The sequence below is a fragment of the Colias eurytheme genome, chromosome 5 (assembly GCF_061535395.1).
Source record: "Colias eurytheme isolate Ceu_HAF_F1 chromosome 5, ilColEury1 Martin Lab GWU primary, whole genome shotgun sequence".
In the NCBI taxonomy this organism is placed as follows: Eukaryota; Metazoa; Arthropoda; class Insecta; order Lepidoptera; family Pieridae; genus Colias; species Colias eurytheme.
The window spans coordinates 6,361,631-6,433,719 of NC_142984.1; the positions used below are offsets into that span (position 1 = coordinate 6,361,631).

A 72,089-nucleotide genomic window follows, 5' to 3' on the forward strand; every position below is an offset into this window, starting at 1 on the left:
ATTAGACATTTAACTTCTACTAGTCCCATTTTCCCTTTTTGATATGGGAGTGTATAAAGTAAATTTTTTTGATATTTCTCGTTATACTTTTAAAAAGTTATTATTGTCATTTTGCTCTTTAGGTAAAGTAATTTCGATATAAGTTTTAAGTTTTTTGATACCTGCAATAATAACGTCATAATCGCCTGCACATACTTATCGATTACACCCTGTATACAATCCACCATCCACATTCATAATGTTTTCCTGTCCTCCTCTCCTTTACGCTGTTCACCGATACATTTTAAATGAGTAAATCTGCTACCACTGAAGGATGTTTCATTGTGATCAGCAAATTTTCACCACTGTTGTCGATTATTTGTTTTTCATTTTTAATCAGCAATTGGGAATCATCAGTTTTGTTTTTTGCAGATTGGTGTTGTACCCTAACAATACGTCGAAAAGGGAAAGCATCAACGAATTATCGTTTTCGTCCTCTTTTTTTATTCTTCGCGTCTCTGTTACTTCTGTTTGTTTAGTTCTCAACACCCACTGAATTTTCTATGTTATTGTAATCTTCCATTACATCTGAGTTTTGATGGTGTGATGATAATCCATTCGTTTTAATATTGGTACTTAGAGTTGGTAGACTAAACTAGAAATGGCGGACTAAATTTGTCAGCGCGTCTGTAAGATCAGAATATAAAACCAACATCCTGTATTTAAGTTACAAAATTAATAATCAAACAACATGCCGCTACGTTGAAAATGACTAGAAGAAAAAATTAAAACACCTCGGATCAATTTTGGAGTAAACAAATCATTTTCCCCGTATGGGGATTTCCCCGGATGAACTTGGGAAGTTCAATTTCTCAATACAAGTTTATATTATATTTCGTATTTCTCAAACGAAAAATAAACATTTTTGGAACTTCAAAAAAATTATATTATAAGAAAATTTATGAGCTTACTTTAGTTTTAAAGAAATATACATCCCTTTACTGACACCCCGTAAAATAAAGAAATTGTTGCCAATCACCTTTGCAATCTATTTGGTTTCATTAACTTTATGTTCGAAGATAATTTTTTTTCTAGTAGTTACACGCGTATTTTTTTCGTTTATTTTCCATATTATCGAAATCAAATGTTTAAAAATACGAATATTTGCACAAAACTAAGATAAAAATAATCAATTAACAAAAATATTAAATTTAATGAAGTAGAGCAACTTTCACTTCGGTATGAAGGAAAATCGAGCGTAGAGCACACGTCAGAACGCTCCGGCCCAAGGAGCGCGACTAAAGAAATTCGCTAGGATTTTTCCTAATTATTTTAAATATTTTTTTAATATTTAAAGAATTATCAAAATTAAAAAAAAAAAAATTTTAAAGGATTAATACTCATTGGTCTTCAACCAACTCGAATAAATTAATGGAAAAAATAACTTTTAGCAGTATTTATCAATAGATTTTGTAAGGCAAAAAATGGGAAATTTAATGAATTTATAACGTTCTAATTAAGAAAATCATAAGTTTTTCGGCAATTGTATTCAGCAGTTTTTAATAACGACTATATAAGGATAATAATGCGCTGATCAGATTGTGTAAATTGTAATCGGTTGCAACGTAGTGAGTGCACAAACTTAGCTCGAAATGTCTTTGGGGGAAAGAGACTTATCTTGAAGGCCTGATTAAGGTAACATAAAGTAACTTTATAAATGTGAAAAAATTCACGCGCATTGCGTATATAACACTAATTGATAAACACGAAAAAAAATTTCAGTTTATCATTTCATTAGCCGGGAAAAAATTGTCAAATAACTTGTTGAAAACGCAATTTTGCTAGACTGCAGCCTTAATGATGTACAGAAAAAAATAAAGTGCAAAAATAACATTCAATATTCCGTCCCTAAGAATTAGTGAGAAAGGTCGAGCAATTGAAATAAAAACAATGGGAAACAAACAATATGCAGGTGAGTAAAGAAATATTATCAAACATTTTCGCAATAAACCCCACCTCGTGTGACAAATGTTGCCATAAAGATATATTATAACGTCGCCAGTGGAACATTTTCTGTGATAAATACGCACGGGAATATATCTATTTGAAATCTTGAGCCTGTAAAATAAATAAATATGCAGGTAATTTTTGCTTTTTATCTTTTCCCTTAGCCCCACTTTTACAATAATTTACTAGAACATTCCAGAAATATGGATATAAACGTAAAAATTAGAGTGTACATAGCGCCAACGATTGTCTGGTAACTCCAAGACGAGATTTAATGAGGAAGTGCTTCCAGGTCAACCAATAGAAAGCTCCAATTTGCATTTTATCGGGGTGTGGACAGAAGGTCGCGTGACACTGCGACCGAATTAACATAAGAATGGATCAACAAGGTGAACGTTTTGTTTAAGATTTCGAAGTTTCATTGTTCAAAATTTTGCAAACTCATTTACGCCAACGTTTAACTGCTACGGCGAAATTAAGAAATAATTGGATTTGTTTTGAAAAAGGCAGAAAGAGAATGTAGTTAAATTATTATTATTTTCATTCAGAATGTTTTATAATATACCTACCTACACTTACACTTATATTCATTCCGTTTTTAATCCTTTCACTTCTAAACAACTTTTTGTTTCTAACTCTTCAATAAAAGTGAACTTTCTTCTCGTATGTACCTCACCTGCTAGATACATACAAGCATCCACTTTAATTAATAACGGATTTGTTGCCAACTTTGAGGGAGAAACCAGGTGCAGGGTATTCTAGATAGAAAGATAAAGGGTTAGGGTCTTTGTATCTCAACTTACTCTACATAAATATGCTAACCAAACCTACTACAATTATCAAACCTTGAATGATGTTATTTATAAACTTAACTTTTATGCAGTATCATAAAAATGCACCTCTATCAAATTATTTTCATATCACAAAATACAATGTATTATTACAAAATGTTAATACGATTAAACGCCTGAAAACGTAGAAGCCGGTGGCCTTAATCCCTCTGATTTTAGTTTTCAATCTCAAAACAGCAAGAGAAAATGCATTTTTAGTTTTTCAGTTAATGTTGACTTGATAACTATTACATTATATCCCTTTAAAAGTCCTAGGTATTCCCATTGTACTGCACATTAAATAATTAAAAAATCTAAAAGGTCTTTTCATTCATTCCTTTAAATGTTTATATGGCAGGTTCCACAGAATTGGATTTGGGTCATCGCAATCCGAGCTTAAATTTTTGGCGTGATATTTTTATTTATATGAAAAACGTCCAAGAATTACTAATACCCGATGGGCATTTTCCCAAAGCTTTGTCATAGTGTCACAAGCTAGCCAGTTTTATTGTTGCATGATCTGCGGCAGTTTCCTGTCGACTGAAATTTAGGGTCTATAAAATTGATGAACAGACTTTTAATAGCGCTTTCTTGCTCGATAGTTGATTTCAAGAATTACGGTCTTTGGCGTGCTAATAGTTTCTTTTCTATTAAGGAAATTTACTTTCGAGTTTTTCGCCCTTAATGGTAAGGATTACTTGGGGAACTTTTACAACATAGGCATTGGTAATTTTTCAAAGAATTCGTGTAATGAAATGGATTATAATGTGACCTATAACAATGAATTTAAAATAATGAAAAAAAGGTTCACGGAAAAGATAACAGAAAGAATTATTGACTACATTAAATTTTAATTTGATTGCTTACTTGAAATAAAAAATAGTTGGCTTTATATGGCCAGAAAATTGAAAGTAAATAACTAAAAATGCACTAAGCAATCATCTCTTCCCTAATAGAAACAAGTCAACCAAAGTGAATAGTTCTTCCCCGCTCTATAAAGCAAAGCTAATAATATCGTTCGTAGAGGAAAGTCAATTTAGTCAAAAAACCATTTACTACGGGCGCGAGTGCAGAAGGAACAATATTTGCAGCGGAGGCTATATTCGAAACGGTGTTATTGGAATTTGTGGTTGAATGAAAGAAATCGAAGAAACGCTATGAGCGTTTCAGACTAATCTATGAACTCTCCTTTCATATTTCGAATACCTGATGAGCTGACTGGAAAATCTAATTTAAATAATACCAACTTCATTCACTCTGTTTGCTTTATTATAGCGTCTAAATAAGTTAAACCCGCTTTCAATATTCAATTTTCTTCATATTTTCTGTATTGAAACGTGTATTCATCGCTATTTGGGAATCAAGACATAATATTGTTATATCTATCTGATAGGTTGAGTCTGATAAAATAAAAAACGAGTTAAATAAAATTTAATATGTGTGACAAACATTAAGTAAAATGTATAAACAAACAGAATTTACTTACTGAGTAGGTTCAATTAAAATTACATTAATTTCGTCAGATGACACCTATATTTTAAAACCGCAATCCAATTAACTATAGATATTTCTACACATTCGGATGATGTATCTTAATCTTAATCTTAATCTTAATACTATTATAAAGGCGAAAGTTTGTATGGATGTATGGATATATGGATGTATGGATGTATGGATGTTTGTTACTCTTTCACGTAAAAACTACTGAACCGATTACAATGAAATTTAGCACACATATAGAGGGTAACTTGGATTAACACATAGGATAGGTTTTATCCCGGAAATCCCACGGGAACGGGAGCTATGCGGGTTTTCCTTTGAAAACGCGGGCGAAGCCGCGGGCGGAAATCTAGTTATTTATAATTATAACGACACCTGTGAAATAGTGAACTACAATTAACTTGTAAATATATTTCTTTGGTGGTTTTATGGACGCATTCAATTTTTTTTAATGACAGTTATTAAGTTTCTTCGTAGTACTAGCGCGCACGAGCAACTTTATCTCCGCAACTATTTTGTCTCTCTCACCTATGGGCTAGTATGAAAGAGCGCGCACGTAGCGACGCAACTTACCGGGAGACTTTTTTGTCCGCGGATTCGGAGACAAGCCCGCGACGCAACTGTCGCCCTATCTATCTACGGGTTTCAACTTTCTTACAAGTGCGCGCACGGCGACAAAAACGTTGCTGGTCAGCGGTCGCCGGCCAGTTGCCGCGTAACCGTCGTAACCGTAAACTACTGAACCGATTACAATGAAATTTAGCACACATATAGAGGACAACTTGGATTAACACATGGGATAAGTTTTATCCCGGAAATTCCATGGGAATGGGAACTATGCAGGACAAGAGCACAGACCACAATCTTCTCTTCGAAATCCATGTTGATAAATGCAGAAAATTTGAAAGAAAAAGTTGCGTTGCTGTCGCTTTCGTGTGCGCATCGTTCAAAACTTTGCGAGGAGACAGCGACAGAGACAAAATAGTTGCTGGGCAACTAATTACTCGTGCGCGCTAGCTCTGAGTTAAAATTTACTCAAATACATATTTCTGAGAAACTTTTTTCAATAACGAATGGTTGAGGAGATTTCCATTTTTAACCGAGCTTCAGAATTCATAGCGTATATTTATTTAACAACTGGCCATAGAATTGGTTCCATAGATCTAAAATAAAATCAAGTGTCACGCGATCCCTTTAGTTCATTTGCATCAAATTGTATTCAAAAGGTTACCAGATCCGTTTATTAACTTTGAAATGTCCTCCTCAATGGAAGGTTCCAAAAGTCCTGGCTTATTCACAATAGAATATAAACCATGTGTAAATTCATTTGTGTTTTATTCATATTGATAATATATCAAAACCTTATTTTACGTGCGGGTGAACTCCATTGGTTCTCAGGAAATGTAACGGAAATTTCAAACATACATCTGTATCATATAAATACATATATTTACTTAATAAACTAATTACTCCGATCATGAGTATTATTGATATTTGATATGTAACTTACTTTAATTTTAATATATTTTACAAGAAAATTGAAGATCTTTGAATTTTAAAATGAACTCTACATTTTACTGATTCTAGCATCAAATAAATAATTGCCATTATTATAAAATAAACATCTCAGTTAAATACATAGTAATTATAAGATAAGTAAATTCTGGGATTTACAAATCCCAACTCCTAAAGAAACCGCAAAATTTTTCACGAAAAATTAAATGTATTTTACAGAAAAAAGCTAAGAAGTGTAAAACGAAATCGGTTAATTTCGCAATGTCGGCTTCTTTTCGACTGCCGCTCGTTTTGCTACTGTAAGCAAATTTTAATAATGTTCATTGCGGTGGGCCGCCATTTAACACCATTGATAGCTTTTAACTCTGACTAAAATGAAACCAATAAAATGATAAAACATAATTTTATTTGTAAAAATACAAACGTTGTACAAATTATTGTGAAGGCAGGTATATGGTATTTTTACTTAAATTTTATTCATGCATGCAGTTATAAACTTTTGTATGTTTATGTGGATGTGAATAATGTTATTGTAGCATATTTTAACAAAATTGAAAAAAACTTCACGATCAGGGTGCGCGAAGCCGCTGTATGGAGGCCGCTGATGATCGGCCGATCTGGAAGTCTTTAGGGGAGGCTTTTGTCTAGCAGCGGACGTCCTATGGCTGAAACATTGATTGAAATTTTTTAATTTCAATAAAGTTCTTTAAAAAATATTCTATTAAAACACGTCAACTGATTTAAAAGCCTACTTTTTAACTGCGCATGTCAAGTCTACGATTCTATAAATAAATTAGGTTCATTATTGAGTTGATAAAATTTAGGTACTCTTTCGAAAATAATAATATTTCATTACATTCTACAATGCCCATTTTACATACAGTATGAATATTTTAATAAACTATTACCGAGCTCTATGTAATTTATTATGTCAATAATACTACAGATTAGATTCTAGATTATACCCATATTATACCACATTATACTCAGTTTCGACTTGAACGAAATTATTGTATTATTTTTGAACGAAAAATTATTGTATGATTGAATTTTTTTTAAATAATGTCATAGTCACACATTCAATCTACATTTCCATTACTTTACCAAACTTTCCAACTTGAAATTCAAAGGAACAATGTGCATTTTTATAAAAGACTGTAAAGCGAATCATAAATATCTTAAAATTGCAAATATTTTCTGCTTTCTTGGAGCACAAAGACGTTAGTAAGCGTAAGTAACAGCCTCAGACTTAGCCAAAAATATAACATTGTTTTATATCATAACGCATTTAGGACTATAAATTACAGTTGTTATGAAATTTTGAAAACATTATAGATTTCGTGAAAGGGTTAAAAGTGTCGTGAAAATAACTGCGTTGAAGGAATAATCGGTTTTCAACGGAAATCTTTAAGTCATTTTCTAAGAAGTTTCATAATACTTTTATAAAGTAAGAATGAATGCGAATAAGCTCAAATTCATAATATTTATAGTTAGGTTTCTATTAAGTAATTTTTATTAAATTTCCTATTCCGAAAAGTAGCTATTGCATTTAATCAGAAAACTTAGAGGTGAACTCGTATATTTCAGGCACATTTCAGGATACATTTTTAGTTTTAACTTTAAAAACTTAGAGACAGATGAACTGACGGATGGACAGTTTAAATACGCAAGGGAATTTTGTTCAATTCATTTTACTTTAAGGATAGTAAGTGGATATTATGTCATTACATCCTTTATGATGATGATACTGTGCATCAATACTATAACGTGTATCATGTTATTTATAAATTTTCGATATTGGTGATGTATACTTTTCTTTATGATAAATATCTTAGTCAGCCATATATTAACATTCAACGCCCATGTTATGAAATCGTATTATCTACGTAATATTACCATTAACGTCAATCTTATTCGTTTTATCAATAAAGGGAAATGTGTCGTGTGAACTATCATAGCTCACATATAAACCGTAATGGAATGATATTACATGACTAATAGATACTATCGATTTATGTAAATTTAGTTCGAAATTAGTACGTTTGATGTTGTTGTTGTTATTTTAGTGTTGAATTCTACATCGCTATCGGTTTAATCGTCTGTCTTGTATTATTGAAGAATCCTTTTAAATATACTTTTATCTTATGACAACTACTTGTTAGACTAATTATGAGAGACGATATTACGACGAATAGTTGTATAAGTGTAATTTATATCTATGTTCGCCCATTTCTCATGTTTGCACTAGTAAAGAAAGTTTAAATTGTGGTAACGTAGATTACTATCAATATTATGTTTAATTTAGTTTGGTTTTTGGGTTATACCTTGTTTGCCTTGTAACATATTATCCATCCATAAAATATAAATCATGCAAGCATTTAATACATTAATTTCGTTTCAATTAGACGCTTACATATTAGATAAGTAAGTATAGGTAACTAATAATCCGAGATAAAAAGAAAATAGTATGATAATAAGGCAATTGACACTCTGAAATAACGTCGTAAAATTATTTTCAAAATCGATTATGTAACCTTGTTTACAAGTTACAATGTCCCAAACGCGCTCTTTATAATATACCTACGTAGGGAATTTTTTCTATTTTTTGCTATTTATATAAATTGAGATGTCACTTAACTCTTTAGAAATTTGTACTTTATTATCTGAAAATAGTTCATTTTTTTTAATAAAATAGCATTCTTATGAGTTCTTATTGAATATGTGTTTAACATTGGAATGCTTTCAAACAATTTAATCTAAAAATAAAATACAATGAAATATTTTTTATGCATATCTAAGATTATTATCATGAACACGTTGTTCAAGTTACTTTAAACAACTACAACTTGCCACCTTCTAGGGAATCACCCTCTCTCTCAGACCATAATTTTATCTTTACTTAGGTATATTAATCGTTTGTCTACCATCATCTACCATACGTAATGAAAACACCGTCCAAATTTATTTGTAATATTTGTAGTATAGTTATATACCTACAGTTCTCCCTCATCAGTGTTGTATTAACTGTCCCGTGTCAACGAGATTTCAAACCAAAATCTGATCCATTATTTCGTAGCTATGGTAAATATAGATGTTTAGGTGCGCAGTTAAGCTGATTATCATTTAAGTTATTTGTCATCTTCGTACCCTTAATTTGCATTTATGTAATGTTTATGAAGTAATGCCTAGTATATCACAGAAATTAGTTCAAAGTACTAGGTAATATTTTTTAAAGTTTAGCTTAATATCTACTTCTTATATAGCTTAATTCCAGCATTTAAAAAGCTTAATTGTTAATTCTACCTACGTATGAGGACACTTCTGTAATCGCAGCATCTAAAACTTACTTTATACAAATGACCATATGAGAATATTCAACAATGTCCATCTAGATTCCAGAGCGTAGAAAACATGACAGTAGAAAGCTTGAGTTATACAGTAAATCATTTAATTTATCTATGAGTTTGCATACAATCTGTAGAGAAGGTGAATGTATATAGTTCTCTACTATTCGTGCTGATTTTATTTTATTCCTACTAACAACATGCTAGATAAAAGTTTGAATTTAATTGAAGACATAGCTATATAAAGAGACATTGGATTAAAATCCATGTCTCAAGCACATTATGATTTAAAATAGTATTGTTAATAATTAATTGTGTAATTTTAATACTAACATAGTTTTTAAGGTAACAAGATACTAACAATTACATGGATATTGCAATTATCTGAAATAAATCAAATAAATAAATAAAGTTCATTTAATTTTTATGTTAGATACATTCTATTCTGGGATGTTACATTAGTACACTAACTTGCCGACAACGGCTCCACACGCGTGGTCAAAGAAAATTAAAAGCCATTCAAACGTGACGACACATTTTTAACCGACTTCAAAAAAAAGTTGGAGGTTCTCATTAATATCCAACTATCGGAAATCATAAATTTCAGCGATTCAAATGCCCATCATAATGGATTTTCCTATGAGATCTTTTGCTACGATAAAAAGCCCTATGTCACATAAAAAATCCTTAAAATCATATTAGGTATAAATCGTTGCGTTGCGTCCTGAAAGAAAAACAAATACATTGCACTTTGCATTTAAAATATTACATAGGATTAGTAGAACTAAGGATATTAGGGAATGAATTTAAAGATCATTAATGCATCATTAATGTAAGCTTATATTGCGAGTGTTTAGCCACGTGTCTATGGCTACGAAACAGCTTACATGGGAATCTCAAGTGCAGTATATCGCAAGTCAGTGGTCCCGGTGATTTGTTCGCCGCTTCCTGTTTATTCATGCAGTTCCTAGACGATTACCTCCTCGCGCTGCTCATGAATATATTTGAATAATTTCCAACTCAGGTGTAAATGATGCAAGTTTTTGCATTTAAACTTTAATAATCGCTTCAATATTCTTTGTCTCAGTTTTATTGTGTCAAAAAGCAGTGTCTTTTGGCGGTTATTTTACAAAATCGCTTATATAATTTTCATATTATGTTGTTAGCCATGAATCCAGTTATGTAATGAATCAATTATGCTTCATAGCCCTAAATCCAGCAACGTAAGTGACGTAACCAGTGTGTTTATCGACATTATTAGGTTGGAATTTGCCGTTCTGACAAAATGTTCATGTCGGCTGTATGACAGTGATGTGAATGACTGATTTCCACTCATCGGCTTTCAGCAAAATTAACTAACAAATCTGAGATAGCAAGCTGCTTTTAATAAGCTAATGTAGTCTGCATATAGCCAGAAATTGAAGACAGCATTCGGTGAATATTAAAGGTACAAGCAGTGAATATTAAGTGTACCGAATGAGAATATACAAGGTTCTTGAACTAAGCTATTTAGGACTAGAATAGGCTTAATTAAGATTTTCACAAAATATAATTTAAAAAGACAACGAATTCAAATAAAACTGGGTTTAAATGTAGTAATTGCCTTGGTTTTACTGAAAACCATTTCTTTTTAAATGCGCATCTAATTTTTCTGTTTTATTTACTATGTTATATAACTGATAGTCCAAATGCCGTGCCACGAATATTTTGTGCAATTTGTACCGTCATTGCGTTTTTGAGACACGTAATTAAGCGGTCAATGAAATGGGTGGCGGTCACTGCGGTCGCTGTCAAACAGTAAACAGGCGTTCTGATGGGTTAATTAGTGTTATGTTTTATATTTAAGAATAAAATCCTTCTCGGAATCGTAATCACGTGTTGTTTATCGAAATTGCTAGAAAAACCTGTTTTCTTTTTCTGCTACGTGAATTAGAGAGGATATTATAATTGAAATTATAATTTAAATGTGTGACGAACTTCATCAAGGATAATTTAAAGTCATCCATCACAAACAAACATATTCATTAACATTTACAATATCATTCTAATCCAATCCAATAATGCATAAATACAGACGTTGTCTGTGGCTAGACTATAAATTTGCATATCATCATTATTTTTCTAGCTACTCATTTGTTCATATTATGTAATCCATACTAATATTATAAATGCGAAAGTAACTCTGTCTGTCTGTCTGTTACTCAATCACGCCTAAACTACTGAACCAATTTTCATGAAATTTGGTACGGAGATATTTTGATACCCGAGAAAGGACATAGGCTACTTTTTATCCCGGGAAAATGACGCAATCCCGGAAATCCCACGGGAACGGGAACTATGCGGGTTTTTCTTTGTCTGCGCGGGCGAAGCCGCTGGCGGAAAGCTAGTTATAGTAAAATAGTTTTATCTCTCATACATTTAAAAAATAGAGAGGTAAAAAACCTTTTGTAATTTTTATTATTTTTCCGACGTTTTATTCTCTACAGCAAACGTAGTCAAGGTCATGACAGCAGATCTTTCATGACATAAGAGAATAAATCACCTTTTAAATCCGCTAAAAAGGATTCAATGCTTATTTCGTAATCGCCAATAGAAAACATTACGTTTAAAAATTTTCCAGAAAAGTTTTTCAATAGTAGATTTCAGAACATAAATTGATTGTAAATTCATTGTTTACAGACCATCGCATTATTGATGTGAAGCCTATTATAATGCGATTTAAGCGCTGTTTTATGCGTAAACCGTTCAATGGATATTGGATATATACACGTTAGCGATAACTGACAACGAGAAATGAATTTATGCTGTATATGTCCGATCAATGTAACACCGACGTCCATCATATTCACGAATTTTCCTGGCTTAGCATTTATTATAATAATTACATTTTATTCATACAGCTCATATTATATTGAAAAATTACTAGTCTAGGAGGAACGTCAATTTTCTATACTAAATTTCAGAAAACATTGCTTTGTTGAATAAAACCGGCGTTCCTTGAAAACTATGCTGACTCACCTCCGAAAGCACAAACGTCATTTGATTTTACACTTAATTTATACTGAACTTTAAAGCGCTTTTCAGTTTATTTTTCGTTTACTTTCTTCTTTGAAAAGCATTGTTTAATGCATATAATTTCATACTGACATAGAGATGTTTTACAGGTTTTGAGAGAGGATATTTGTCGTTGTGTTTCAATGCTGTGTAAACTTATAATGAGCTTTTTGTAGAATCATATTTGAATTAATTAATAATAGATGAAAAAATATTATATCAAGAAATACTCATAAACAGTTCTAACACTAAAACGATGTATGATACCCAATATTTTACAAAACTAATGTAAATACGAATTATACGCAAGCTGTTCTCAAAACCACCACGTTTCCAAAAAACAATATTTTTCCAGTTTCTCCTCCCTTGAAATTTGGTTTATCTACGGATATCCTTTTTGCTGAACGTAAACAAAAGTTTATAAAAGCTTGGTAACTCGCAAACTACGTTACAAACAATTCTGACTTGTATCTCGAATGCTGGTGCTATCTGTTTAATTAACTTTAAAAATAAACTAAAAGCTGAAATTGTTTCAGCTCAATCATTTCAACGTAATTTCAAGGAAATAGACCGAATATCACATGAATATTCATAGATTATTAAATTAGTTGTATTTCGGGAAAGAGCTTTTAAATTTGTGTTATGTATTTATTATAATTGTTTAAAAGTTTGACCTGGTTTCTTTGCGTGAAAATATTAAATAAACAGTCGTTTTATATTTTTCTTATTCCCCCGGTACCTTATATATACAACAGCTTTTTGACGGCATTGGCGCTAATTATTATTGTTAGTAGATAGTTAGTTTTGTAGCTATTTATATTTGTATGTGAGCTTTTAACGTGAGATTGTATCTTTTGGTATATTCAGACATCAAAAATAATAATTAATTTGAGTCAATCAAAATCAAAATGTTTTCAATAAAATAAAAAATATGTACAAAAAAAGGAAAACACCTTAATATGGACTTTTTTGTGTAGGCACGTCGTGCTACTTGTAAAACTATAATATGTACATAATTCCAAAGAAATCCCTACACGTTTTTACCGGGAACTTCGTGACATTAAAACTTTATAAAGCTCGAACCTATTTAGGCTAAAGTATATACTTAGCCCACAACGGACAACGTGCCGTAGATATTAGATTCTATAGACTTTCTGGAAAGACGAGCATTACAAAATGGCTTCTATGTCCACACTATTATTACGGCATCTTCTGTATCGATCAGGATCCTTTTCTACTCATTCGATTAATAAATATCTTTCCTATAAATTGTCTTCATATTACCATGTGCTAGATTACAGTGCTAAAAATACAGAAGCAAAATTGAATGCATACGCTCTACTAATTACAAAGCTAATTCTTATTATTAACATTACAATGATGGACACTTGAACAGTCGGCTCAGCAATGCGTGAAGCGGTACATGTATAAGTAGATAACTCGTGTAACGGACACGCGACATCCAACCCGACAGGACATGTCACGCCGGGATTTATTGCCGCCATTTAGTTGCACGTCATACGTAACCACTATTCGATAAACGATTTTAATGTAATAATAATAATTCTCCATTTTATACCACGCTATTGTCACGTCGCGTTCGTTGACATCCAATGTAGTAACTTTGATTTTTTTTATTATTGATAAAGGGATTCGATATTGGACGTAATTATTAATTAACATAGCATATAAAGTACATTTAATAATGTGGCATAAAGAAATCATTTTCCATAAAAATTTATAAGCACACACAATTAACCCTTAACTAGAGTCGTGAACAATTGTTACGTGTGTATAGTCGTGGGTCCATTAGACCCATGTATTTTTAAATGGTCATAATTACTTATTTATGCATTTATTTATGTAAATTTAAATAAAATATGATATTTTAGTTTATGAAGAATATATATTATAAAAATCAACAATTAGAACTTTTATTTACTTAACATAATTTCACTTATAAAATCAGTCGTTGTTTTCTTATACAACAAAAAGGCGTCTTACAAAAATTAAAAATCTCAACGAAATTTATTTTTTTTAAATCAATTTTTTTTATCTAACTAAAAAAAGTATGTTGCTTCCTAGAAAAAACAAAAACAAACTAAAAACTCTTATATATAAAAAAATAGCAATCCCTAATTACGTGCAAGATTTACAAATTATATTTGCTCAAGTCATGCATATGGGCTCCCTGCATTTAGTCCATGAATGTACAGTTTTTGCTCTTTTGCCAGGCAAACAGTATGAACATAGCTTCCTTTTATTTCTATCTAACAACAAAATCTACATCATCATCGGAAAACTCATTATCTGATTTAGTTTCTGCAATACGGGTAGGTGTTGAGTTTTCATCGGAGTCTTCATCATTTCTTAACAATTCTTCATTTAACCATTGTTCTAACATCTCTTCGTTATCAACACATATACTTCTGGGATTCTACATAGCGATAAACTAAATAAAAATACAATAATAAATTTAATAACGAAAATAAAAAAGATACGTATCTATAGTCGTGGGTCCAGTGGACCCCTGTAAAGGTCAGTACCTACCTAAGGAGTACCGAGCCGAACACGTCTGTCTCACAGGATACGCTCCGGCGTACTATAGGAAGGTACTGAGCAGTGGGAGGTTCTGCGGTAAGTGCCGTGGAGTAAACGAGACTTTAAAAACTCAACCTGGGTCCATTGGACCCACGACTCTAGTTAAGGGTTAAAAACGCCACCACATACATAACTAAAATGGATGGCTTCGTAAAAGGCAGTAAATATTCAATCAGTTTAAAAGTAAACAACGTACTCGATATTGCAAACACTCTGTATCAGGAGCGTAAAAACGCTCTTTTTAATGAAAGCTAAAAACCTCGGTTTGTTGGCTCGTGGCCCCAAGGGATCAACTCATTTGTACCTATGTGCGACAAATTTACGCGATCCAATATAATTCGGGCACGCACGTCCGAGATTGCGACGTTTTCTAGTTGAAAGCCAATTGCTTTAATTTCGGACGTTAGTTAGCCGTCGGCGATAGAACTCCAATCGGCACAATGCGAACTTCAATAAGAAACAGTTTCTTGTTATTAATTTCAATAGTTTAATATTAAATTTAAACCCTTATCAATGGCGAGTATTGGAACTTTTCACCCCGAAATCCCTGAAGGCACAACTGTTTATCTGATAAGTATTTATTGAAACGGTCGCTTGACCGGCTTTCCAACTAAGTAGTGAATAACGTTTCGAAATAAATTTCGTACCCCAAATATTGATAGAATTTGCAATATTAATCGCACGTCTGGTGTGTAAGTTCCGTTTATTTATGTTGTGAAAGATTATACTACTTACTTAATAATTAATATAATGATTAATTTCAACTATAAAGCCAATACTTACTAATTTTTGTTGTTACATTAAATTACAGATGAAAATTGTAAGTTTTAATGAAAATAATCCATTTTCTTTATTCTTCTTCGTTATAGACAATATGAAACAAAATATTAATCAATATTTTCAAGCAATAACATTTCCCACAAATCAAAAAAGTTGTAATTAAATTCAATATCATATGAACCTTTTGTCAAAAATCTCTTTTATCACATAAATTCCAGGCTCTATCTCCTGTCTTCTCGTTTACGGGCTTTTTAAAACGCATCCGCACTCGACAGAGAAATAAAACGTAGTATCGAGGTGAAGGTGAGCTTTCAAATAGCTGTCTTTACGCACTATTAACTTGCGTCGGAGTGTGTAATGAGAGAGCGATTTGCCTCAGCGTTTCCGCCGCGAGACGAGACGCGAATTGCTCGGAAGTTGCACCCGCGTAATATAATGTGCAAACGTTTCGCGTGAGCCCTGGTTTATATTCTCTTAAATAAACGTGTTATGTATGTAGGGCAATTTCACATTAAACGTTTTTGTAATCTTCCTTGATCTTTTATATTTAATTTTTAATTACCCAGTGGAAGTTGTGAGGCTTCGTCATGATTAGGAAAACTTACTTTGCGTATTTTAAATTTTAAACTCAATAAATTTCATTCTTCGTAGGTTCTGCGGAAATATACTTAGTAGTATACTACGATGAAAGTAATGAATATGATACAGAGTAGCGAATCATGCATCTCGAAAAATATTAATCACCTAAAAATACTGATTCCAACAGCGAAAACAAATTACATATAGTCTAGATAAATCATTATAATTTACTCGTGTACTCGATAAAGAAGAATCTAGTTTGCGACATAAACATTTAATTTCCTCATTTTATTATTCAACAAGGATAACGATACAACAAAAATAATAGTAGCTAACAAAGCATTGTATTAAATAAAAGCTTTTAATAGTAGGGGAGGCCAAGAGGGGATTTTGGGATTTACTCGAGCGCGTCAGATTACTATAAGGGACGGTACCTTAGCTATTCATTAGTACCTCTAGTCAATATGAGCAGTTATGGTTGGTGGGTGCGCTCAGGGGCCCCGCTGGAAAATTTGAATAATCCATAATTCCCTAAGGTTGAGCTCGAATCGTCAGATTAGCGAAATGGGGACTTCTTATATTGTAATTAACCCCCCCATATATTAATCTGACGCGCTCGAATAATATTACTTTAATTTTTTACCCTTTCTTCATAGCGATTAAATCGTCAGATTAACGTATACTTTTTTTCAGTGACGTCCTGGAGCATGCAAAATATCAATATCTAACGCGCTTGAGTATTTCCAAGCCAATTTTTTTCTTTTTTAAATTAAAAAAAATCAAAAAACCCTTCCCCACCGCTAAAAGTGAAAACATTATAGGACCTGTTTTTCTCGCTATGGTCTAATCTACCAATTCTAATAGGTTCCCGTGACGCTCGAGTAAATCCACATTTAGCATCCTGGGCTCCCCTACTATAATAGGTACAATCATCCCACCGTTTTGTTATTCGAGGCGATGAGAAATTTTAATTAAAACCCAGATTACTTTATGACAGTCGTGTAATTATTAATACAAATTAAAAAATATGGGTAAATTAAACGTCACATTTGTTTCAGGGCTGGCGTAAGTTGGCGTTGACAAATTCATTTTCGACGCGAGATAAGGAAAGCAATTCTGTTATCGCCACAGGATCAGGCGCTCGTTTTTAACCGAATATGAACAGAATGGCATATCGCGAGCCCCCGAGGCCCCTTGACCCAAGATATTGGGCTAGGGTTAAGCGAATAGCGGTGATCAAAGTAATAGTATGACCAGATATCAAGGGTTAGATCTTAAAAACGGTCACGTGCGTAGCAGAATTAATTTTTAACGAAAGAACAAATCAATTTGTGCCTGATGCTGATGGTTTACATTATAATATGTTGCCTTTTTAAAATAAAAATACTATCAATCAAAAGTAAACTTAAATTATTTCATAGAATATGTATTAAATACTAGTTGTGCATAATGGCTTCGCCTATGTTACACTATCGTCGATTGGTTGTATCAAGTCAGGAACCTTTGAAGACTCATACACAGCACTTTACTGAAGATCTTCATGTCATAATCAAAAGCATAGTTTACGATTCTAAAAAGGGCATACAGACAAAATTGTATGGGAAGCCCGTATCCTCTTCCTCGTCATCATGCAATCAATCCTTACCCTATGCCTTACCATTACTTTTAAAACGGCATCTCAGAAAATGTTAATGGGCCGTAGTGGTCGCAATGATATTTTATGTATAGATACGTTATATACTCACAATATATCCAAAAAAAATGCTTCATATGCAGTGTCAGGCACACACAAATACAATTTTCATTTTACTTAATTTATTACATTGACAGACTGTATAAGAGAGATGGCTCTAATAAAATGATATAAACAAAAAAGACAAAGATAGTTTGTCACTTCCGCGCAGGTGTAAGCAAAAGTCATAAGAATTCGCCAATTAAATATAAATAAACAAATAGTTGCCATGGTAATTGGCATAGACTAACGACACAGAAGGTTCAATGTTATAGAATATAGATGTTAGGTTACCTGCACAAGTAAATAAATGTGACAATTTCATTTACTATTTTATGATTATTATGATGTCGTATTACAATGAAAAAAAATTTTTTTTTGGAGATATAACTGTATTAAGTATTTATTACTAGCTGTGGTGTTCGTTTTCGGTCATCATCATTTCACCCGATAAACACCCACTGCTGAGCATACTGCATAATCCTCCTTATAGAACTCCATAAGGACCGATCTTACGCTATTCGTTTCAAGGCAGTTCCCGAAACCCGTACAAGGTCATCACTCCAACTTGTAGGATAATTATAATAATAGTGGTGCCTAGATGAAAAAAAAGGATGAAATAAAAGAAAGGATGAAGTATAAGCCTTTTTTATCTAAAACACAAATAAAATTTATGTTCAATAGCTATTTACAGAAAAGCAAATAGCATTTTTCGTCAGTAGCGATAATCTTTTCTTTAATGTTTACGTATATTAAACATCATTTTATTTTTATTTATCATTTTATTATTGCAAACAAACATTTTTGCCATCACGATTTCATTGTATATATAATAAATAGCTATATTTGTTAATTATATGCACTGGATGTAAACTGTGGATTTAAATATAAAAATAATCAAGTATTTACCCAAATCGAAATTAATAAATTAACCGTTCTATTTTCAATAATCGTATCTACATGATAATCTTTGAACACAGTGTACGCTAGCTTTGTCACACTAGTGATTGAAGCAATGTTTTATCCCTTTCATTATTTCAATACACGTGTCAAGCAAGTGTCATTCATAAAGAATTGTAAATTGTTATTTTTACTCTTAAACTGTAATAATTTAATATATTTTGCTGTGATATGATATTCCTTTATCTTTTTTTATTTTTTTGCACGAATACGTGCACTTTCTGAACACACAGGAAGGCATTTTCGACAACTTTAATGTACCTATCGGCATATACGCTCACTGGGACCGGTGACAATCTGACTGATTGCATTGGTCCCAAATAGGACCAATTCACGGAATCAGTTTTGTTGCGTTGATGACGTATCTACCTCTTGTTTCTATATATAATATCATTGAGTGGTCGTTTATCATTAGGTGAACCACCAACTCAATTGCCAGTTTTACCTACAATAAAAAATCTATAAATGACATCTTTCAAAAACAAAGTACTCTCCCTTAATAAAAACTGTAAATAATAAAAAGCATGTAATGCATATACTGTCCATTTAATTCAGCCCCAGGATATTTCCCAAATAAAATATACAAATAAGGGCTTCTTACAAGTAAAATTATTTAGACAACAAAACATTTCGCTTCCTTTTTGTGGTCGTAATTATATTAACATAGTGGATTACCTGAGAGAAGGGTGAGCTAATCAACTTGCTTTACTACTCAAGTAACCTTTTTACTTGATTTGAAAGTGATATTTCGTCTATACAAATAAGATTTCAAGCAGTCCTGGTAGTATAAAGAAAAATATTCGACTATTACTTTTTCCAAGAAGGCGTTATTACGATAGTAATAAAGAACTACAATAAATAAATATTTTAACGTCTTAGATTGGGAGATATTGATAACGTTTTATAAGAATTTCTATATAATTTATACACCAAATTAAATGTTGAAACTTATAAACCTAAAAGAAATATTAAATTTTTGTACAAGAGAAATTAACTAACGCCCCAGTTACGAATTTAAAAACAACTTCATCATTAATTCAACAAAAAAAGTAGTCAATAAACAGTCGAACAATATTGTTTCAAAAGCAAACATTACATATTAATGAACACCACTAAATTCATTGAAACATTACGTTGTACGGAACAGTATCAAGTAACACAGTTAGGCGAGAATTTCGATCACACACAGTAATTAAACGCAAACAAACCATGTCCAGAGGCGATCGAGATAGTTCAGTTTATTTTTGATATCGCATCGTAATTAAAAATCGATTGAATATCGGATATTCACTATTGCTTATTTTGATGACTATTAAATGAGCAACTATTTTTTATTATAAGCTTTTCATTTATGCATTCAGTTCAATTTATAGGATGGAATTGGTTGTGGTTATTCGATACATTATACGAAAAAGAATTGCAATAATATCAATGTTTCGTATCGCTATTAATTTATATTTTGTAAAAACAATTTTGTAATTTTCTTCAATGCAATTTATCGCTTATAATATGATGTTTACATAATATACAATTGAAAACACTAACATAGATTATAATATTTACAAACTATTGCTATATTCATATTTTCATATACACATTTAGCTTACACTAAACCGTAAATCTGGATCAAACCCTTTAATCTGGATTCTAAGGATATAAATCTAGATTATAGCGAATTTTGCTTACTCTACAATTCATTTATGTACGACGAGTATGAGTAAAAAGATATTTACAATATTTCCGACATTAATTACACGTAGGGTCAATGGTATTACGTTTTACATGAAATATAATCTAATAAAAGACGTATGTCCGCATGTTATTTTATGAACATGTGGTTAATGAAGATTACTGTACTGTCTGGTAACGCGGAGAATATTAAAACAATAACGCAGACCAAGTGACGTAATTAAATAAGTATTTGGCACCGAATGTGGCTGAAAACATTGCGTCCAATTGTCATCGTCCAGCTTATTACATTTTACTGCGACAATTACAGCCCGCTGTGACGTCACTACCTTTATCGAAATAACCTAATAAGCCTTAATATCAACCCGTGTAATTTGGTTACATATTGTTTTACCTACGTAATTATTGTGTGTTTGTTGCACATACAAATTGAGATATGATATATCTGAGATTATATATTATTACCCTGAAAGCAAACTTCATAATTATACCTATCTAAATCATGTGGTGTAGTCAAGGTGTAGTAGATTAGAATATATTTGCAATACGTAGTTTTAAATAATTTTTACTCGCAGTATTCTAACAACTTATTAGTCAAATCATATGCTTTATCCTCTCTATGTTATTCACTCATTCTGAAACATTGCGTCGACTATATAATATTATAGTTGAAAATAGACTTATAGTTTAATATATAAATTCATAATGTTTGGTTTCTTTGATATAAAGCAGGTAACGAGAATCTCACAAAAATTTCCTGTTACCGAGTTCAACAAATTAAAATGTCCGGCGATTTTATGAAAGTAAATGCGAACCTACCTGATTAATATGGCTCATACAAAGAGTAACAACCTCATGAGTTTTTCTTTTTACACATTAATAATTTTAATACCACATCTAACGTTCTTTTTTGTCCTTCAAAATCTTTTAAGTATTGTTCACGTTTCGTAACGTTTCTTTGCTCGTTATTCCGTAAATACATGTATAATTAAAGGCATATTGTCATGGAACTGCTTTGAAATGAATATCTATTTTTAGTATGACTTTCCATACATTCAAATATTTTATGGTCTAAAGCTTATTGTTATAGAAATCTGGATGCATTTAATATTATATTGGATGCATTTAATACTATACACAGCTTCTGAATGAGAATATTGAATAATTAAAATACAAGGTAATTGAATATAGCGCTCAAATTTCAAGCTAATTTCTAACAATGCTAATTGTATCGAAATACAGAAAATTAGAGTAAATCAGGCTGAAGCTCTGATCACTGAATAGTTTTGAATTTCAATGAAACCTATTTCTATTTTTGGTATACACTAGCGGAGCAGCAAGATCGGAATGTGATATTTTAATATAAATCTTCTTTCACAGATCATAGACACCTACAATTGATACCTATTTAAGTATATAAATTTATCTTAACAACGTCTTAAATGTTAATGTTAGATAATTTTATAGGAAAACAAGTAAATATCTTATTTTTTGGCCAAAGTAAGATGAGTACTTATTTAAACTATAAAAAAAACAATTTTCGTAGAAGTTTTTACCGAATTCTTAGTTATGTCTCCTCATTTATTGTATTTATTTTATATCAGAATTTATTTCAAGTAAACGTTGTATTTTTATATTATCTAGTATAATTGTTAAAAAAACTAACATATTTCTACCAGTCCATAACTAACTAATTTTTTAAAAATCACTTTTAGTGTTTGCCATTAAAGCTTTCCCTAATGCACTAGTACTTAACGCTTCCATATCAGATGAAATTTGACTAGTTCCAGTTTGCCAGACTGTAATAATATCATAAGAGCTAAAGGCTCATTTGGAAAACAGGTTTCCCACGAGAATATTCCAGTATCTAACTGAGTTTGAAAGCTACGTCATGAATTTTGAACTAGATTACAATTTTTGCATTTGCTTTTCCTAGAACAAATATCGATCATATTATGTATGTTTGATTAAATTGACCTATGAAGCAAATTAAAAAAATATGTAATTCTTAGAATCATCAAAATTATTTACAATTGGAATATTTTATAAACAAATATTGTTATTCGAATAATTAAAACGTATAATTTTAACATAATAACATTAACAAACATACCTTGTATAAAATATGCTTTAAAACAAAAATGAAGCATTAAAATGTTATCTACGCAAACTAATATGTACAAGCTAGATGAATTAGACGAGTCGCTGATAGGGAAACCGCCGTAGGGCCGTCCGCTCGGAGACAAAGGGCGTAGTTTGTTCCACCGAAACACAAAAGAGCTGCGAAAACACAAACATGTTTCTTTACAAATTAAAACGGAGCCCGTATCTTTTTTGTGGAAGTCAAAATAGAAGCTTGTTTTGTAAAAAATCCGCTTTAGGCTGTAGTATTTTTTAGATCATTTTCTCCGTGTACCTGATGTACTTTTGATAAAAGACTTCTGGTTTTTGTAATTTTATTTGCTCTGTTTAATTTTCGTTTGAGACAAAAATGAAGGAAACAATGTCGAAACACAAAATTGTTCTGAGAGTAAATTACATCTTCTTGTTTTTAAATATTTAAAATTATTCCGTATACTTTGTTCCTAATTTATATAAATATCTAAAGAAATCATTATTAAATCAAAAAAATATGTTTTTATAAGATCAAGAAATTAAGTCGTATTTATTTGAGAATCATACCTACTTTATCAACAAACTACAAAACAAAATATTTCATCCGATATCCAATTTAATGTCAATCAAATTCGCCAGAAAAACAGTTACAAACTCGTAAATTGTACGAAAGTTTAATTGAAGTGGAAATATTCAATGAATAATAGTTAGAAGTGAATTTAAAGCAAACAGGAGAAAATACTTCGCTTGACCGCATCTTCTCTGTTAAACGCCAGCTGCCGAGACCAGTCTTCACAAACAATCAGAATTCAGAACAAGCTTCCAGTTGCTTCAAACTCATAACAAACTACAAGCAAACACAATGAAGTATATTTTGAGGATGTAATATATTTATATATTACAGGAAGTTTAATTATTTTAAAGCGTGGCTTTTGTTACCTTCCTTCTGTTGTGTTATATAATGAAACCTTTGGAATACGTATCGAAATGTATGTGGCTAAATACAATAGACGTAATTTATGTTTTGAATAATAAGAGGCAAACATCTTTTCGTAATAATTGTGTGTAATTTTATCGTCAAATTTCGTGTTATTAAAGAACGCTTTTTAACATAAATTGAATCTCATGTAATATTCAGTATTCATGTATTATGATTTTATATTAAGATAGAGATGAGAGAGAGAGAGAGAATAAAAATGTAACCAACATTAATTTTGTGCAATTTTTGTCTTCTCTTATTTTGTTGAATTAAAGAATTCGGAGCAACTGATTTTGTTTTTATTATTTACTACGTTCTTCATTTAATACATGTTTACGTTCGTCACAAAAACAACGCAATATCAACTCTGCTAAATGGAATATAAATTATAAAGCTCAACATTTAATTCTAGGAAATGTTCGTGCACACGTGTATTTATACAAGTATTCATTCAAACAATCAAAATATATAGTGCAAATGTCTCATTTGAAAATAAAACATTAATGTTCAATTCTTATATACATTCATACTCTTTAAGGGTTGAAGTATTTACTTCAAAGTGTTCTATACGTAACGTTCACGTCAGTTAAATCAAAGTTTAAGCCACGTTAGTTTAGTATCTGGGGAATTCAGATCCGTGGTAGCGCATGTGCACCATTTATAAAGTTTAAGTATACCGTACGCGCGAACACAGTCGCGTCTACGGTCTTCGTAGCACTACACGTAGCTCGGTTACGCGGCTGACGGCTACGAACTTCCAACGCTACGATTTTACCTACAAGTAATAATGACAGAGTGAACTTTTATCAATTATTATCAATAAGTGCGATGTGAACTAATGATGTTGTTGGGAAAACTTTTGTTTTATGTACATTTTGGACTTGTCTTCCATGTTGTGATTTGTTTTAAGGATACAGTTGGTAAGACATGGTTAAAAATAATTGTTTTTATGACCATATAAGGTTCTCTTTATTATTAAATTAGAAAATAGAAAATAGTGCAACTACAATACTAGAATAAAGTAAATAAAATTATTATGAAAGCGGATTAAAGTATAAATACACATAAAAGACAAACCCTGATATACTGAGACACAAAAAAGTAAAATAAAGTATCTACCGATTGATTCTGAATATAAGTAGAAAAAATTAAAGTTTTAGCCGTAGGGAGTGGAACAAACTACTTTTGATATGTGGCCGAAGTTTGTCGTTTACCTTGGTTAAAGTGATATAAAACAGAAGAAACTCTTGAACACTAAGTTTCAAGCACGTATTTTTGCATGACTTTTGATACATTGCCCACTTGAGATAAATGTGTTATGGAAAGAACATTGGATAGTTTGATAGTAAACGGCGCTTTTATGGATTATTCTAGTAAACTAAGCTTTAATAATTTTATACTATTAATGATTGTTTGCTTTCTGTAACCCATTTTATCTATTTATATTAAAAATGGCATATAATATTTAATAGTCAAATAAATAAATAAATATTAGGCAATTCAACATTTTAATATTAATTGAACCTACAGGGCAATTCAACAAATTAATTTAAGTTTAGATTCGTGTTTATAATAAAGTCAAAATAAATTCCAAAACAGAGAATGATCAGTAATAATAATACCTTTTGATTATATTCCGAGTAGTCCTAATGAATCGTTTGCCGTTTCGTTTCGCGGGTCATTCTATTTCCGCAAAATTGAAATAGCTATAATAAAATTTGAAATACATTTTGTAAATTTTTATAACCCAATTAATGTTTAAGTTAATTCATAAATAAGTAAGAAGAGTTCACTTTATTACCCGCAAACTGCCTCTTTCACTACTAATGAATTCTTTATTGCATATAAAACAAAATAAGTGCCAATATATCTTCAAAATAAAATGGATAATATATAATGCGCATGTAACGAGCGTAATTTAGTTGTAAAAAAATTATAAATATTAATACCTATATTTGGCACATGTTTAAAGGCCAATTATACTATTATATCGAAACCACGGTTAATTTTATCTCGAATAATTGACAGTTAAATTCTAGATACCAGAGAGAGCAAGAAATTCGTAAAATCTTAAATAACCCTAAAAGCTTTTAGACAGATTTCTTGATTAAGACTCGGCATATTCGCATGTATCTATTCCGGGTGAAGGTAATTCAAATGAATTTTATTAAGATCACGTACATGCCTTTTGCCCTTTGAATACAATGTTTACTTGAGGGTTGTTTTTATCATTTCTTCTAAAGAAAACATGATACAAACAAAGGGAAACAAAATAACAAGCTCCACAAAACTTAATAATTGTTTTAATCCACTTATATTTTATGTACCTAATAGTAACACGGTACGAATCTCATAATTGTGTATATTATAATTTCAAAACATAATAACTGTATGAATTTAAGGCTTATATCGGTACAAATTAATGAAAGGACCCATAATTATTATTACTAGTGGTTACTTATACAACAATGGCATCTGTATTTACTCACAATCAAAAACATTGTTTTTGTTACCCATTAAACAGGAATAACGATCGGAAATGCTTCATATATCTTAATTTGAAACGAAGATACCTTCCTCACCCTTACAAAAAAAAAACAAAAACTTCCTTAAAGTACCGCTTTCGCCGACTTTATCCATGTAATAGATAAAAGAAGCACTAAATGCTACAAACTTAAGTTATCAAGCCGACTGCAGCAACCGTAATTTCACGGTACGACGTACGTCACGTTGCACGGTACGCTAACAGTAAATGTATTTAAGGCAAACTCATTTGCGCAAAGCGTTCTGCTCCTAATCCATACATGCTTTGTATTACAAACAAATGTATGCGCGATAATTCAAGACTGATTACATCGCTCAAGGAAGATAACTTAAAAAGCAAATCTTGTAAGCGAGTGACTGAATGTATATTCATACCTATTTACTCGCACGCTTGACGCGTCTAAATAAATGAGGACACATTTTTGCTTTATATTTTTGTTGTCTTTGTTGATCGTGCCGGCTGTTCAAAAGGTTATGATATCATATTTTAGGAACGTTACATTTAGATATAAAAACTAATATAGTTCTGTATATATGTTTTTGGAATATGGCATTTTATTAGTGTAATATTCCAATTTGTTAGTGCTCTGTGAAAATAACCTTTATTGTGTTCGTCCTTTTAGAGAAACCGATAACATTTATATACTAAAAAAACTCGTTAAATAGACAACTTTTTGAGTTACTTTTTTACTGTTTTAGTAGGCGATCCAATCAAGCCAAAGTACCGGCAAACAATAATCTAAAATCTGCTTTAACAGAGGAATAAAAGCTTCTTGAGGGCTTTTATCTAACGACGATCTTAACGGAGAATCAATCATAACAGACATACGAAACCTGCAAAAGTGATTGTTGTTTCACATAAGCCCAAGATCTAAGCCGGCTTAGTGGCGTCAAGCCCTCGATGTCTCTCTCACTTACCCGGCCAATTTAGAAGATCCTCTAACTAAAAACATACTCTCTATTAATCAGGTTAAGCTGATTGGTTCCTTGAGTGAAGAATAGTTTCATCTAGTTTGTGAACGCAGTCGAAAAACTTTGGAAACCCATTTGTCTTGCTATCTGTCATGAAATATTCACGGACTACAACATACATTGAAGTTTAAGTAATACAAATATGAATGTCTAATAACCATTAAATATTAGACTTTAACGTTAAATATTAAACTTTAACGTTAGTGCAATCATATGCCAATCTTTTATGATCAGATACATTGTCCCTAAAACTTTTATTAGTGGTTTTAGGACAAATTCATAAAGGTGTTAAAAAAAATAACTAAACAATTTTGAAAGTAATGCAATTAGAAGTAAATATAATCAAACAGACACACGATATTAAAGCAGACATTATTACGCAGCATAACAGAACAAGTCTTAGAAATACAAAACTGATTTACGTAAGCAACAATTGTTGAATACATTGAACAATTTTCATTACAATAACCTTCCGGGGAGAGTCATGTTGTGGCCAGCTGCCGACAAACTTCGCTTGCTAGGTCCGCTACTACAGTAGAACACTCTCATAGGAATGCGAATAATAGTCTTATATTAAGTTAAACGATTGCTCTACATACTGCACCTAAATTAAAAGGTAATCTAATTCAAATATAACTAAACTTGTACACATAGGCATACAATAAATTTTTGTGTATTTTTAGTATAGAGCTTGCAATTAACATCTAAGTTAACGTCCATTACGACAGACTAGTAATAGAATAGAGCTAATGACATGGGTATAGAAAATGAACAATAACTATATTTCTATTCAGGCAGCTATTGACTGCCGTAGCCAAAATTCATCTACCTATAAGAAACTAACAAAACGCTTGTAACGTCGTGTCGATATATTTTAGCCATATAAATGGATAGTATGCACTCTTACTGAATAAAGTTTATTTTAAAGTTCATACATTTTGCAAGAGACAAAGATCACCGGATATTTTATTTATCTATATAACTCTACTCACTCTAAACTGCTCTATTGTCGTACCAAATTTGTACTAGGTATATAAAATAGAAGTTTTTTTTATTCAGATTAATAGATAATAAATTATAGATATTAATTATACTGAAGGTATTAAAATCAAACGACAACACTACTGATATTCATCAACAAATACCTTTCTATTTTTCAGTTAAATAAATATTTTTTATCCTTAAACTCATAACATTCATATAAAAATAATGTTTCGAAATTTTATCTTAAATAGAATTAGCGTATGCTAATTTTCCGCAAGCCTCGGGTTACAACAAATAAGTGTCGTCTGTTTCAACAGTCTTTATTACCTCATAAAGCCACTCAGAAAAACTTATACACACTAATTAGCGTTCGTTAGCTGCATCAAACATACATATTTTGGTATTTCCACATTAAATATGAGATAATCCTTTTCATTTCTGTTTCAATTTATAGTTTAGGATTCATAGTATCTTGTTTGTATAAAATTGTAAATGTTTGTTTAAACTATAACTCGTTTAATATACTGTATAGTTTAATTAATTATTATTAAATGTTACAGTTAAATAGACTACGTAAGTATAAATAACACATTAGAACAGAGCTTATGATATTATGTGTCCGTTATTACAGCATCGCGCTTATAATTGGGCAATAACTGTTTTAAGGCGTCTCCATCCTATCACGTCCGGGCAACTTCGCACGAGCCATGAAATTAAGAACAACTGAACTTCATTTATCTCGGCTTGTTACTTCTCGGACGATAAGGTTTGGAAACACGGCTGGAAACTTCCCAAAACTTACAAGCAACTTGGTCAAAAGTTGTCGAATCACGCCGATCGTTCACAAATTTGTTAGATACTCGCGCTGTGTTTTAAAATAATCTATGCGTCAATTCTTATCTGAAAAGTTAGATGATTTGTTGCCGAGACTTTCCACATTTCATTGAAATAACGAAGTTTCGTCAAACAAAATTGTTCCTACGGTGAAATATTTTTTGTCGTTCTAATAAACAATATGTTCACATTTCTACGAATCGATGATAGTTATTATTTATTTTTATGAGTCCTTATTATTATTGTGTTTTTATCAATAAAGGAACAATCATTTTATGTCACTGTTGTATAATTTTATCATTTACATCAAGGAATTGTCTTAGTACAAAGTAATGCTGAGTTTACACCTACGTTCAATCTTCTCTAGTAGTGAGCGGATTGTAATTTATCTTTAGCTAATGGATTGCTATTGGTCGCCTACACAAGGTCTATTTTAAAGTGGAATAAACTTCTTACATTAGGATGGTTGCGTGACGCCTGAGGTTAGTAAATTTGGCACGGTAGAGCGGCATAGCGAAGCCGCGGTTTGATACTCAAATATACCTATTACCATCAACCTCATAGCGACATGGCTTGAAAGCATTGTCTTATTCGTAAATAGAAAATATTTATTGACAAACATTGTTGCAGAGTCACGATACATTGCACCGATTAAATACTGATCGTAAATTGAGATTAGACAATGCTAACAAATGCGTAGTTCTTAGAAATTGTTAGATTAGAAATCGTATAATTTGTTCCACTATTGTACCGTTGATATAACATTTATTTAACCCGACAATACAATATATCGCAGTGCTTGCTGTGGTTCTGCTGTTTGCGGTCTTTAAGGTTCATATTTAAAGTAAAACCGCTGACATTGATGTAGAGCAATTTACGTAGAAAATCCAGGTTGAAATGGTAGAAAATGTATATAAAAATAGTATTTCAGTACAAATATTTCAATGCACAATTTTCGAGCCTACTCTGTAAAGCATTCTTTGGATATCAATAATCGTGTTCTCATTTCTTTCAATGCATTCGACCAATTTTGATCTTACACGAAAAAAGGTCCTGGAAAATCTTCGAATACATTATTTTAGCATGACTATCTGACTATGACCTGAAACATACACAATATTACAAACCAACAGATCTGAGCTGATTAATCCTCGTTGAAACAAAACAGCTATACCCAAGTTTTAAGAATATCCACACGATGGTAGGGGAGCAAATTATACAGAAGTCCTAATTAAATTCTTTGGTTCTTTAAATAAATGCGCTAGTTTCTACGTAAAGTTCCTTTTAATTAATAATTAATTTAATTTAATTGCGTATTAATAAAGGCCATTATACGAAACATAAATCGTATAATTTGTTTGGTCCACAAGAGTGAGTAAATACTACAGAATTTTGGCAATAAAATTTTAAAAATATGTAAAAAGGGACTATATAGTAACGAATCAGAACATACAAAGGATAAGTAAGCAATCAGAAATCAATAGCCTTAAAATACACCTTCTATTTTGGTTTTAGAGAATAATAGATTCAAAAAAAAAATTCAAAAATTCTTTATTTGGAACATAATAACAAATTGTACATAAACTTAAATTACGATGACATCCGTAAAAGCATAAGAGCTGTGGCACGGATGCCAACGCCCACCTCCATACATAAAATAAGTTCCATCTTAATAATGTAACAAGTTTAACAATAATATGCAAATTAAGTCGGTTAAAAATAGAAAAAAAAAGTAGTACAAAATTCTAGACAGCAGGTGTGTTTGTGAGACTGAAGATGTGTATCCGTGAGTGTATGAGTATATGAGTGTGTGAGTGTGTGAGTGTGTGTGTGTGTGTGAGTATGTGCCAGTGTGTATGGGTTTTTCCAGGTTTTAGACTGTAAATTTAATAATTTCTTCAGTTTCTTCATACGAACGGGACAAAAGCCAATCAAGGACTATATTTTTAAGTTTAAAATTACAGAGTGGGTAGATATTTAAAACCTGATTGAGTTTATTATAGATTAAGGAACTAATAAATGGATAGTGGCGACCAGCTACCGCGGTTCTGCGACGTTCAATAGTACACACCCTGTCATATCTACGCCTGGAATTTATAAGGTTGGGGTCATAAGAAGTATCCAAGTGTTTTCTCATAACAATTTTTAGTATATATAATTGACGTACCGACGGCACTTGGCATAGGGCATACAATTCGCTAGTTGGAAAGCGGAGAGGTTTGTTGGTGATTGTTTTAAGTACAGCCCGTTGGGCTCGTTCCAAGCGAATCATCAGAGATTTAACACAACCTCCCCAGGTGGTTAGACAGTAAGAAGTAACAGACTGAATCAGTGCGTAATAGACCGTTTTTAAATAACGGAAGTCTATCACTCCTCTAAGGCATTTGAAAACATATATTAATTTTCTGACTTTAGAACAAACGGTATCGATCTGTTGCTTCCACGACAATGTTGGATCTATTGAAACTCCCAAATATTTTAAACTAGTGGCTCTCTCCAGATGTGTACAACTACATTGAACAAAAGGGTCAGTTTTGAGACAGTCATGGGCGCAAATGGTGAATGTTAGTGGGGGCATGGACGAAATTTTGGGCGCAAAAGTTATAAATTTACTTTTCGCAATATTGAGGGTAAGAAGATTTTGTTGCAGCCAATATTGGACAAGTTTTAAGGCGTTTTCAGCAATACTACGTACCTCATTCCATGTCTGAGCATAAAGAATCAGAGTAGTATCGTCAGCATACGAAATTATTTTACAATTTTTGAGAGAGAGGTCACATAAATCATTAATGTAGAGTAAAAACAGGGTAGGTCCTAAGACACTGCCTTGAGGAACGCCGAATGAAACTGAAACATACTCACTCTTGATGCTATTAATAACGACACATTGTGTACGGTCAGAAAGGTAACTGCTAAATATATCCAGAACAGAGCCTCTGATACCACAACGTTCCAATTTGGATAGAAGAATAGGAATAGAGACAGTGTCGAATGCTTTAGAGAGGTCCAGAAAGAGAGCTACAGTTTTCAGTTGATGCTCAAAATTGTTAATAATGCAATTAGTTAATGACAGTAATGCATCTTCTGTAGATAGGCCCCGTCTAAAGCCAAACTGGTTTTTTGAAAAGACATTATTAGAATTAAGAAATGTAAGAAGCCTGTTATTTAGGACTTTTTCAAAGATTTTGGATAAAGCTGTAAGCACAGATATCGGACGATAATTTGCGACACTATCTCTATTTCCACTCTTATAAATCGGATGGACAACAGCTCTTTTAAAAACAATTGGAAACACGCCTTTTGATATGCAGAGGTTTAGGACATAACAGATAATAGGGGCGAGAACTTGTCTTGCAGATTTAATGACGGACGCGGGAATACCATCCCAGCCAACTGCACATTTGTCTTTAAGGTTGTTAATAATTGTAAGGATTTCTTCGTTTTCAATGTTCAGAAGTACCATTGAATTTACAGGAGTATTTAAAGAGATTTGTGGAAAGATGTTTGGGTTATTATAATTATTTGAAGTAGCCGATCGAGAATTTTCAATAATTTTATGAGCCATATCCTTACCCACATTCGCAAAGTAATTATTGACTGAATTAACGGATAGACTGGGACAACTACACGAATTTAATAAATCACTTGCATTAGAATCCTTTCTTTTTTGTCCGGATATTTCCTTTATGACATTCCACGCAGCCCTGGGGTTCTTTCTGATTTTCTGGAACCTACTTTGTTCGTATTCTCGTTTAATTTTCGTTAAAAGCTTATTACAGAAAGTACGGTAACGGATGAATATCAATTTGTTGAGAATATTTTCTGGGTGTTTCTTAAATTTGCGATAAAGTTTATCTCTGTGGCGAATACATTTCAGAAGACCGGGTGTAATCCAGGGTTTTATTATGCGTTTTCTACAAGGGATTGTGCGGCTATGAGAAGTAATTATAGAGGATAAGGTGTTAACTAGGTTGGTTGCTGACTCATCTGGATCAGTAGAATCTAAGACAGAGGAAAAATCGGTATTTTCAAGCACGTTCACAACCGAGGGAATATCAATATGAGTATGAACAGAATAATTATTCTTAGATGGTTTTGCAATTTCCGCATGTATAAAGCATAAAACCGGGTTATGGTCAGTAAGCGTAGCATCAAGGACTAAAGTAGTAGCTTTGTATGGCGTACGCAGCATTACATGATCAAGACAATTGCCTTCGCGAGTTGGGAAAAGATGAGCAGGCAATAAAGCGTGTGAGGCCAATAAATTAAGATACTCATCGGTGGAAGGATCTGCGTTATTTGCAATTATATTAATATTGATATCACCGATGACCAGAATACTTTTGTTTGATTTGATAGAAAGGAGCACGTTATCTAGACTCGTAATAAAGGGATCAAGGTTCCTAAAAGATGGTGATCGATATAACGCTACTACAGCAAGAGAATTAGGAAATTCCAAAATAATACAATTAGCATCATTTAGTGGAGGTAAGGTTACTTTGCAACTTAAACCAGCTCGAACATAGGTGACCACGCCTTCATTTTGAGTAGTAAAATTAGATTGATGGTATTCGTATCCTGGAAGAATTGGAATGAATGGAGCCTTGCTTAACCAGCATTCTGATAGAACAAGAATATCAAGCTGATATCCGAGTCTATGCAGTAAAGTTTGAAAAAGGTTGAAATTACAGTTAATGCTTCGGATATTAACATGTAAGACTTTAAAGTCTCCAAAATTTTTAACATAAGAAATGCTATCCTCTGGTTGGCAAAGATAAGAATCAGACACCGAAATATTATCTATATCGTCATTAATAGTATTCAAGTCATTCATTTTATAGATAGAATAGAACAAGGGAATACTAACTGTGATGAAGAACTAAAGAAAACAAATCTAAAATCCGGAATAGTTGAGAAAGAAGTAAATATTTTGGAAAAGTGTATGATATGTGTAAATGTGGTGTGTGCTAGGTGTGTAAAATATTGTATGTAAAATTTATTATTACAATCAGAAACAATTATAAATGTAAAATAGATAAACAAATTTTTAATATAATATATATCACTAAGAAGAAACACTATGGAAACACATATTAATAGTCATATTAGAGTGTCCTGTTTCACCTTTGCAATATCCAATTCGGTATTAATTCTTATCAATGGCCCGTTTTCCTTTTTACGAAGAAAGATCTTTCCGTGCGACACCCAACAAAACTTAAAATTATGTGTGTTTGCAAGGTCACGCGATAAGAAAAACAATCTTTTCATTTTGGCCGAAAGATTTTCCGAAATAAAAATATTTTTTGATGGGCCCTTAATATGTAGATGTTCAGTAGAGAGCTTAGACGGTCCTTTATTAAAATTTCGGTACATACTGATAATTTTTTCTTTTAGCAGACAGCTAGTCAGATCAACAATAATTGTCTTTGAAGTGGGCTCCTTGGATTTAATTCTAAAAATGTCTTTCACTTCGTGGGGCTGTACAGCAACATTTAATAATTTAGATGTTTTTAAGAATGTATCCAGGAGAGAGGATTTTGTTTCTGAGGTACAGTTCGGGATATTTCTGATTTCAATGCATGTTGATCTAGATGCGCGCTCAGAAATCTCTAGCCTGTCTTCCAGTGTTTTAATATATTTAGCGTCCGCATCCCGCGCTAATTCCAAATCATTTATTTTAGAGGATAAAGAATCACATTTTTCCGCTAAGAATTCAAACGACGTCCGCATAGTCTCAACCGAGTCACACAACTTTTCAAAACTTTTATTTTGCTCCTCTTTAAAATTTAAAAACATTTGCTTGATTTCAAGCATAAAACAGTCGAGCTTATCTTCGTCACATTCAGTGAACTTCCTTTTACGGAAAGTGACATTAGTTTTTTTTTGTCAAACTAGGCTCAGATGAGCAATGGTGTAAAGTTTGTTGAATAATCGGTACAGTAAGCACGCTGGTGGGCGCGTAGGCTTGGTCGCTAACATCCGATTCCACAGCCGGTGCGGGGGTGGAGGGGGGAGTGCGCTTGAGGGGCATGATTGTAGTATAACGTAGAAGCAGAGGGTAGTTTTAACGGTCAAACGGCAATCGCTAGGAGATTATGCAATGTAAGTCGAACAGCAGCGACGGAGTTCAAGTTATACTTGACGCGATCGACAGATTCATACAAAATTGCTTTCCGTCCAATATAAGTTGACCTCTAATGTTTCTTTCAAACTAATTACGAGCGTGTACTGATTTCTTCTTTTTATATTGTACGGGTCTGGGTTTATGATATTAATAGATCACTCACATGTATTCAGAAGATTTATATATTTCTGGTTCATTTAATTATAATAAAATTAAATTATTCACTTTATAACACGATAAATTATCGGATTAAACTTGGATTGAAGCAAAACACGTCTAAACTGCACAACGGTCCGGAGGGAAGGGGAAAGATTCTAAGAATAAAACCGAACCTTCTTTAAAACAATAAATCTTTGCGTTCGACTGGTCATAAATATCAAAGTCAAAAAGGGATTACTGTGCCTGGCAATTATATAATAACAATTTTTTCCTTAGGCCAAAAGAAGTTGCCATTTTTTCACGCAATACTACGCAATTCCACTCGATCTTAGAGCACGTTTTATTTCGCTCCAATATTTTCAAATTGTCGGATGCAACGGCACTTCGCAGAGAGCATGTTCAGTTTTGGTAGTTTAGTTGGAGTTTGTAATTCGAAGTTACTAAGAAACCATGAACATTGGGCAGTTTTAGCATGACGCAGACCATTAGTGGAACGACGCATTTTATAGGGCGAATATTCCCCCTGTCGCTTGCCCCTACAAACAATATCACTCACAAGGGAAGCCGAAAATAAAACAAGTACGCTTTAAGGGCCACAACAACAGACAGTGTGTACTGTGTAGTCGCTAATCCTACTCAAAATTATTTTTTTGAATTGTGAAAACCGTTAAAATATTTGCAAAAATATATAATATATAACTCTCTCTTAAGTTCTAATGTAACCAAATTAAAATAATTTTCTACCCTAGCAATGATGAAAGTCGCTTAAGCAAGAAAAATAATATTACCAATAACATGGGATTTATTTTCTTCCAATTTATTTTATCTGTGGATCGCAATCGCAACTGGTGGATATTTTCCAATCTCCACGCTCATCTTCCTCAAATATCTTTATTCGTTGGACACGTAGTTTATTTTAATGTTATTTTTAAAATCGCAGATTTGATTCTTGGTTACGTATCTTTTATGAAAGTATATTTCAATTTTCAATACCTACATAACCTTCATTTTAATTTTATTAAACGAATGAAATAGTCATGTTTCATTCATCACTCTATTTTAACGAACCAGCTTAAATTCACCACAATTTGTTACCATTTCCTTGACATTTTATTGTCAATTAAAAGGCTTACTTTGTAATTTCGTTTCGTATAAGCTTTACTAATAACTTTGATATTTTTCAAACAATGAAACTTAGGGGAAAGCGCTGATTGAAATCTCGCGTACCACAAAATTTTATCACTTTGTAAAGAATATTTAATTTTGCGAAGCTACAAAAATGATACAAAAACATCAAACAGGAATTGTCATAATGAACACATTCAAAATACATAACATTTGTATATGGGTTTAATAAAAGAAAATTCGATATTGACGCGCTCGCTATATTGTATTTGCAGTATTGACTTTGTATAGGGAAAAACGTTCATTATCGACTTACTCAGACAAATAAAACAATATAGCTCCCCGAGGCCCGCTTTGTTGGATATTGCGTCCCGCAAGCAAATTTGCCCAAGGCACAATAAATGCTTAGGACTGTACGTGTGAGAATACAAGCCGACAACGATTATGTTTGTACATTGTACGTACACAAATATATGGGCGTAGATAAAATGAGGCTAGTTATAGCCAAGAGTGACCCCGAGGCTCGCTAGTTGAGGAGCCTTGTTAGTTCACGCGATATACTCGTACGTTCAAATTGTTAGGGATGTACATATAGATGAGTGGAAGATAACGATATTATTAAATATTAAGGTATAGTTATTTGTTGTATACGATAAAGTGTTAATGAAATATATTATGGCCATACTATAACATCTCTAAAATCAAATCGAATTGTAAATAAATTTTGTCTAATTATAATAACTTAAATCATGTATTTTGTGCAAAATAGGTACACGGTTTAAGTAAATACAATTACTTCAATTTTAAATAATGAATTCCTCGATTTTTTTACATTTAAAAAAACCATTTATCGTCAGTAATTTCTCAAAACGAAATGCATTTTATCAAATCAGTTAACCCATATCTTCATTAGCTCAGAATTTACCTTTCTTTGCAGTTAAAGAACTTTGCGAGAACAATAGAATTATATTGAAAGCAACAGAAAGTTTCTTCACTTTTTCCTTTCAAGTATAATTAAGCGTCTTACTTCAAAGTAGAAGGCTTTAATATAATTACTTACTTTTATATTTATTTCACGTAGAAAAAATATCGATTATTATTTTTTCTTTAATTAATTATGGTCTCCTAAGTTTGACTTAAAAAGTTTTATAAAAACTGCTCTAAGAAAGTATTTGGTTCTTTTTTCGCAGAATTTCATGAAGTAAATTACTCTAACGCTATTTAAATTATTTGTGTATATTTTTTTTATATTCAGACTGATATAATGAACTCTACATTTATTATCTTATAGACTCTTTTAGATTAATTTTCAGGATAATTTTTGATTAGGAAAACGCACATAGGTACCCTTACATGTATTTAAATTAAATACTATTGTGTTAGTTGCAAAAATAAAATTCATAATACAAGGGGATTATGAGTGTTCACATTTAAAAACGAATATGATCGTTCCCGTTCCCGTTCCAGCCTTTTAGGACGTCCACTGCAATTCATAGGCCCCAAAGATTTCCATAACGACCGATCACCAGCTGCAGCATCCTGACTCTAGCGGCTCCCCGCCACTTTGATCAGCAAGAGAAGATGATCGATCTCTATAATATTATTCTAGATCAATTTGTTTGTTCCTTCTGTTATGAATATACAATTAAAAGCAGATCTAAACAAGACTAGCTGCTAAATCGCTAGAGCTCAATTGGAAAATTCAAATTTCTATTTACTTTCATTTGAGAATTGGATAACTGTCCAAAATAACGCCAGTCTGGGAAATAGGACAATAGTCACTGGATGTATTCGAGATCAGCTTGTCCAATAAATGTCACGATATGAAATGTTTCTGAATGAAAAACGAAGGTTATACGTGCTTTCCTTTGTGACGGACTTTGTAAAAAACTTATCCTCAATTGTATTAAATCTTTACGTCGGCACGATCAAACAAAATCTTATTTTATTTACAATAATTGTATCGTTGACTATTCGTTTGCGCCGGCTTCGCTCGGTTTTTTTTATAATATCGCTTTAGATAATAATACTGTTCCATAAGTTACAGCAAAATTAATTAATTATATCTTGGATGTCACACATCCTCGAAAAAAAATATTTATTCAGATCAATATGAAATGTAATGATATAAATTTTCAATAAAAAATAATAAATTTATGTATTACTTATTTATTTTTTAATATATTCATGCAAACTATTTAACTATTTCTGCACGATTCAGATTACTGAATCTTATTATTATGCTTAGATAATATCCTGATGTTTTATGGCCGATTTTTCAATGCTTGGATAAAACTTATTCGTCGAATAATGTATAAAACTACCATTTTAAAAACGTATTCTTATTGCCCGTATTTGACAGTTTACGTGACATTTTAATATTAACTAACTTGGCAAGTTGGTGTGAAAGGGATAAAAACATACAGGCGTCATTCAAGGTCATATTTTCTTGTTACAAGTTAATGGTCATAGTGCAATCTCCAGTGTATTAGATATAAGCTTCTTGTTTATATACTTTATTGGACGGATAAGTTTTATCCAAGCATTGAAAAATCGCCCCTTAATAAACTAATAATAAATATTTTGTTCTTTATAAAACCTCTTCACAAATTTCATAGAAACATTCCATTTATCTCTATTAAAAATAATAGAAAAGAAACTGAGTGCAATGTGTGTAATTCTCAGAATGACGTGTAGCCTCAAGAGTACGTGTTCAGAATAACATAGGAACTGGAAATCTGTTACAAAATGTAGTTACAAGTGTAATCTCTTTAACTAAATGCGATAAATTTGTGCATTGTTTAATGATAATAAGAAAAACGGAAACATATCAAACATACAGTTTATAGTGACGTAAATATTTTAACATACAGGTACAACACAATCGAAATCAAAGGAATTGTTAATATCTTTGTTGCCAAAGTCAATACGAATTATTATTTCATAATAAAGAAACATGAATAAGGTCGTCCGAACGAAATTAATTAACACGGAATATTGACATTATCCTGCAACGATTTTTGCAATACTAAAGATGTAATGTTAATATTTTTCAATGTTGTTATTTCATACAGATTTATCCAATTGAACTGTAGACAGATTTGTATATTTTGAAGATTTAAACGAATACTTTTATTTCTAAATAATTGTTTTATCGATTATAATATAAACGTTATCATCGTCGACTTTTAAGATTGGGATTTATTAAAAAAACACATTTTTTAATATATATTACCAGAAATATAGGGTTGAATATAGCTTAAAATTTTTACATATTTGTACTAAACAAAGGAATAACTAACAATAACTAAGAACAACACTCAGAATAACTAAAGGAATAACTAAGAATAACACTCAGAATTTATTTGGATTGCACGGAAAATTAATCATTTATTGTTGTATTTTAATTTATATAATTTGTATATAATGTATATACATTTTCATAGTCAAGCGACTCTAGAACTATTAAGTATTAGTAATGAGTAATTATGAGGTGTTAGCAACACAAAAATCTTGGGCAGGACGAGAATTCTGGCGTGAGATGGACTCATCTCACGGATGGAGTTTGGCAGTTTAAATATTATAACCTATGCTCGAACTCGTACTCTGTTCCATATTCACTGAACCACACTCTTCATTATACAACTAATAAAGATATTTTCAATTGATTTAAGGTTGAAATGAAACGAAAACATTTCTTTAACTTATAATTAGCAAACAAGCAGTCATTCGACCGTTCTCCGCTATATCGTTTCAAATTTATAACTGGGCTTGGGTGGGACCCATTTGTTAGGCACTGTTTACTTTTATTTCGAGCCTCAGATAATTAAAATCTCCTTCCACTTCACTGTTTTCATAAATTCAAATATCATTCAATGTCGTACAATAAGAGTAAAAATTCTATTTTATGATGAGTATAACTTTATGATAAAATTATTTTATTAATAAACTAAAATTACTGTTTCTTTTTAATTGATAAAATTATACCTCTCCTAATTCTCTAGTGATCTACTTGAAAATAAACTTTTCATCATAGTTAGGATTATTTTGATGGAAACAATAATAAATTCAATAAATTTTATTGTAAAAATCTCCCAAAAGGTTTTTCAAAATATGTTTAGTTTACAATTGTACCTTGCTGATCTTGTTTCATACGATAAGTTGTATGCCGGGGGTTCTTACCCATGTTTTACTCATCCCACAATTCCATGGAGAACCCCATCGTATTAAAGAAGGGTATAAATGTATCTCCATTTCACATTATGCACGCCCCTTCTTTTCATATTTATTTACACTTAAATGGATTGCAACTTATATTTCGTCCATAATATCCATAACCGATAATATCTTTAAAAACAATATGTAAATTAAATATTCAATGAAGAAAGTGTTAGAGTTGTTTAATAATTCACTATAGGTGACCAGAATCAAATTATCTTAAGAAGCTGTATATTATTATAAAACTATTTTATTAATAAACTAAAATTACTGTTTCTTTTCAATATTTTATATACAGGTACATCACGAGACTGGCTTGTTTTAGAACCGAAGTTAGTTAATATAGCACTTGACTAGAGTGTGAAATCATGACCTAAACTACCAAGTTTATCTTCTTAAAGACAATATTAAGTATAGGTATATTATTTTACAAAAAAGGAAAAATATAATAAGATAATTCAAATGATAACGTTAATTGAATTCTGAATCACTATAAAAAACGACCTACATACGACTATTTCATTAAAATGTTTAAATACCATTTATGAGATTAAATTTTCTGTGGCATAATTAAATAAAACTTATTTCCTGACATGTTTGAAGATTGTGAAGAATTTTCAACTAAAGCTGTGAGAGCTTTGCATGTCATGTTTAGCTTTTCAAGGTCAGTTACGAACACTTTTACTGAACTTAGAAACATTTTAATTAATTTTATTTTTAATTCATGTTTAATGATGTGAGTTACTATAAAATTTTTATGTTTACTAATTATTAAGGTCAGTGCAGCATTCAATGAATAAACGTAACTCGTAACTGTTAAAATTTTCTTTGTATGTTTACAATCGTACTGATCATATATAAATAAAAAATTCGTTTTAAACGTTTACATTGGAGCCGGTTAAAAGTAAATTTAGAGAACTAGTTAAAACATTAATTGGTCTCACAATATTAACCATTATTGATATTGTTATTATACATACCTGATTTTGCCAACAGCAACCTATCATTTATTTTTATATCTTACCATTCAACATAAAATTGATATCGATTTTGTAAGACAACATAATGCTCAGTTATGGAAACCGACCATTTAGGTTTTAACATAACACGCCGCTGGGCGAACGCTATCGAATAACATAATATTTGTAGACGCGTTTCAACGGTCTAATTATTATTAGTTAAGCTTAACTTGGGCTTTGTTAAATACAAGCTTTGCTCGTACCTTGTTAGTCGTATTAGAGCACTCATCCCCCACAATTCGTACACAAATAGCACAAAGCACTTAGCATACAGCACCAATTATAAAATCCACGAGCATGGGTAACGTCGATGCTTGCTTTAAAATAAATTGAGGCAACAAATTGCAATCTCGCTCAATTAGGCACGCGTGTTGCATGGATATAAAATCAGCAATTTAATCAGTCGTATTAAGTGTATTGTAACTGTAAATAAAATTTATTAATCACACTTATTTGCAGTAAGCTCCAATAATGAAGCGTTATGATTTTGAGACCCAATCAACTGAGTGTTTACTTGGAAAATATCGTTTATTATTGACTTGATATTCATTCAATAGAGAAAGAAATATAAAAAATATAAATATTGTTAACTTTTTTAACATTGGAATCTTTTGACAAATGAATACTATAATATACAAATATTTTTTGCTCAACCTTATCCTAAATCATCGACGTATTTGAAATCGTTCATGAGTAAAAAGGGTAAAAGGCAAAAAAATAAATTAATTGGAGATTTGCACAATCAAATCTGTAATCTGCTCTTTGGTGAGGACAATTTAAGCTTATGATCGGCCCCTTGTTTTATTTGTCAACAACTTTTTGTTATTTGTTAATTCCTTTCTGTGTGTACATCTTTATGAACATTAAAGTCTCATCTTTTAGTATACTAACAGCTAGTATATTATTATATTATCGGTGCTAACAGTTACCAGTGGCTAAGTTGGTAGAAGTTTTACGTACTGCTTAAAAACTAATTATAATAAATTAATAAATTAAATATTTATAAGAAAGAGCTTATATCTTGCCCTATACTATTCTGAGTTTGAGCTTTCTTCTTTTCTAAGTAATTATTAGGTTATTGATATTTTGTGGTAAGTATGTGATCTTAGAAATTATAATAATCTATAAACTCACCCCTATAATATAATAAATTATGTATGGCCCGATTTACTTTGATAGACAAAGAGAGAGAGAGCGAGACATTTGGAAAACAGCTCGTAGGTGCTATTATAAAAAAGTGATTCTACTTCTAATTAACAAATTCTCAGTCCTGATCCTCGTAGTAAAATTCTTTATACGGGATAAGTAGAAATCGTTTTATGTACGGTGCTAGAAATGGAAAACAAAAAACATGTTAATTAAAATATTTTATTTACTCCACTAGGTATAATTTAACTGGAAGAAGGTTTAAACTTAATCTTCTTGCATACTTTAGGATATTTAGTTAATATATAAGTATAGTTAATCAACTTATATACACCTCCAGAGTGAGTCTCTACATTATAACAAGCTTTACGAAGATAAAGTGTACTTAGAAGAAAGCTCTTTAGTACTTAAGTGCGTACAAAGTTTAAAAATTGTTACATTATGTGAACCGTGAATATTTCATATTATTTGGTTCATATATGAGTTTGCACGCGTTTACGTGAACCATTCAATTTGCCAACAGTGTAAGTTTGTTAAGCCCAGGTTTATATTACATATTTCTCAACACTGCAATACTAGAACGTTTGGAATCATTTGCATCAAAACTTTAAATTGGCTTTTTAAAACTTCGCGCAATTCGTACTCCAAAGCAAAATAGAATGTAATAACATAAGCAAAATTCTATGAATTTTTGGATGAAAGAATGGTCATTATGTTTATGATTTAATCTGATAAGTATGGTGAAGAAAAGAACAGCAAAAAATTCTTTATAGAACATTTTGTTGCAGAAGTACCTCGTTTTGAAGACAGCCTTAACAATTTGACTGTATCATTAGGAAGAGAAGCGGTCTTTACCTGTGTAGTCAATGATCTGGGTTCCTACAGGGTAAGTGGTTTTCTCAATATATTACAATTAACGTTATGAAAAGAGTCTTTAATAGAACAACTCTTACCTAATGTTGTATACCTTGGGTAAATAGAAAAGCTTCTGTTTTAATGATGTTAACATTTCAGATGTATGTAAATATCCAGAATTCTAATTGTATATCAAGTATATATTTACTTTTATATATATATATTGTATATCCTAGAGCTATAATTAACAAAAAAGCTATGTATATTATCAATTTATTTCTTCAATTATTTGAAAAAGTCAAAATGCTTTAATATAAAGTATAATCTTGTTTCTGAATATATTTTTACTTGTGCCAGTAGAGAGCTCACTGCTCATTGAGCATCTAATCATAATCGTTTATCAGGTTCCACCCGAATATTTCCGCAAATATTCAATGAAGTGTTAATATCAGGTGGCGTGGCTACGCGTGGACACGCAGACGATCTTGACAATAGCAACCCACGTGATCACCAAGAACCACCGAATTGCCGTCAACCACAGTGATCGGCGCGTCTGGTTCCTTCACATTCACGACGTACGACAGAGTGACCGTGGCTGGTACATGTGTCAGCTCAACACAGACCCTATGAAGAGCCAAACGGCATATCTAGATGTTGTTGGTGAGTTCAAGGAAAATTTCTAAATGATTACGCCCTTTTAATAACAACACAAACAACATAACACGATCGACCGCTTTTTAAAACTTTTACGCGTTTTACTAATTAACCTCCTTCATCAACAGGCCCCGTTAATTTGAACATTATGTAATCCGAAAGCGGAAAATATAAAATAATATTTCGATGATAAACTCCAATGTACGATTTAATAAAGCACTATTTATACACAACTGTAAATTTTGTTAAGGCGCACTCGATTTTATGTACATTCGTTACTCGCAGTTCATTTCCACACGTTAAAATTATTATTTTTAATCCCTTGAGACCGTAGTGCTGGCTCTCGATATAACGCCAGACTTATTTCAATTTCCATAGCAAATGAAGAAATCTACAAACAGATTTTCCATATCCGACTAAACGGAAAATTGATTTCAAGTGTTCGTTCCCAACTTGCTACAGTCAGCGGACTTTTATTTTATTCCATGCAAGAAATAACGTTATCAAAAACGAGAAATGATCAAACCTATCTGGAATTGCAAATTTATATATAAATTATAATATATATGATATAAATATATATATATATTAATATTATATTTTTATACGCTGTACCGTAATCAGGAAAGATAAGCAATCTTCAGCACTTAACACCAATCTAAATAAAAACAAAAGACACCTTCGGCGAAATTAAAACATTTTTCTGGTAACGTTAATACTTTTTTCTTTTTTTTATATTTAATAATTCTATTCTTTGATATGAGCTTACACAAAACAAAAATATTCCAGAGCTTTTCCTTAATACTCCTGATGTCAATGTCTTACGACTTTTGTTAGATTACGTTATGTTTTCATTATGATAAAGTACTGCTCTCTTAGGATTGCCCCGACATCTACTAGAAATTACAAACAAATTATGTCATTTATCATTTATTAGTCTCATCTGTGGTCTACCAAAACTACAATCGTTTATTAAAAAAAATTCTGACCACAAGTCATCACATGTTGTAGAATTCGTAAACATCGATGATTATAAAACGCTATATTTTCAGTCCCACCAGACATCCTAGACTATCCCACGAGCAGTGACCAGGTGGCAAGGGAAGGTGCCAACGTAACGCTAAGATGTGCAGCCCACGGCGTCCCCACACCCACGGTAGTGTGGCGGAAGGAGGCCGGAGATTTGCTCCCCACAGCAAACTTCAGCGACGCACAAAGTGAGGAACATTTCAATTAAAGAAACGTTGTCTTTATCCGCTGAAAATTTCTATCAAACATTTAATGGAACCAGCAAAATCATCCACGACGTTGTTGAATTTTTCATAAGGTATTTCTCGTTTCTGATTTCGGCAAAAGTAAATAATTTGTAAAGACTGCTTTATTTGTTACGAGGTTAATATTTTGTCTAGATGAGGTTGACTGATAACGATCCATAAAATACCCCATCATTGTTCAATGTCAAATAAAAAAGAGAAATCTGCGTAAGAATGCAGTAAGTACCTAACTTACGAGTTACGTTTACCAAAATGTAAGTGCTCAAGAGTAGGTCAAGCCCTCACAATACTACAGTTTATTACCACAAATAAAAACTGCGATTCCTGATAAAAATAATTTGCGCGATAAAGACGAAGTTTGAGATTTATTTAAGTTCTACGTTTACCGCAGGTACGCACGTCATTATGAAACTCCTGAACACCCCGAGTGAAAGAAATTCATGACTTTTGCTTTCTAATTTCATATCTTAGATCCTGCCTCTAGATAACTGTAGCTATAAAGGTTGCCGCTGTCTGAATGATGTCAGTATAATATTGAGGTCGGCAAAGCCTTCAAAATTAGTGAGCTTTCCTAGAAGGTTATATTAAAATGCTTTAATTACAAATTTAACCAACATTGCGTAATATCGTGTCCTAAAATCAATTCAACAAACTGTTGTATTTATATAATTTAAAAAATCTAATTTACTATCATAATCTACATAAACTGATTAAGGTAAAGATTGAAGAAACACAAGTTTATATATATTTTGATAAAATTGATAGTCCTAGATAAAGAAGTACTAAAGAACGCTATGACAATCGGCAACAAAAGAGCAAATAGAGGAACGAATAAAGCTGTAAAACAGTCCACACAAACGGCTAACGCCGGCTATATTTCGCAGACACTTCGGTGAACGGCGCGGTGCTGCACCTAGTCAAAGTGTCGCGGCTGCATATGGGGGCGTATCTCTGCATAGCCAGCAATGGAGTCCCGCCCTCCGTGAGCAAACGGGTCATGCTTGTCGTGCACTGTGAGTACACCACGCGATAGTTCAACATTTAGCGATAACTTATAGTGATAAATTGTTCGACGATTTTTAAACTGCTATGGTGTTTTAAATCATTTTGAACGTGTATTTTTAAAAGCTTTGTGAATAAATTTAATATACGTTGTTGATGTCAACTTTGTTTGTGTCATATTAAAGTTGTTAGAAAGTGAAATAGTAGTGACTCACAGTGACTAGTTCTCCAGATTTTATTATTTTTTATACAATAGATCTACTACTCAAAAGTAAAGCCTGTGCTGAATTACGTATTTTTTCTAAATTCATTGATTAACTTCTTATTATAATTATGTAACTACAAGTTATATTTTACTTGGCAGTTATAAGCTTTTTAGTTTTTACAATGATCTCAACGGTCCAGAAAACAAGTCTGTATTTCAATATAATTGGGAAACCACTAGACTCAAATTTACAAAGATAATTAATGAAATAATAAAAATCAAAAATTGAATTGATTAACAAGTGGAAAACTTGAGTGAAAATTAAGCGAGTCACGAATTAACCACCTTTGTTGCGAAGCCTTTGTTACTCCGATCGTATAATACAATAGACAAGAAATTCAGGTACTATTTAAGTTCTGCGAAAATTCTCAATTACTTACGAACATTTTAAACGTTCTTAGAGCACTTAACTGAGCACTAATCACTTGTTATGATTTGTTGCAGTTCCTCCAATAATGACAATACAAAACCAATTAGTGGGAGCCAAGGAAGGCGATACTGTATATTTAGACTGTCATTCTGAAGCCTTCCCGAGGTCAATAAACTATTGGACGATAAACGATCAAATAATATCACAGAGTAAGTTTCATTGTAAAGTGTTGACAACAGGGAAATAGGGCAATCTATTTAGTGCTGTCACTCTCCAACCAAATTATTTAGTATTAATTAAATTATTATGTCAAATGTTTTGGACATTTTTGGATTGTATTTTTTGTTATTGAAGTGAAACTTCTATATCGGGGTTGGAAAACATTTTAGTGCAACATTTTTTCGTTACGCGTGACATTTTTCGTTACGCGCCATTTTTTTCTTATCCCTACCACGCGTGATTCGACGTATTTCTGTAAGGTTGCATAGAGTAAATTATTTTTTTGAAAAATAAGGTCATAAAGAAGTTTCACTTCTTACGTGTGTACACTTGTACACGCACACATTTTTTGAAGTGAAAACTTCTTTAGCGGCGTTGAGTATAAAATCTTAAACTCGCGTCAGGACACGTGACCTGATCGAAAAAGCGTAAGTCGGATGGATATCAAACATGCTCAACGTTAATAATCAAGTTTTCACTTCTGCCGGCACTCCCAGAGTACAACCCGTCTTTTTTTTATTATCAGATAATATGAAAATGCTTAAAAAAACTTCTACTCATCCATTAAAAGTAAAGCATTAAACACAAATAAAAGAACACAAATAATTTTGCTTGAATTATTTCATAATAATACAAATCTAAAAGCGATCTTAGCTAACTTTCTTTTGATAAAAATAATCGTGTTGTGGTAATCGAATTATTCGAATTCTAGCTGACAAAAGATTTGAGATTACGGCCGTCGAGAGAGGCTACGAAGTGGATATGAAATTAAAAATAAAGAAAGTTGGCAGAAGTACTTTTGGGACGTACAGCTGTATATCAAAAAACTCCTTAGGAGACACTGATGGAACTATAAAACTTTACTGTAAGTATTCCTTTATCTATTTTGACATTTAAGCTCTGTTAATCCATGACAAACTATACAAATTAAATGTTACAATTATATTAAATATTGTACAAAAGGTGACCTTTACATTAATTAAAATATGAATAATGTATCACTATTCAGCTCACAACGAAAATAGCTAGACTAAAACGAAAATTATGATAAATTAGACACCCGAAACTTCGTAATTTTTAAGGTTCTTTTCAACTTTTTTATATGAAAATTACAAGTTCAGAGCAGAAATTAGTTTTATATTTAAAAAATACCTAAAAAAACCCCATCGAGAAAGATGCAAAAATAAATATTAGAATTTGTCCCTTAAAATCATTAGCCATTCAAAACTAAACTTTCATTATGAATCGAATGTATAAATTCAGTTTGAATGAAATATTAAATCAATCTAATGGACAATTCGTGTAACGCGATGCCATTGAATTGCAAACTCGCAAATGAATGGATTCTTCAAGCAGTAACAGACAGGCATTTGCTTGAATAGTATTCCTGTAAAGCCCTAGTTACCATGTTCATTTATCCATGAAACACTTCGTTTACATATCTCGCTACGTAATATTTCACTGCATGTTCCTTGTAGATAGGGATATCTAGCCCCTAGTGTAAGCATGTGCTAGGTTCACGGTTTACCGGCCAAAACGTATTTTATTTAATAAAAATATGAAATCGTGTCACTTATTATTTATCTTAAACGGTTTTTAACAAACAACATAACTTCTATCTTTTAGCAAGAAGGTCTTAGCTTATTCAGTACATTCAAGTTTGTTAAAAAATTGGATATTTAATTATTTTTTTTTACTTTTTATACCAAAATATTAATTGTTCTCAATAATACGGAGAAATATTGTTGAAAGTTGTAAATATTACCCTCATTGAAATGCGGATCGATTATAATACTCGTATCTATTGCGTGTCAACAATTAATAACATACAGAACCCCCTTCATAAATTGATTTAGCGTTGAATAAATTATAGATACAATTGAATAAAACTTTAGTAATTATGATAAAGGATTATTTATTTAGGATTGTCGACATTAAGATTTTAACAAATTTCTCAAATACATATCACCACCTATCTTTTAAAGATGTTCATTTTGAAAAAAAAAGAGCTATAAAATGAAATATTTGATTTTATTCAATTACTTGTATTCTTATGAAATATACCTACATATAACCCGAAATTGTCAATAGCTACGAGATATTTTTAGAGTTTATTCCAATAATGTAGGCGTAATTAAACTTTATACAATTTAATTTTTTGTTAACCATTTATTTATATCCCTTATATATATAAACTAAAAATGGATAACTCAGTTATAACTGTCAATATCTCAAAGGCAGCTGTGCGTGGGAGACATGGCCAACGTGTATAGTTTTATTGACACACCTAAATCAGATTGTCGCAGTCCGTTCGGTTCATTAATTCGACCGTGCAGTTAATTCTAATTTGCAATCAAATTCAATATACGTGAGATAACAGCTCCCAATTAATATTTACAGCTCTATCGGGGAAATTTGAAGAGATGCAGTACAATGAAGTAGATTTCGAAGAAACGCCTGACGTGAGCGAACTGGAGGCGCTCAAACGGAGCCGTGGATATAGACATAGATTTCATGTGCTATTATTAATAGTTCTACTTGCCATATCATAATGCTATTTGTATATAAATTATATTGTTACATTAAACTTTTCGATGAAGTGTTTTTATTTTTAGATCCTTTCAAATACAGTTTATTTCCATTTATAGTTACACTCTCCATGATCTTCTCAAGTGTTTGTTGAGAAATAAAAATGCAAGTATTATACAAAATACGAGAGTCAATTAGGATATAATTGGCCACAATTGTGATTGTACCAGAATTTCAAGAGTGAAGCGTTCCGGCTACGTATCGGTGAAACTCGCTTTGATCCACTTACGGGCTTTGCGGTAAAGCTGATAAGAAAGCGGTTTCCTACTAACATTTAGTATGTACATTAACGATCTCGAATTGCTAGGCTATTTTTTCCTTTTGTATTCTTCAAATGCTTTTAGTTTCTCAGCATGTATTGAACTTAATGATTCTGTAAGCATGAATAAAAAATGCGGTACCAACTACACTTTTGTTGCATTGAGTCTCTAAGAGTTGCATTACACAAATATCAATCTGGATAAACGTATTTATTTTTTATTATGGTTATACAAGAATAACGCATGTTTGTTGGAGATATAGGTAATTATGGTAATATTTGACTAATTCGTTAAAGTAAGCTGGCGTTTTAATGCTTTACTTCGACGACATCTACGTTACTGATATGGGGTAACAGAAGGGTAAGATTTTGGTACACAAATTGGTTTAATACGATCATTACCTTTAACTATGTAATAGATGCCTTAATATAATGTGAGAGGTTTAAATAACTTAGGGTGTACTTAAATTTAATATTAACAAGACTAACAAAATTACAGACTAAAAAAACATACAAAAATATTTATTTTGCGTTTTGCAAAATACAAGAATATATTTTACAGTAACTAACATGCACGAATACATATAAATACACATAAAGATAATGTATGAACAATTTTATCAAGCTTTCCGTTTAAAAGTTCAATAGTTTTTATCTGAAGTATATAATTTTATTATTATATAAAATAAAATTAATTAATAATGACTTGCCATCTATAAAATAAATTCAAAGAAGTAACAAGAAAAAACTTATGTCGATTTCATAAAGTTCAGAGTATAAAAAAATACAAAATGTAAAAAGAGCCAGAAAGCTCATTTACGTAGCTTTAATTAATTAATGAGAGATTTCATGTTGTTACCACGCAGAGCTTATTAAATCTTTCTTTTATCTATGTTTTTCATAATAATCTAATAATCTCGCAGTGCAGTTGCGGAAATGTAGAGGAAATTTAAATAATCCAAAATTAAAATAAAGCGGAGAGCATCTAAAGCTGCATTTATAAGTGTTTAAAAACCTCTTATTCCGCAGTGAAACTTTAATGGGCCGCTTTACTTGTGCAAATTACCTTCACGTTTAATTTCTTAACAAACACTTCATCCTCACTTACCTTTGTCTACTTTTATATTTAACTTTTAAAAGTATACCTTAAACTTTCAATGGTGCTACTTAATGATGTGTTAAAACGAAAAGTTTTAATGGTATTTTATGATACATAAAGAAAAACTTTTAATTGACGAAAATATTCATTAGTAAATAGGGGTAATTTTTTGGTGCCTCGAAGACGGCTATTATTCATTTTCCTTTGAAATATTTTTATTTATTGTATAAACGAGTGATCTTTCCTAAAAATATCTACGTAGACTCAATTAACGAAAAAATAAAATAATGATCGCATTATGATTTTTTAAGGACTAATCCAAACCTTAGAATGTTTGTAATAGATTTCAGATATCAATAGGTACTATCCTTCAAAAGTTTAAAGTCGAAGCATATTTTAAGAAGATTAACGTGAGTCTACAAATATATTGTTTCAAAGATCCGGAGCCGTGATATATCATGCCCGTCGCGTTCTCAGCAATCTATATTTCATGTTTGTCCGGACGAGGCCTAGCACCTGCGCTACCAACTATATTCGCGGATTCGCTTTCAGAATGTAAATTTGTCACACGAGACGTCCAAACGTGGCACGTGACGACTGTTATCTTAGTTATGGCCGATCCTTACGTAGTACTTGCGAAATGGACTCGTCCTGAATAGTAACTTCATCAGAATTCGTGGTGCGACGTAAACGTTGCGTTCGTTATTTCTGTTTGTGCTCAATTAAGTCTCTATTGCGGTGGCCATTTTGTTCAATGTAATTTACTGGACCGTGTTAGTCACGTATTTCACGGTATTCGCCTATTGATAAAGAAATTTGGAACGAAAATAATGGCAGTTCTTGAACTTATTTGGGTCGATTATTTTTATATTACCGAATGAGGAAGAGGGTGCTTTGTACAGAGGATAACAGCTTATAATTCGAATTATGAAAAAAAGGTAGCTTGATACCAAGAATAGAAATGATAATAACTAAATAGATAAATGAATGAAAATAAACTCCTCAACTACTCTTTAATTCTCCTTGCTATCTCCCCCACCGCTTTTGTATTGTTTTATTCAATATTTTTTATCCGCTAGTCATTCAAACAAATCATTGGTTAGCAATTAATAATTCACTCATCCATCCAAAATTATTTGAAACCTAAAATTATCTAATGGCTACAGATTTAGACAATAACTCTATTTTGTAATACAATTAAACATCGCAAAGTGGCTACACAATTGCTACAATTAAAAGATAATTCATATTGTAGTACAAACAATGTTAGAAAGTAAGTATATTAAATTAAATCTTTGTACGAATGCACTCGTGCTCCGGTAATTCGCTTTAAACTTGTACACGGCCACCCCAACCTAATTTCATGAGCCAACCGGTTAATGCACAAGGTTGCTGACGCAAACATGATATTCATTTTAATCTCGCTATATGTAAAGTTATAAATACTTTGCTTATTCAGAGAAGAAATATCGAATTTTCATATTAGTTTGGTTAAAATTGTAAGTAATTATTACTATCAAAGAACTAACTTACTATTAAAAGCCAAACGTTTCTCATTAAGCTCATATGTATTATATGCCTATAAACAATGTATACACACCTAATTAGAAAGACGTTATACAATTATAACATAATTATCTTCTGTAGATTCTATTGCCACGGAAGATTTACACAGCGGCGTCACAGTTTAGGAATTAACGTTATTGTCCGTAAGCCAGGCGCGAGTTTCATCAATCATTTCCTCTCGGGTGATAATTCGTAAAATGCTTTGTGTTATTAACATCAGCAGCCTCTCAGTGAGTTAGCAAGGGTGACCTTTCACACACTTGGCTATGAAGGTTTGTTCCGTTTTTGTATAAAAATGACGTCGTGTAGGTCAAATCGCTGAATCCGGTGGAGCACGAACAAAGTACTGCTTAATATTTCATAACTTCTAAAATTAAATAATATTATGTGCATAGTAAAATGAACAGTTAGTGGATGATGGAAATTGGGATAGGTCCATAACAAACAATTGTGTAAATATTACAGTATTCGATAATTTGAATTTATTTGACGAACAAAGATTTAGTTTCAAATGTGCTCACTAATTGTATAGTTTCATACTTACTCGTTTTAAATATAAATCACCTTTGTAAATAGTATCGAGTAACAAAAGTCAGTTTTCTAAGACGTATTAAACGAAGCTACTTCCAATTAAACGAGCAATTCCATTACACCTATTGTAGCTGACATACAAGGACCCTTGACATACAAGGAAAGCGTTAAAATCTAATGAGATTCTTATAGCTTGTATAGATTTTCTCAAGCAGCAAAGAAACGACAATCGCTCCCAAAGGGCCTGAGTCTCGACTCCGGATGCCTTACTCGAGCACGACTGAAGCAATTTACTTTAAATCTGACACAGGACTACTTCGTGATCTGAAACTGTAGTGAAATGTAGCGATGTATCACACTTTCGTATCGATTTTCATTGACTTTGGTGTGACTTTGTTACATAGAGTAATAACTACACGATTATATTATAATTTACCATTTCATTACATGTTTCTAATGGAAATAAAGTTATGAAAGATATTATTCTCCGAATAATATTGTAAATCTGTATATATACAACTTCTACATATTAGAAAAATATTTAAAAGTGAAGCTAAAACAGAAATAATCATATTCTAGAAACGTATTTCTATTTCATTAAGGATCGCCTGGAGGAAGGTAAAAATAGAATACCTTATGGTGAGAGAATATATTTTATAACAATTTGTTCTCTGCTCAATAATAATAAAATATAAAGGAGTACATTCGAACAAGTATAACGCTTGATATTCTTCGTCTATGTAATTAATTTTAAATAAATATTACTTTAATATCTAAATTCTACGAAAAATATGAATAAAATTTTAATTAAGTTGTAGTGGATCGGAATTAAAGAGATAATGAAATGACACCTAATAGATAAATAACACTTTTCAATATTCATAGAACACAGAAATAGATATTTGAAATTATTTTCTCTCTATGAAACTAGGAATGTAAGTATATACTTAATAAAATTTTGTTTTATGCTCTTCCCTCCTGTTACGTTCTTTACACGTAAGTAATAAATCAACTTAACCAAGAATTATTTTTATCACCTGATCCAAGTGTTGAAAGTACAGTTTTAAAACATGTTTCTATAATCGTCCTTAATAACAGTCAATCAAAAATTAACTGCCGCTAACAAATGGGTGATTTTTTAATTATTATTATTGATCTGACTGCGATACCATCCGAACTCGTTAAAAGCACGATTTCAATTTAACGAACAACTGGCACGTGTTAAAATAACGGCCAAACCTTCAGTTTTGTTACTGAATGTAACAATTTAAGCAATATTATTAGCCTCTCGCACTTAATGAAATTATTTTGAGCACGCACGATCGTTTAGGTCTGAAACAGAGTCAGGTGACCTACAACGGACACTTATTACTGAAATACCAGGGTAATGAATAAATAAAATGGGAACAATTAACAAGTTACAAAATTAGTTGGAATATACAATAGCGTATTTTGTTATTCTCTATGACTTGTTCTCTTGAACTTAAAGTAATGATCCTATTGTTGCACCTGTTATTCAAATTATTGTTGATTCAAACAAATAGGTACCTTATGGAATGGAGCCTCAACAAATTACCTATCATTATATTATGTACATCGGTATGTTGCTTCCTTTAACTTTTAACAAAACCTCTCACAGTATGTTATTACATACTGAACGATGGTAATTATACACACATGTCGATAATATAGGTATAAGTCATAATATCTGCTTATGCACTTCAAGCATAAAAAGTAAACTGTGAACATTAAAAAAACCAACAAACTACTTACTTCACCAAACCTTTTAGCACCAGAAGTGTTGTTAGTGTTGCCAGAAAGGTCGTTAAGAAATAATCTTACAAAGCTTTGTGTACACGGTACCATTTTTAGTTCCACCTTATACGTTCTCTGTAAAGCACGTCGTGTGTGCAACACCTAAACCATTACCGTAACAATTCACCGAAAGTGGGCTTGCGGGAACATAAACGGATTTGCAAGTGCCGTTTACGAGAACCGAGCCTACATTACATTCCCTCTTGTAATGTTCGCCCTAACTGTTTTACAAAATTAATTAAGAGATAAGATAACTTTAATCGTTATGGCAGATAACGGTAACTATAATTATACATATTGGGAACTAGACCTAATTGAACGGTAGATACTCTCAGAACAGAAATAGTGGATATGTATTCATTATACAACACTATTCCGATTAAATATTTAGGCCTGTATTTACCAAATTATAGGCACAGGCGTATAATTACAAATATTTCGCCAGGATATTTTTGGATAACATCTTATAATAATACAATATAACTGCCAATTGAAATGAAGAGACGACTTCATTTATTCATGTAATAATTATTTATGATCGTTGAATGTTTATTGATTTATTAATTATTATTCTGATCTGTTGGTCGAAATATTAATGAATTCCGTTTAAATTAAAGTTGTCCATAATTCAGCACTTACAAAGTTTCAAACAATAACCAAAACAATATGCAGTGAGTGAAAAAATATAAGTTACACTAAAGTTTTCCTCGAAGTTTACGTAACTTTCAACTTTCACATTGGCCTCATGAACTAAATTCACTAGCTAGATTATACGTTATTAAAACTTTATATTAAAAACTAACTAAACTAGTTTACATTACCTTTAAGCTGTATGTTCTAGGATTTCATACATCCAACTACATTAAAGATATGAATCACATTTTATAGCGTTGGAGGGTCGCCTATTTGTTGGTTGTTTTAAAGCTGCTAAGCCCCAACAAAGACTTTTCTCAAGTCTGGATAAAATATTGACATATTTATTTATTATCCTTCATCATAAAACCCGACCCTCGACGTATGGATTATTTTAATATTAATCGACGCTTCAAGTCTTACACGCGCGAAAAACTTCAAATGATTCATATGATTTCTATATTCTAGAAAGAATATTATTATACGTAGGTAGATATTGATAGTTCGGCAAAATTTTCGACATCTTTAGTGTCTTCATTCAAGAAGAAATTGAAGGCCTATATAATCGGTGATGAAACCTGCTCTAATTGGGTCAACAAAATAAATAACATCCTAATAAACCAAACTGAAGTTGTAATGTACCGAAATAGCTATTTACGTTATCACTAGGCATGTTATTAGGCGAACTTCCGTGGCCACATAATTATAGTACATGTGAAAACGAAGTTGAGTTATTAAGGCGCTATATCACCCACATGTGTACACAATAGGCGTAATAAACATAACGAGAAATATAGCTCAGTATATGTACAGCAATTTAGATACAAATCATATTTACAACTTCCAAGTAAACGTTTACATTTAAACGTTCTTTCGAAGTTAGATTTGAATAAATTATGAAAATATATCTTGAAAAAAATATAACCATGAAAAGGTTCAAATTTAAACAAAAACAAGTGCTCTGCACGTTATTTAATTTAATATACCTTTATTCAAATACCATATCATAAACTATTTTTTTTCCAACCCGCCCCCCAAAAAATACCTTCAATCTTTTTCTACGTTTTACGTTCCCTCTCAAATACAGAAAATAATTTAATAGTAGCTTGTCGTTTATAAAAAGCTACTAATTTTTTTATAAAAAAAATGAGTTATTTCTTAGCAGCTTTAACAAATAGACATTTTTCGCTAAAGGAGAGCCTATAACTAATTAGCCAGATGTAACTAATTGATAAAATCGCAGAATAAGCTACTTTTCCGCATATTTAATTATTCAAAACGATATCGTTTCCAAAAAGATTCTATCGAAAGAAATGTCTCTAAGAGGATTTACTCAATTAAAGCAAAGAAGGTTAGTCGGACTAAAGAAAAATTTATTTTCTTTTTAAATGAGGGTGTTGATAAAAATGTATTTACGACTTCAAAATTAAAATCATTTCACCGTCTTTTTGCGATAAGTTACTTAAGTGTATAATTGCTTTCGTGTGAAGGAACAAATCTTATTACAGGAATTATAATAAATGGACACTTAAAAATATATCTTTTATCATAAGAAAATATTTATTTTTTGTTTATTTCGGTTCAATTATTTCGTGCTTAATATAATTTATTATTTCTATATGAATATTTCTATATTATGAATATTAGGAAGAGCGGAACCTCCTGACACAAGCATTTTATTTGCTTACTAGGAGTGTTCCAATCACAAAGTTTAAGACCTAATGTAAATGAAAGAAATAAATCATTTTGAATTTTTGAATTTTTGAAAGGTGAAACTACTACTACTACTATTATAAAGTATGGATGTATGGATGTATGGATGTTTGTTACTCTTTCACGTAAAAACTACTGAACCGATTACAATGAAATTTAGCACACATATAGAGGGTAACTTGGATTAACACATAGGATAGGTTTTATCCCGGAAATCCCACGGAAACGGGAACTATGCGGGTTTTCCTTTGAAAACGCGGGCGAAGCCGCGGGCGGAAATCTAGTACTTTATAAATCTTTTTTATTTAAAATGCACAGAACAAGTAGAGCCACCGTATCGAAATTTACTGCTCTTTTCATTAAATTGCATTCATAAAACAAACATTTCATCGTGATTAATATTCTTGATTCTAGCATAGTTTTAGCACAGGTACGTATATAGGTATAACATAGTAGGTACTATATTATCTGTTCTAATACTATGCTGTTTGTGGTGTGTGTTTAATATCGAGCAATATAGTTATCTTAGCATTTCCGTGCCAGAATTTCACGCCATCAAGATTTTATACTCTCTTATCCAGCTGTTTCATCTACATTTTCTCTCACCGGAATTTTCTACATACGAAAGAGAGCATTAAAAAGAGCATGTTTAGTGCACTGCAGATGCAATGGCATTCAAAGGACTCCAATGGCTAATAAAATAGGCATCAAGAGAGCTACGTGCTTAAGATAAGACGACTTGTACGTGATAACTTCGTTGTGTGCATTTAACCCGAGCGAAGCGAATTAAAAAGGAAAGAAAATATTAGCCCTCATTCGAGAGTACTCGACTATATCTTACAGTTCACTTTTAGTTTAAATAACTTCAGATTCATTTGTTCAATGTCAGATTGCAAAGTATGCTATTCGATGGTAAACTTTCATATTGTAAGTAACCTTTCTCAGAAATGGAGGAGAAGAAAAAATCAACAGATGCTTTTATAGACCACCACTTCTTCATGCGTTTATTTTAATTCCAGGAATTAAAAAAATATTGATTAAGTAACAATTTTCTACAGAAATAGAGCAAGGGAAAGATATAATAAGTGCAAGTCTAAAAGCCAACAGCGATTGCACGGGTACTCATTATTGTAAAATGTTGAAGAAATATAAAATAGTTTTCGCATTTCCCTTCCTTTGTTCTTTCGTCTTATAAATACGCTTGGGGAAAGTTATTTTAATTTTCTCCAGTTTAATAATGTGTTTTATCAATTTTATTATAGGGAATCAATTCGTTAATGGAAATAGCCTGTGTATGAATACTAAAAAGTTTTGAACTAATCAAATGTTTGTTTTATATCCGGATATCCGCCCGCATGCGAAGCTGTAAGGTAAATACTCTCTCGACCTACAAAGTTTGCAGCTGTCTATTCATCCGCCAATCCACTATGAGTAGTGCAATGTTTTCAACGCAAATTTTTTTGATGCCCAACTTTTATATTGAGGACTTATATACGTAATTTTCACCGACGAATGAAATGAAAAAATATCCGTTTAATCTTCTCTCAAAAATAATTTGTCATACTTTGATTGTGGAAATCCTTTTAGAAATAATACTTGTAGGTGTATCATCCATCAATATCCTCTGAAAATTTCAAACTTCTGTCATTAGTGGTTTAGGATGAGCGTTGGTGTGTCCGTTCGTAAATTGCCTTTTACATTATTATCTAAAACACAATAATAGGTACATAATATAAGTTATTTATAACGATGCTCCAATTATTTACCCTGCCATTGCCTACACCATTATTTTGACAAGGAAGTCTCATATTACCTGTTACTTTATGTCTATATCAATGTTTATGTGTCAGCATATTCAATCAGACGTGGTCCGGCAATAAACTGCACACGTACGTGTCCTATTCGTGACAAACTACTCATGTTCCTCAGCTAACCGAATAGTCTCAGCAAATTTGCATCCTACATCATACATGAAGTTGGGATGATTTTCTCGTGAAAAGCTGGGCAAGATTAATGCATACATACTGAAATTAAACACATCTGAAATTAGATTTTCGGTTGTTAGATGTTACATTTCAAGCATTATGTTTACATGTTATTTTATAAACTTTATCATCACCATTATTTATTCGGATATTTAAAGAAAAACTAATTAAATATGGTGCCTACCATGTGCCTACCGAACAAATAAAAAGGTACCATATAAAAATATTTTTAACCATACAACAGGTGATACTGATTAACCTATAGGTGTGATAATAGAATAGATAATTACATGCTTGATAATGATTCTTAATTAATAGTTTCATATCATTACTAACCATTTACACATATTTAAAAACTTAAAAAATAGAATGTGTATTTATTATTTTTTAATAACAGCAATTAATTTACGAACGGGTCTAGAATACAATTCACACTATAATTGTTTGAATAAGATTTTACATTGATTAATATTATCATTTATTGTGGTTTGTTTGTGTATATTTTTTAATCAAGGCTATTCTAATTTCTAATACAATTCTGAGAATTCAAAATCCCACGAACTTTCATTTATTTTCCTCGTGTACTTATATTAATATCTCCTATTTTGTTATGCATATATAATATACGTTAATATATGAGAATTCGCAAAACTCTTGATTATAAACGAGCTTTAAGAAATAAAAACTTTTAATTAACACTGCTTTGAAAACTATTCCAGTGAATATAAACACGGATGTAATACCATAACAGTCTGATAAACGATTTGAAAGCCGTCGACGAGATCCAACTCACATTCTATAAGAAAATAAAGTTCGTTTAAATAATACAACGATAAAAAGTATTTATAATAAACATATTATATTACTTAAATATAGTTCTTTATTTCAGACCTCTAGGTATCCTTTTTAGTGTTCAGAATAAAATGTTTCCTTTGAGGATTAACCTCGGGAACTATAAGTTACCTGGGTTTCAAAAAATGTTAAGAATTCCTAAAAATGTATTTTTATTTATACATATTTACGTTGGTGCGATGTTTCATAATATGACTTTCAAATGAATTTGTTACTTTTCGAGACCACTTACTAAAAGAAACTAGAATTTTAGCATTACTTATATAATTTGATTTATATCAATTCTTAAAAATAATACGTTCCAACGTTTACGCTGTATTATATATTTGTATTTAAATTAAAAACAGCTCAGCATAAACATTTTAAGAAAAATACTTCTTTGTGAGAGTATATACCTTGGAATGATATCATATAATTAGCTGCGCACCCCGACTTCAACTGGGCTCAGACGTGGAACAATATTGCAATCTTCTCTCTCTAAATTGGTTCAGTAATTCCAGGAATTACTACTCCTATGTTCTAACAAACACACTTTCACACTTTTCCTCTATAGTATATTATTTTACATATATATATAATAACTATTAATTATTTACCCAACAGAAACTTACATAGCCGCAGATGAATATTTTTTTATTAACTTTAATAATACTCAAGTGTCATAACAATGTAAAATTTATCATCTATAGCCAATATCTTAAACTAAACTACAACCAATATACCAAAACTTAATCGAAGCAACATAAACGATATAGGTAATAACATTCAAAGCGGAATGAGCCAATCGCCTCGTCCAGTACACAAACACGCCACTAAACATAAATAAAGATAAATGAAAGTTTCATTCTGAAGTCGATTAAGCAGGATCAATGTTTATTCACGCATCTATGTTGCCAATCAAAGAGTGCGATAGTGCCGTCGTAGCAATAAACTGCCCATCACGTCCGTACCTTCGTGACAAAGTATAGTTGCTACTCTATCACACCGATTAACTGCAACGTAGGGTACAGGATAGTGGCATGTGTATTTGTTCCATTTTTTAACTCTCGTGCGAATGAAAATAGAAAACTGGCGCTAGTAGTTTGAATACATTGAAGTAGTTACACTACTTTTCTAGTATATTTTAATATATATACTCATAGTATATTTTAATCGTATGATAAAAGATTATTGTAATAAAAATTTGTCAATCAAGGTGGTTGTGTATTTAAGTTTTTATAATGTTCATACAATAGTGTAAACTAAAAAATTATAAATGAACACTATCAGAACCTACCCTAAAGATAATCAAAAATTCAATGCACTATAGAAAAAAATATCAATTCATAAGGATTTCAAAAAGGAACAATGTAATACGTATTTATTTTCATAATATATTAATATCAATAAATAAATAGATATTTCATCGCTACATCTGTTGGGTATCTGCATTGTGTAGTCTGTAACACTATTACTGGAACGAGCACGGCACGCTCGCTGCACTCGCTGATCGACGAATTTAGATTTATCACACTCTTCGTGTTTGCTTCACCCCATTACGTGACACAGTGTGTGTGATTGACGTTCACTCATATATTGTCTTGACGAAGTAGTATTTTTTTACCAGTGCTTTTTCTTGTAATTAAATATTTTCAATTGGAGACCAACCGCATCATAATTATTAAATTCTTAGAGAGAGACAAGACCAACAGTTTTATGACTTCTCGTAGCTTATTTCGTAGCACTTCACTCCAAGCTACTATGATTATTTAGAAAAATAAGTTAAAATGTATCGAAAAAAAATGTTAACAATATTTTATATTTATGTCTACTTTTTCAGAATTCCATGATTAAGAATAGTCTCATATTGTATTATATCACTCCAGTCCAGCGTAAACATTGCACTTGAAAGAGCTTACAGGATATTTAAAAATAAACACGATCTTCTTCACAAAAATCAACATGACATTTTATAATATAAAATCTTTATAAAATCAACATTTATCATCCGTTTAAAGTAAATACTGACCAATACCTTTTAACCCTTCCTAAAACAACGACAATTTGCTCAATTAAAATAATAAATGGAAACATTTGTAACAAAATATTTTTAACGATTTTGTTATTCTGGCGTAATACTACTAGCCTAAAAGTAACAACGTACAATACTCCGCATTGGTACTGTTAGTAAATGAGGAAATTTGTCTTTTGTTGTATGAACTAACAATATTATATATTGCAATTTCCATGCGCTGTAGCTAATTTTGTACATGCATAGGAGTTAGGCGTTCGGGCTTATGATGAGCAACAGTAAGCTCATAGGGGTAGTATTTCAGATGCGTTTTCATTCTCAAAAGGGATTGTCGACGAGCGTTTAGAAAGTAATAGAATAAGAAGACCAGAAGGGAGGTGTGAATCTCCGGTTACCCTCAATCACCGTAGGGAACGTGACAGACTTCATTATTCTTCCACTGTAATAACTCTTTTAGGGTATGTCATCCATATCAATATTTATGCTTTTATGTTACATCGTAATTCACGTTCATCAAAAATATTAATTTAAACAATATATTCTACTTTATTCGCGTCTGGAATCTAAAAAGAATTTCATCAAATATTGCTATTTTCTAGAATTTATTAACGCAAATTTCATATAGACATCCAAAGTCAAACAGTCAAGTTATATTATTCATAGCCATAGTTATAAAGAACAGATTTTGTTTTTCTTTTAGTTATAAGAATATTCTGAAAGAAAAATTCATTTTTCATAGCCATTTTTAGGTACCTACTCACGTCTTAATAAAGTTATATTGATGGTATGTGAATGATGCGTGCTTCGTGCATTTGCACGTTTATAAGCGGCGACTACACTTGGCGTTATCAAGCGGTGGAGAAATGCAATAGCACGCGGCGATAAAACGCGCCGTTCTAGGTCAAGAATTGAACTTTATAAAGGTGAAACAAACAGACAGATGAATCTCACAAATCCATTCAACCTCGCTAAATGCATGCTGTATGCAGGCCCTACCGCAGAGGAGCTGGTATTAGAGTATTAATAGTTGTTAAATAATTATAGATAAAAAACGAATATCCACTAACTTGTACAAATAATACTTCAATAAAATAATCCACAAAAAACATTTCGTTGTTTGTTTTCTAAAATAATCATCAAATTAAAAGTACAACGTAAGGATCATAAATACAGAAAAGTACGCGATGGAAGCTGATCCACAAGGACTTGTTGACCCTTACATTGACGTTTCCGCCATAAAATATCAATAAAGTTTTATTTTACTAGGCAGCGATACGATTCTGAATGTCTACATCACAAGGATATGAGGGTAAGATGCGATAAAGGCTTTATTTTTACGACATATAAAATGCCTATACTTAATCGATCTTCATTGCTGTTGTCGTGGTTTATTTTTAGGTACTTATTCTATTAAAATATTTTAACAAATTAAATCAACTACATAGTCACAAATTTTCTTGTAACTAAACGCTTACAGCCGTACAAATAAACGAGTTATAACATTTTATGCAAAGAATAAACTAAGAATAAAGAAAAATCATACAAATAAACACGAAATAAATGTAACCTAGTATAACTTCGTAATAAGTATTCATACTAATGCTATTCCGTCCTTATTACGGCTACCACCCTAGTATAAGTCTGATATAACCGAGTTATAACATATCTTTTAGTACATTGTGCTGTGTTTTACAAGTTTTAGAAGCAATTTTCAATCTAAATTTGAGATAATAGCAATGAGAGTAATACGAGAAGTAGAAAAAGTTTAGCAAATTAATAATTTCATTACGTACCTATTGAAATGGAAAAATTTGTATGAAATGTCAAAATATACGAAATTATGAAAAACCCTTTTGATATTTATGTGGGGATGGTGTAAATAAAAACGCCAAATTAGCCCAATCAGTTTAATTCCCAGACACCGAACAAAAATACATTTTTAACAATCCTCCATTTCTTTTCGTACCGAGCCACAAAGTCAAGTCATAGATAAACATCAATCTACAGACAACATATCCACAGAGTAAATAATAGAAAAACACAGACTAAAAATAAAGCTAATTATTAAATACATCTTAATATTTTATCCTATTCCCACACGGTCATCCTGCAGAATCATCTGTCCCAGATGAGTCAACAGTCGCTACCCATGGCTTCATCATATCAGCTAAGCTTGAGCTTCTTTCTCTTTTTATAATTCTTATTATTTTCATCTTGTATATTCTGAATATTTGCTTTCGCCATCCTTCTTAGTTCTTCACGGTCGTTGTAATTTCTATTTATTAATTCCTCAGTCTTAACACAACCAAAATGTCCGTTTTCATGATGTTTTCTTATAATTTCATTTTTTAAATCAAGCGAGGTAAACATTTTAGCATAAGTTAATCTGTCTAATTGATCTTCAATGAGTGGTAGTGGATATCTTTCTTTAATAATTTTCTTATTCAATTTCCTGTAATCAACGCACAATCTATAGTTTCCATTCTTCTTTTTTGCAAGCACAATTGGACTAGCATAATCAGACTTACTTGTTTTTATTATTCCTTCATCAAGCCATTCTTTAATCTGTTTGTCAACAATGTTAAGCTCCAAAGGTGACAATCGTCGTGGATTCTGATAAACTGGTACATCATCGGTTAATAATATTTTAAGTTTTACATTTGATTCTTTAGTACATCTTTTGGGGTTATATTCTTTTATAATATTCTGTATTTTATTCTTATATTCTTTGTTTTCAATATTTGTGATATCTTCATTTTCATTCTCTAGCATTGTAAGGTGTAATATTCTTGTTGCAGTGATAGTTCCAGCCTTAAAATTGATTTCTACTTCTTTCAGTACAGGATTTCCTAATATAATGTTGACAGGGATAGCGCCATCATCAACAACATAAAATAAAGTTTCAAAATAACAATCATCAATTTCAATTTTTGCTGTGAAAGATCCTTTTGTATAAATTTCCTTTTCAGCTATTCCAGTTAAAGTCTCTGTGGTTCCTGAACTATAAGATAACAATTTTTCACCTTGAATCTTCCTAAAATAAGACATAATTATTAAATTAGCATCGCTTCCGGTATCAATCAGGGCTTCTACATCAATATTGTTTATTTTCAGCTTCTTAAAAGGTCTCACATCAATATTATTCTTAGTTGACATAATTTCCAAACTCTTCTTTATACTTTTAGAACATTCAGTTGATTTATGGCCAAACAAGTTGCATTTAAAACATTTAATGCCTTTAGTACAATTAGGCGACTCATGATCTAAATCTCCACAATTGAAGCATCTCTTTACTCTTAATGTTTTTTGAATTTTCATGCCAATGGACTTTGATACTGAATTACTTTGAATCTTATTAGGTGAATAATATGATTTTTTCTTAATTTCTGAATAAATGTCTAACTTCTTTCTGAATTCTTTAATGTTACAAGCGCCATATAAAATATTTTTGTTGGACTCACTATCTTTAATACCGTCGATGACATATTCCATCAGGGCTTCATCTTCAACATTCCCAAGTACTGCAAGTTCCTTCATATGTAAAAAATATTGCTGATGAGTCTCATTCATCTTCATCCGGCGTGTTGAAAGTCTCTTGTGAACAGTTGCACTGTTCAACTTCTTACCAAATTCCTCGCGGAGCTCAGACTTAAGTGTATCCCACGTGGTGATCCCACTTAGTGAACGTAAAAATAGCTTGGCGGTCCCCGTGAGGAGCCGCTTCGAAAATATGAGTTTTTCTAATTCGCCCCATTGCATTAGAGAGGAAACGTCTTCAAATTCTCTTATGAAAGCTTCGACGCCATAAGCATTATCACCCGAAAATGGCGTCATTGATTTTTCTAAATCAGTAAAGGAAATACGCGGCGATGGTTCACCATAATCATCATCATCCTTTAATAGTCGTTTCGGCGGCATGTTGAATAATGTAAATAATAAGTTTTATATAGTCTTCAAGTCGTAATCGTACAATCATAAGCTTCTTTAAATCTTAGTCTTCTTAGTTCATAATTCGTAAAGTCTTAGGCCCTTCGCTCATGGAGCTACTCAAAAATGACTGAACTAATCAGTAATTACGATTACAAACCAGTTACAAATTGTATCTCGCATACAACGCTACTCAAGTTATAAGGTTTCAGTCACTTCTGTTATTTGCTCGTTCATTTTTATCATAAAAAACAAAGAAACTCGGGAAACCAGTAGCGTGGAGACCGGCACGACGCGTCGCGCGTGATTGGTTGCTAACGCGTTACTCACCAGTTAGTAGCTAGTCGCGTCGTGTGCGAATCTCCATAGAACATGTATGGGCTGTGACGCTCAGGCAACTCGTTAGTAATTTGAGTTTGTGACTAGTTCTTTTTGAGTAGCTCCATGAGCGAAGGGCCTTAATCTGGTTTAATCACCGCAATCATAATCTTCCGTTGTTTTTCTTTATTCCACCATCCCGGACGATCCCCCAAATTATGTGGGGATGGTGTAAATAAAAACGCCAAATTAGCCCAATCAGTTTAATTCCCAGACACCGAACAAAAATACATTTTTAACAATCCTCCATTTCTTTTCGTACCGAGCCACAAAGTCAAGTCATAGATAAACATCAATCTACAGACAACATATCCACAGAGTAAATAATAGAAAAACACAGACTAAAAATAAAGCTAATTATTAAATACATCTTAATATTTTATCCTATTCCCACATTTATAATGATTTATTTATTTACAACATGCGCCAAACCATACATACATAAAACTTATTTCTAAACTTATCACAATAATATACACTTTCGTTGAAAATATAAATCTTCTAAGCCTGGAGTTGTATGTTTTGAGTACCAGTTATTTGGCAACTCTCTATCTCAAGGTGGGTTTATCTTCTGTTCTCCAGATATTGGATAGCGTTATCTATCATTTGCTTGCATATTTAATGATATATTTAAATTATTTCCAATAAATATTTAAAAAATAAATAAACAGAACATCGTATGATGAAACTTCACAACAAATTCGACGAAGTCAAACGAGCGTCAGCAAAATGACAGCACCAAGGCTTAACCGTAGACAATTTCAGTGTTTTTCATAATTTTGTGAATGAATTGCGACGTTGCCGCTTTGCGCCTATTGCATAGCGTGAGCATAGTTACATCGACGTTATTCCAAATTTATTTGTAAGAAATTATGACATCCTTATTCTTTATTTATTCTTATCATATCTATGCATTGCATAAGGTTTGAATAAGCAAGTTTTTATTTGTACGGCTACTAGAATATCAATTACCTACTGTTTCAACCAATATAAAAATATACATCATATAGTAAAGCGCAATTAATATAACAAGTCGCTGGTTATTAACATATCTAAAATTACACATAAATTATCACTTCATTTACACAAATTAATCATAAATGCGATATTTATTAATTACAGCAATTTAGAGGCGCGGTGTTACGTACAAAATTTATCGCTTGCGATTTACATTTATAACTATGAAATAGCACTTAACATAGTTGCATAAGTATAAAATTAAGTGAGCGTGTAATTTGAATAAGACGTGTAGCAGGAGTAATGGTAACGGTGGTCAGGAAACGGAAAAACAGTACGGCGCAGTATTTACGGCTTGCACGTCCGCTCAGTGGGCTTCATTAACACACGCGGTGGGTGAAATGCCTTCACAATTTGCATACTCAAACTGCACTCATAAAACAGGCTTTATATAAAAGATCTTGAACTTTCGATCCTTCTTTCCGTATACAATTTAAACCATACCATTCTTTATACAGCCTGAATATTTGTTCCTATAAGATCTCGAACTTTCGATGGTTCTTACCGTTTACAAGTTGAACTGTGTTCAGTGTTTTGGTTCTCATATTCCTGTAGTTTACTAACATTAACTCGTAGCTTTGTAGGTACTGTGTTGTAAAACTTGGTCCGCAAACTACTCAATCACGCAAAAACTGCTGAATTGATTTAGAAGAGAGTTGAAAAATAATGTTTACATTATTTTATCTTACGATTCGTCAATATTCGTCAATGAAAATAGTTTATATAAAATCCATTTAACATAAACAGTAATAAAATTACTAATAATACCTATACCTAGTACTATTAATATATTTTGATATAAAATAATTGTAACGAATATAATATTATGTTCATAATTATTATAGGTATCCAAATATTTATGCGCTTACAGGAGTCCGTTGAACCCGTTCCACAAATTTCAATATTATTTAAATGCCCTTTAATTGGCTTAGACTGGAAAATTTTTATTATTTGATTATTGTTCAAGAAATTTATCTAATTCCAGAAACAATTATCATTTACATTATCATTTATATTCATTGTTTGCTTTTCGTAATCATATACATTTTATTGAATGCGAGGCTCTACTTTGCGCACCACCCTGTTTCTTTGACTTCGTTGTTCCCTTATACTAAATTCGTGTTGCTAATTACTACTAAATGCTCGTCGACTAACTTTTGAAGCAAAAAAAATTTTAACGAACCGTATCTTAATAATTCTAATGTTACTTAAATCTTAAAACCAAATAATATAATGCGCTCAGCGAAAATCTGATCTCAGGTAAAAATAAGCTTTATTTGTCGTCAAAGATTATATAAAATCTAGTATAGTAAGCAAATAAAAATCAAATGCTTTGGCTTTGTGACAAAGTGAAACATCGTGAAGAACTTATAAAGATATTGAGCGCGTTTGCTACACAGTGCCTCCTACATACTCAGGAGATTCTTCTTGAAGTAGTAATGTTATACGTTTTAGTAAAGTACGGAAAATTATTAGAATATCGTTGTTTAACGTCAGTATAAAAAGGTTATTGGGTTTTAAAAATAAACTGAAGTAATGTATTTCTCTTGCTCACTAAAAGGTCGTGTAGCTCATTTAATACATACTATCTGTATATTTCTAATTATAAAGGTTTGGTTTTGCTACAGTTTATTTGATTTATGTTACACACAATATAAATACAATACGTAAATGTTATTTTTATCTTGAAGGCAAAGTTAAAAAATTAATTAGTTCTACTTAAATAAATTGTCTCCACCGCTACAGAGAATTGATCAATTTAGTTTCCGTAGAAAAGCAACGTAGAACATATACCATGCTTACTTAGGCTTCAACAAACATTACTGAGGAGACGTATATTTTTGTCTCCGACGCAAACAAAGCGTTTTTAAATTATGATGTTTAAATATATGTAATTATTATGAAATTTAATCTTCTCTGCCATATCATATTAAGATTTCACATACAATATAAATCTCGCTACACTTACCCAATACAACCTAGCGGTTAAACTATCTATAAATAGAGGCTATTTCAGAAATTTAAGCACGCATCGACTTCACCTCTGGCTAGCACCGCACAATGGCTAATTAGCCAGCTACAAGATAAATGTCTGCAATCACGAACGCCCGTCTCACTTACCACAACCCTTCTACCACTTACCTCCCACATCGTACATTTAACAACAATTTACTTACAAACTAGCTCCTTGCGTTACGAAACTTCAGTGTATGAGATTTGAATCTCATATTACATCAAAACTTAAATAAATTAGTCAGATGTTAGAAAGTTTTCCGACTGCTTTAGTAGCCTTGATATTTCAAATTTCAACATAAAAACAAAATATTTATATAGAACTTACTTTTATATATACTTTGTGGTTATAATGTAGAATTATTTGATTTTTTTTTCTTTCTCTCTTCTCATTATAAGTAACCATAAATAAAATGTTTCAAAATCTACAACCTCTGTTTGTTTACAACAAAAAATAATTCATAATTCATTTCATTTATTCAGCAAAATAACACATAAAGTTAATATCAAAAACTTATTTGAAAAATTATACAATAAAAATAGGAGGAACTCCGGTATCTGCGTTAGTAAAAACTGTGCTACAGACACCTGCGCCCACCCCTCAAATTAACTAGAAATGACTATGTTATTTCTAAAATTAAATATTAAAATTAATATTAAAATTAAAATTAAAATTACAGTATATATAAGAATTTCATTACATTGGAGATAAAATTACATTACATTACAATAAACATGAGTATGTAAGAGAGTATGTATGGGTGTGTGAATGTGTGTATACGTTTGTGTAGAGTGTGTGTGTGTGTTTTTTTTTTATGATCTTTACAATAATAGAGCTTCAGTGTCCTCATATGATAGTTTTAATGGATATTCCTTTAAAATCGGTTTTATTTTATTACAGGTTAGAGAGTAAATATTGAGAGACTTATTTATTTTGTTATATAAAAATGAGCTACCAACATTAAAGTGACGTTTGGCCAAATCCGTTCTTACTGCTGCAGTCATGCAGACAATATAATTCCTCCGATGCAACAATATATTAGGATCAAATGTAATTGTTTTGTGTTTTTTTAACATTGCATTGAAAATAAAAAGTTTGCGCACAGATAAGAGTTGGCAATCATTATACAAGGAAGAGGTGGAGTAATAGTAAGGCTTACACAACATAACTTTCAACAAGGCTCTTTGCGTTCTTTCGAGTGGAAGTAGTTTTGTTTTGTGTGTGTTGCCCCATACTGAAATACAATACGTGATTAGCGATTGACCTAGAGAGTAATAAACGATTTTTAATAATTTAGTATCACTCACTAGTCTGAGTTTTCTAATAGGGTACATGACTTTTCTAAGTCTAGTTGAGACCATTTGAATGTGACTACTCCAACGCAGTGTCGAATCTATTATTACTCCCAGATATTTAATCTCAGAGACTCTCTCAATTGAGTTACAATCACAGGTATCTGATTGCTGCAAGCAATTATGAGCCGTAATTGAAAATTCGTCATCAGGTATTTGTGACAGATTGCTAGCAAAAGTAACGAATTTAGTTTTATTGACATTAAGGGTTAATAAGTTTCTTTTCAACCACAACATTACTGTTTGCAGCGCGGCTTCTGCATTTTTGTGGCAGCTATTCCAAGAACTACCGTGAACGATCAAGACTGTGTCATCTGCATAAGAAAGTATTTTAGCGTTCGTAATGGGCAACTCACATAATTCATTGACATATATTTGAAACAGTGTCGGTCCTAGAACACTTCCCTGTGGGACGCCATAAGAAAGAGATTCTTCAGTGCTAATATACTCGTCAACTTTAACCAATTGAGACCTATTCTGTAGATAGTCCTTAAATACTTCCAATGCTCCTCCTCTAATTCCAACAGATTCCATTTTGTTAATAAGTATGGGAATAGACACAGTGTCAAACGCTTTGGCGAGATCAAGAAATATAGCTATAGTTTTGTCTCTGTTTTCTATATTTCTTGTGATAACATTAGTTAACTCAAGTACAGCATCTTCCGTCGATCGACCTCTGCGAAAGCCGTATTGATTGTTAGAGATGATATTGTATTTGTTCAAATAGTTGACGAGACGTTTGAAATGAACACGTAAATCGATTTTGTAGCAATTTAAAGCAATTTTCTCTAAATTACCACCAATTTCTATGAAGGTCGGATTTCAAAACGGCTATAATAGCAAATAATAGTGTCATTCAAGAGAATGTCAATCGGTGAACTTTTAAGGTTTTAATGGTAGGGGATGTCCTTGTTGAACCG

General features: G+C 31.7%; 2 protein-coding genes across 4 annotated transcripts; one reads left to right on the forward strand and one right to left on the reverse strand.

Moving 5' to 3' along the window:
- The first annotated feature begins 24,373 nt into the window (after positions 1 to 24,373).
- On the forward strand, positions 24,374 to 49,980 carry LOC149908495 (lachesin-like). 2 transcript variants are annotated; one of them, XM_090102291.1, is made up of 8 exons: positions 24,374 to 24,584; positions 43,563 to 43,675; positions 44,097 to 44,304; positions 45,351 to 45,515; positions 46,457 to 46,585; positions 47,284 to 47,418; positions 48,141 to 48,293; positions 49,829 to 49,980. In XM_090102291.1, the coding sequence occupies exons 1-8, from the start codon at positions 24,503 to 24,505 to the stop codon at positions 49,978 to 49,980; spliced, it is 1,137 nt and encodes a 378-aa protein (XP_089958417.1). In that variant the 5' UTR covers positions 24,374 to 24,502. The 2 variants fall into 2 exon arrangements, with proteins under 2 accessions (XP_089958417.1, XP_089958418.1); XM_090102292.1 differs by having other exon boundaries at positions 43,578 to 43,675.
- A 14,828-nt stretch (positions 49,981 to 64,808) lies between these two features.
- On the reverse strand, positions 64,809 to 66,500 carry LOC149908496 (uncharacterized). 2 transcript variants are annotated; one of them, XM_090101981.1, is made up of 2 exons: positions 65,010 to 66,477; positions 64,809 to 64,933 (listed from the first exon to the last, which is right to left on the reverse strand). In XM_090101981.1, exons 1-2 carry the CDS (start codon positions 66,397 to 66,399, stop codon positions 64,926 to 64,928), a joined length of 1,398 nt encoding a protein of 465 aa, XP_089958107.1. In that variant the 5' UTR covers positions 66,400 to 66,477; the 3' UTR covers positions 64,809 to 64,925. The 2 variants fall into 2 exon arrangements, with proteins under 2 accessions (XP_089958107.1, XP_089958108.1); XM_090101982.1 differs by lacking the exon at positions 64,809 to 64,933 and having other exon boundaries at positions 65,313 to 65,515; positions 65,943 to 66,500.
- Positions 66,501 to 72,089: the final 5,589 nt, after the last annotated feature.

What these genes read in the sequence shown, in the direction of transcription:
- LOC149908495 (XM_090102291.1), top strand. Translation starts at nt 24,503, where the DNA reads ATGATGTTGTTGGGAAAACTTTTGTTTTATGTACATTTTGGACTTGTC. An exon ending in GGCATATCTAGATGTTGTTG is followed by an intron (nt 44,305 to 45,350) that starts GTGAGTTCAAGG and finishes CTATATTTTCAG; the next exon opens with TCCCACCAGACATCCTAGAC. An exon ending in CGATCAAATAATATCACAGA is followed by an intron (nt 47,419 to 48,140) that starts GTAAGTTTCATT and finishes TTCGAATTCTAG; the next exon opens with CTGACAAAAGATTTGAGATT.
- LOC149908496 (XM_090101981.1), bottom strand. Translation starts at nt 66,399, where the DNA reads ATGCCGCCGAAACGACTATTAAAGGATGATGATGATTATGGTGAACCA.